General features: G+C 45.9%; 6 protein-coding genes across 6 annotated transcripts; 4 read left to right on the top strand and 2 right to left on the bottom strand.

Moving 5' to 3' along the window:
- Nucleotides 1–584: 584 nt before the first annotated feature.
- On the bottom strand, nucleotides 585–12,047 carry lck (LCK proto-oncogene, Src family tyrosine kinase). The gene is made up of 13 exons (XM_068751917.1): nucleotides 12,026–12,047; nucleotides 10,160–10,272; nucleotides 9,641–9,704; nucleotides 9,007–9,097; nucleotides 8,597–8,695; nucleotides 8,376–8,479; nucleotides 7,852–8,001; nucleotides 7,598–7,750; nucleotides 6,222–6,401; nucleotides 3,382–3,458; nucleotides 1,202–1,355; nucleotides 862–993; nucleotides 585–781 (listed from the first exon to the last, which is right to left on the bottom strand). The coding sequence occupies exons 2-13, from the start codon at nucleotides 10,265–10,267 to the stop codon at nucleotides 585–587; spliced, it is 1,509 nt and encodes a 502-aa protein (XP_068608018.1). The 5' UTR covers nucleotides 10,268–10,272; nucleotides 12,026–12,047.
- A 1,918-nt stretch (nucleotides 12,048–13,965) lies between these two features.
- fam167b (family with sequence similarity 167 member B) lies at nucleotides 13,966–15,717 on the bottom strand. Its single transcript, XM_068752105.1, has 2 exons — nucleotides 15,406–15,717; nucleotides 13,966–15,093 (listed from the first exon to the last, which is right to left on the bottom strand). The coding sequence occupies exons 1-2, from the start codon at nucleotides 15,697–15,699 to the stop codon at nucleotides 14,830–14,832; spliced, it is 558 nt and encodes a 185-aa protein (XP_068608206.1). The 5' UTR covers nucleotides 15,700–15,717; the 3' UTR covers nucleotides 13,966–14,829.
- A 1,640-nt stretch (nucleotides 15,718–17,357) lies between these two features.
- On the top strand, nucleotides 17,358–21,880 carry zgc:154055 (uncharacterized protein LOC556036 homolog). Its single transcript, XM_068752281.1, has 11 exons — nucleotides 17,358–17,542; nucleotides 17,808–17,864; nucleotides 18,216–18,324; nucleotides 18,477–18,602; nucleotides 19,164–19,337; nucleotides 19,414–19,631; nucleotides 19,711–19,872; nucleotides 20,236–20,377; nucleotides 20,738–20,958; nucleotides 21,064–21,215; nucleotides 21,322–21,880. Exons 1-11 carry the CDS (start codon nucleotides 17,358–17,360, stop codon nucleotides 21,420–21,422), a joined length of 1,647 nt encoding a protein of 548 aa, XP_068608382.1. The 3' UTR covers nucleotides 21,423–21,880.
- A 604-nt stretch (nucleotides 21,881–22,484) lies between these two features.
- tdh2 (L-threonine dehydrogenase 2) lies at nucleotides 22,485–24,797 on the top strand. The gene is made up of 9 exons (XM_068752298.1): nucleotides 22,485–22,545; nucleotides 22,576–22,677; nucleotides 23,272–23,314; nucleotides 23,416–23,486; nucleotides 23,596–23,745; nucleotides 23,840–24,012; nucleotides 24,099–24,189; nucleotides 24,284–24,553; nucleotides 24,652–24,797. The coding sequence occupies exons 1-9, from the start codon at nucleotides 22,485–22,487 to the stop codon at nucleotides 24,795–24,797; spliced, it is 1,107 nt and encodes a 368-aa protein (XP_068608399.1).
- Nucleotides 24,798–26,989: 2,192 nt separating this feature from the next.
- On the top strand, nucleotides 26,990–36,026 carry srrm1 (serine/arginine repetitive matrix 1). Its single transcript, XM_068751654.1, has 17 exons — nucleotides 26,990–27,096; nucleotides 28,128–28,217; nucleotides 28,399–28,521; nucleotides 30,688–30,858; nucleotides 31,101–31,195; nucleotides 31,276–31,494; nucleotides 31,650–31,835; nucleotides 31,957–32,076; nucleotides 32,208–32,416; nucleotides 32,878–32,952; nucleotides 33,036–33,122; nucleotides 33,302–33,437; nucleotides 33,558–33,644; nucleotides 33,745–34,224; nucleotides 34,329–34,509; nucleotides 34,915–35,094; nucleotides 35,253–36,026. The coding sequence occupies exons 1-17, from the start codon at nucleotides 27,076–27,078 to the stop codon at nucleotides 35,361–35,363; spliced, it is 2,571 nt and encodes an 856-aa protein (XP_068607755.1). The 5' UTR covers nucleotides 26,990–27,075; the 3' UTR covers nucleotides 35,364–36,026.
- Nucleotides 36,027–36,690: 664 nt separating this feature from the next.
- On the top strand, nucleotides 36,691–48,446 carry clic4 (chloride intracellular channel 4). Its single transcript, XM_068751586.1, has 6 exons — nucleotides 36,691–36,890; nucleotides 43,204–43,313; nucleotides 44,778–44,903; nucleotides 45,206–45,312; nucleotides 46,320–46,501; nucleotides 47,024–48,446. The coding sequence occupies exons 1-6, from the start codon at nucleotides 36,822–36,824 to the stop codon at nucleotides 47,186–47,188; spliced, it is 759 nt and encodes a 252-aa protein (XP_068607687.1). The 5' UTR covers nucleotides 36,691–36,821; the 3' UTR covers nucleotides 47,189–48,446.
- The last annotated feature ends 12,502 nt before the right edge of the window (nucleotides 48,447–60,948 follow it).

Genomic DNA, 60,948 nt, shown 5'->3' with positions numbered 1-60,948 from the left:
GTGACCTCCAGAGTCATGTTGAAAATCATATGTGCATGGAAAACAAACAATACAGTAAATTATGATGAATCTATTTGCCTTGTTTGGAAAACCTATAATTGCCCCGACAAGAGTAATCCAAAACAAAATATTTTCATAGATACCAAAAACATTAAGTTACCTACATATAAAAACACAACCACATAATGCGACTGATAAATAATGTGTGTATATCTGGGGAAGCTAGAATGCATATGGACAAGATGGCACCTTTAAAAGCTATGCTTTGCAAAATCCAAAATAGAATTTGTAATGTTAGGTGAAACTAGTACGTAAGGATTGTAAGATATAGTGTGGAGGTAAAAAAAATAAACACATGTGCAGAAATAGTCAACTATACAGTACCTCCCTTTCATATACATCCGAGTCCAAGTGCATATTTTTGGAGGATGTTTTTGGCATATAAGCCAAAAACGAAGATCAAGATCTACATGGTCCAGAATGCATTACAGCAAACGTTTTAAACTTGTTGTACATTTTGAAACAGCTGATGGTGGTTAGTTTAAGTACATTTAAATGTCTGTGTCTTTCTGCAACGTAAAGGACTATTCCTGGTACTGCCTTTCTGTGGCAGTGAAGAAATCCTCCAGAACACTTCTCAGGTACTCGAAGGTGGGCCTGTCGTCCGGGTTTTCCCTCCAGCATAAACACATGATTTTATAAAGGCCATCCGGACAGTTTTCAGGCTGAGGCATTCTGTAGTTCTGCTCCAGGTTCTGGATTACCTCTGGGTTGGACATGCCTGAACGACATTGCAGAGCATAGTAAGCAGTGTGTATGATGTTTCCATTTCAATTGATTTTGTGATAATCAGGTATTTACCAGGGTACGGTATACGTCCATATGTCACTATTTCTGTCAGGAGAATCCCAAATGACCACACATCCGATTTTATGGAAAAGGTGCCATAGTTAATAGCCTCTGGGGCCGTCCATTTGATGGGGAACTTTGCACCTGTGCACACAGGAGAAACAACAAAGCTTGAACACTTGGTGGAGACACTGCACACTTTTTTAAATTCAGACATTTGAAACATTTCCTCTCCAAATGTGCAAAAAAACGTTGAAGAAAAAAAGAATTAAATAATATTATATCAGATGCATTTCTAAGGCTGAAAAGACAACGTGACGTATGGAGAGGTAGCTCGACGAGGCCTGGGTACCCTCTCTTGCTGTGTATTCATTGTCCTCAATCAGTCTTGCTAGTCCAAAATCCGCGATCTTGCAGATGAGTTCATGAGACACCAAGATGTTGGCTGCTCTCAGGTCTCGATGAATGTAATTTCTCGCCTCAATGAAGGCCATACCATCAGCCACCTGCAGGAAAACACATCATCATCATCATCATCATCCTCTGTGAGATCGACGATTATGCATGACAGGGCGAGGGAGCCGTGTATGATTTACTGTTTACTGTGTTGCAAAGATGAACAGAGACATTGCTGAACCAGGGAGTTCACCATTTCCCTCGGTCAGTTCTTTTTCCCCTTCACCTTCTCTCCACCCAGGTGAACGGCTGCGCTTGTCTTACATCCCGAAACTTTAAGCGCTGCTGCCTTAACTTCGCCGGACGATTGCAGACACAGTATTTGGCGATTTATGAGATGTTGTCTCAGGGACAGACGACAGAGGAAAAAAATGATGAAATACGAAATGCTAATAATTTACAAAAAAGACGTCATCCACTCGAGTGTGTGAGACATTCAGGGGGGCTCAAATATCCAACTCTAAATGTTTCTGCATCGGCTGTAGACCGTTCAACCGACAAAAGAATCTCTCGCCTAGGTGTGTACGGCCCTCGGAGGCTTGCCAGACAGCTGAGATTTACGTATGTCTGCGTTTCATAAACTTGTACTCACATCATAACTTCCAATTCAGAGAACCGAACAGCCCTTTACTATCCATTCCTTTCATCTGATTTATGAGTCAATCTGAACCCACAAACCATTATTTTGTACTCATTAAATTAACTATCAATTTGAAGTTCATGTACTCTTATTGATGTGTGTGGAATAGTGGCATGCCCTTTGCAACATAAAGCATGAGGAGTTAAACAGATTATTTTTATGCTTGGAGTTTAGGCTCATTGACGAAACAGAGGAGGAGGTGTGCACTCTCCGGGGGCTTTTCTAGTTTGAAATGATTTCATTTTGAAGGTAGTATACAGTAAATGAAGCATTGTTACATAAAATATATTCACCGCAAAACTCTGCACAAGTCAGCGCCACGCTAAGATGGAAGACATCCGAGTATCTGGCCGCGCCAGATGTCAAATCTTGTCTCTTCTTGCTCTGTCTTCCTGTGGTTGCGTTTCCAATTCCCTCACCCACAATAGCTAAAGCTAATGTTTTCTATTCGGTCCCAATGGCACCAGTTATGTCATGGGAGGTTAATACACATTTCTGTCTTGGCCGTCCATTTACTGCAAATGTTGAACTTTGAATATATTCCCAAATGCACATAATTCACAGAAGGCTGCAGACACCACAGTAGCACAGTTTACGGTTCATTCTGAAGTCCACTAGGACTCCAGAATGTTGCATGTTATGTTGCAGTGGGAGGGGGGGGGGGGGACATGAGAGTGGCTGCTGTCGGGGAGGACGATGCAAAGGACAGGGTAACGTGGAGAAGGTTGATTTGCTGTGGTGACCCCTCAGGGGACAAGACGAAAGTACAGTAGTAGTAGTCTGGAGTCCATTTGAGAGATGTTTTCCACAGATGCACATACATTATATTTATATACAGTATATGTGCAGTACAGTAATATGCAAATTTGTGAGTTTTAGAAGTACAGGTTGGGGGTTTTTTTCAGCCAGAGCCAGACAAGCGATTTTCTCATTTCCATGTTTTGGTTAACTGTCCTCTGACTGTATTCTCATACATGCATAAATGAGTTAGAATGTTATTCTTACCTAAATCTTGACACTAAACAGATCAGCACACTTCCCGAAATACCAAAGTACTGCACTGATTCTGTTTCAAACCTGTTTCAAAATCTGGCTTTTATGATCAAACAAGTCATTTATGAGGTGCCATGAATATTCCTATGGGTGCCAAAGACAAGTAAATTCCAATTTGGAGAAAAAAAGAGGAAAATAATCCGTTTCAGGCCTGGTCACCGTCCCCAGGTGAGTACAATCCTTTTCACACATCTATCCAGATGTGCTGCCGTTGCAATAAGAGTATCGAATGTTAGCGTCATTACTGGAGTGGCCACTTTCCTGTCTAAGAGGATCGTGCAGGGAAAACAGGAAGTAAAAGCACAATACAAAGGGACTTTTGTAAATGGTGTGAAAGTAAAGGAGACAGACACATGGATAGTAAAAGAAAATAATTTTCTTGCCTGAGATGCCATATCTATAAGAGTGCTCATCTGCAAACTGCTTCCTTCCGTTGTTTTTAGGTAATCCACAAGGCTTCCTGTAGAAATTATAATAAAGTTGTATCACTGAAAAAAAAAAGTTTATCAGTGCAAATATTTTTCTGTCAAGAAAAAAACAACAACCAAAGTATCATGCATGTGTTTGTTTGTTGTAAAAAAACAACAATGTAATTTGCATATGCACAAAATGAAGCAACAGTTCAAAGTCAAATTAAATGCGAAGCAAAATGTCTAATCATCCAGAGGTCTCATGATACTTTCCACAGGTAAGTGTCAAAAAACACCGTGACCGTCCACAGACTAAAATAGACAGCCTTCGATCAAAATAGCAGCTCAAGCCAGGAAACATAACACTTTGAGGAAGTAAATACGACATCAGTCAGATCGACACGCAGTCTGTGACAGTCATCTTTGTGTCGCGTTTGATTAGCACAGAACAATAGCTCGGCACTTCTCGCCAGCCAGGCCAAACCAAAGGAAACACTTAAGAGGAACGGCTGTACCAGGAACGAGGAGGCCTTGTTCCTGCTCTTAAGTCCGGAAGACGGCTTTTGATGTCTGAGAGCCGACGGAATGTTCTTTGTCAAGGTCACAAAGGGAAACTGGGATGACCGGCCTGTTATTTTCCATCTTTGTGTTATCTTAGATAATAAAAAAGGGAACAAATTGAAAAGACGGGAACTCCGAGTTGTCCTTTCTCTTGACAACAGAGGCACCGATTGTGTCCTGTCCACCCACGGATCCCCCAGACAAAGAAGCAGCTTCACGTCAAGCTGCTGCTGATGGTTTACAGGCCACACATACAAGACCTTACAAAGGCACGCCATTCAACCCTGCAGTCAGGCAGCGGCCGTGTTTGTGACATCATCCCTTTTATGCCTTTTTTTTTTTTTTTACATTTATTGTTCTTCCAAGTGAAAAGAGACATTGGAGGTTACAAAGTGACACTCGAGCATCAACACATGCATTTGTATTTAAATAACGGATTCACGGGGATTTCAAATGCAACTTGTTATGTAAGGAAGATCCATTGGAAAGAGGCCAAACTAACCACCATTGTAACTGTTGTTGTTGTTGTTTACCGCCACAGCATGATAGTGTCAGGGTCTTTGGGATCGTGCGTGTCTGCATGTGAGCTTCTGCCTCGTGCAATTTCTGGAAAGCATCCAGGCCTCATCAGGGCTGAACGATAACTTGGCGAATCCCCACCCGCTCTCGTTTTTAACCCCCTCGCGTCTCAGGTCGTCCAGCATAGACTTCCCCTTTAGTGAGTAAACACCAGTGAGCTGTGAGGAGAGGTGCAGGGAGATAAGTGAAAGTTCACGTTTGCCTTGAATCATTTTAACACAGAGAGACAAGCGCGGCGAGAAGCTGAAAATAACAGGAGCCGCTCCAGTGCGGCAGGATCCTGGGCCACAGCAGCCAGGCCCAGGACTTAGTTCCCTTATTTAGGTTTGCTCACACAGCTGCAATCCAGTTAGAATCATCTCATTATTTACTATCTATCAAACATGAATTAGGAAGGCAGTGCTGGGTTCATGAGCACTGACGTGAAGCAAATGTCTGGAATTGCTACACTGTAAAACAAAAGCCTCTAAATGTCTGCTCAGTCTTCTGCTGTATTAATGTCAAAAAAGAAAAGGTAAAAGGAAATTGTGGGAACTAAATTTTTAATAACAAGGACATGTCGCATCTTGTTGGGCCTTTTGTCACAGACCTGAACCTGTGTTGTTGCTTTTATCATCTATCCACATCGCAGGTCCTTTTGGAACAGGTTTGATGGGGGTTGTTGTCTATCCACATATTTATCTGACAGATGTAAATGATAGGACTGCATCTGTTGGAATGAAATTTCCCTCTGGGAGTCATAAAAAATTCTGATTCAAGTCAAACTAATTCGATGGATTAATTCATTACAGATCATAACTAATGAATCGCTTGACAGCACTATATTTTATTAGAGGCTATTTGCAGTTTTAGTTATAATATTGCAATACCATTAAATGGAGGATGAATAACGTAGAGTCCTATACAGTTTGCAAACTCAAAGTTGATAGTAATTCATGACAGAACTGTTACCAGTCGGGGTGCTCCGATTTACTAAAGAAAAGACGTCACATGGTCTGGTGAAAAGGCAGAAATGAGCTGTGCCGTGTTAATTCTTGTTGTTAGTTTAGTTACTACACATATTTTTTGTACAATGTTTGACTTTTAGGACCTTTTGTCCTGTAACCTGTTGCACAAGGTTGCTTTTTTTAGTTCAATAAAATAAGATTGGAACATTGGAGGTTTTTGCTGTCAGTTATTTAAAAAATTATTTAAAAGAATTGGCAGGTGAGGTTTTTTAAATATCGGTGAATGAAAATCACAGAGTTACAAGTATTGTGTTGTATATTTACAAGGATACAGCTGTTTAATTACTGTAAGTTTACAGTGAGAGGTTTTACAGTGTATGAGTCATGAAGAAGGTGAAGGGAATAGAGCAACCCGGTCTTTTGTTCCGGCATGTGCTCTGGTGCACAGAGTCGAGTAGCAGATCATTATTTGTGATCCTGCATATAAAATGCTTTCTTTGTCTCTGCTCCAGGCGCTGGGCTGCTTTACCCTGACGGCACCATCTGCAGAGTTCAGGCTAAACCGAGCAGGAGGTGAGGAAATGACACGTTCAGACACAAAGCAGGTCCAGGTGCCCAAACTACTAAATGGGATTTCAGTTTACGTGTAATGTGAAATTCCCTTTTGATGATGGCCGTTGTTAGTAAAATACCCCAGCCGGGCCGGTGACACAAATGCCTACCCACCGTTTTCCATGTACTCTGTCACAATAAAGATTGGCTGTTGCGTAACGACAGCGAAGAGGCGGACAAGGCGCTGATGCTGCAGGTTCTTCATCATGTTGGCCTCAGCAAGGAAAGCTTCCACGGTCATCGTGCCCATCTTTAGGCTCTTGATTGCGACCCTCCTCTCGTTGTTGTAGATGCCTGAAAGTACACACAGACATTGAAACTCAGCTCTGTGAGGCTGTACTTTTTTTTTTTTTAAACGATGATGGTTTGAGCTAAGTGTTAGCATCAGCATCACTCACAAATCGGGTGATATCATGCTGACATTATACAGAATGTCACGTTGCCATTTTAAGCTTTAGCATATAAACATGTTAAATATAGGTACGCGCAAAGTACAGCTGGGGAGTAAAGGGAATAAATTGATCAGATATTGAGTCACAAAGCAAAGTATTGGTCTAGTTTGACTTAATAAGAGAAAGAAAGTAACTTTGCTAAATTGTTAAAATTAGATTGGAGGATAAATAAGTTACTAATGCTGAGAAAAATGTGTGCCGGTTAGATGTTGTCGTTTTAAATTTGAAAAATGTTACATCCTGCTGGCACCAAATGAGAACTTTGAAGACACAATATGTCATCGTCATCATCATCTTCATCATCATCATCACAGGCGCTATGAAGCACTGAAGTTATTTTATTTTTCACTGTTGACTCAAATGCCTCTAAATGTCTGAGCTCGACTTTAAGGACAAGTTGGCTCAGCGTTTGTTTGTTGAGACCTTTCCTTGTAAACAGCAAACATGAGTTACTGCAATATAATTAATAGAAGGTAAACTGGTCTCATAGCAACTGGAACAAACACATTGTTTATTCAGTGAGTTGTGATCAGCTCCTGTTTCCTGTAAACCAACCCCGGGGCCAACCAGTTTTCACCTTCAGTCATGGAACGCTCAAGCGTTTCTCACACAACGTGAGCTTAAGCTGGTGTCCAACAATAAAGAGCGGTTATTGAATGATTCTGGGCTAAAAGGAATAAACAGTTCTCCCAGCCGAGGTGGATTAATGAATGCAGTTTGAATAATGACAGGATAATACTCCATCGCATTCTCCAGTCAACCAGCTCATGCAAGGCTATGATTAAGGCTGTGTTGAGGAAGCCGTTCTGCATACTCTGCAGAAAAAGCCCTGGCCCATGGCTCTCTAGCAGACAGACAGTCGAACCCACAACTTGATCTGAGGTTTGTAAAAGTGATATATCTGCTCAGAAGGGTTCAAACCCCTCGTGCACGAAATGGAACATTTAATGGCAGGCGTTCGTTTGTTGTTGTTTTTTGAAACCCTTGGCCAACTCTTCTTCCTCCAGTCTCTTACTCGTCATCCTTTCTGTCACTCACCCATCCAAACGTCTCCAAACTGTCCAGCTCCAAGTCTACGCTCCAACTTCAGGGACTCGCGTGGAATTTCCCACTCGTCCTGCCACCAGGGCTTCTGCGGTGCCCTTGACTGACACGGCTTCATCATTTTTGTGCACAGGCCGTCCGATTCGCCTGGAGGGCAGAGAGACAGATTTTTTTTAAATAATTCGGATGAAGCCTCCCCCCCCCCCCCACACGGGGATCTGTAACCTCCGTCAACAGGCGGCGCTCACGTGAGTGATGCTGGACCAGCTCCTTCAGTGAGTTGAAGGATATCTTGGCGGTGATGTAGAAGCCGCCGTTGTCCATGTTGCGGATTCTGTAGTGCTTGACTCCCTCGCCGGTGTTTTGGTCCAAGTCCCTGATGGACAAAGAGTATGAACCTGGCACAAAGGAGAAGAATATGGAGACTGTGAATGAATAAGACAATTCATTTCATTGATGCAGAATCAAACGCCAATCAGCTTCGGAACAGACTTTATTCTGCACTAGATTTGGGCTCAACTGCTGTAGCGTTGTTGCTTGTCGTGTATTTCTGCAGGGATGATGGAAATGTCCATGCACAGAAAAAACAGAACCTCCTTTGTGGCGGTAATAAAGAAACTCCCAGATCCAAGGGCAGAGTGATGTCATGCTGTGCCTGTTCTCACTTGTACTTTTTGAATGGCATCACGCAGCTTCTTTGATGAAACGACCCTGTGACTAACATTATTGTGTATAGACTGCATATGAGTCATCGCTATGGCGATCACATCACCTGGGGTTGTCTCGCTCTCCCGAATTAGGAAAGAGCCCTGAGTATTTCCAGGAGCGAGGAGGAGCCGCGTGGCGTCATTCCTAGAGATGTTCTTAAAGAACCACCTGCAGAACAAAACACAAAACACGTTTCCACACTTCGAGACAACCACTTCCCTGCCCTCGTGGGACACGGCGTGTATTAAATGGTGATAAGAGCAGCATCTGTGTGACGTCACGTACGGTTCGGTCTCCACAGTCGTCATGGCAACAAAGTTGTGTGGGATGTAGCCCTGCTGGCCTGTGGTGAGAGACTCGGCCAGGAACCATTCTGGATCCTTCCTAAATGTCAGAAGATATATCCCATTAACAAATTAATTTATAGCCAAAGAAATACTCTCCAGATCTGTACTCACAGCATGTGCTTTTATTTCCTGTAATCATGTAGCTGAACGGTTTGCTTTGTTTTAATACTTCGCAGTAGAGAGAATGACAGGAAACACGGGGCAAAAGCGGGAGGCCAGATATTTATACACATGATACTGCTTTAAGCCGCTCAAACCAGGATAGCTTTACAGCGCTGTAAATGATCTGAATAATATTACCCATAATTCTTTTCAACAAGCTCTTTTACATGTCGATCAGCAGCTTACTTATTGAGGATCCTTAGTTTGTCCCCCTTCTCAAAGCCCAGGTCTCCATCGTGGTTGGGCTCATAGCTGTAAATCGCCTCCACAATGTTGTCTGCAAAAGGAAGATTCAGCAATTCAGTTAAAGAAAATATCAATTAAATACTTTGTCACGTCTGTATATATATGTATTTCTTTTGTTTTCCAAAATTACTGAGGTGAGCATAAAACAAAATCCCAAGCTCCAGCAGTATGAAATGGGACACCATGCATGTGAAACCCAAACAACAGTAAAAAAAAAAAAAACAACAACAAAAATGGATCATCGATCTCTGGATGCAATAATTAGCAAAAGCCTTGCCTAGCTAATGAGCTATCACGTGAACATGCATCTTTGGAAATCCTTTCTAAACCTAATTTCAGAAAATTTATGAATTGATTTAAAACTATTTTAATCTATTGCCAATATAATTTCAATAATATTCCATTATAATTCAGTCATACTTTCAATAATGCAGTAGTACTCGGGCCTGAAAACGCCTCATCACCTGACGGTCTGTCCATCCACTACCTCTGCTGAGTTGTATAAAAGGATTTCTTGTAAATTGATTAAACTTAGAATGAGTAATGGGCACCAAAGTACTTTGTATGTTGTCACCTGCTAAAGGAGACATAGGAGGCGAGTGCTGCGATGGATGGATGGGAATCAGCTGCTTCGTGTACTGGTGAAGGAAAAACAAGGTTAGATGTGCATTTCCTGATGTATAATTCAGGATTTTTCCAGTCAAACAACTCATTATTTTTGTCGCTTTTGTAAGTCTCTTTAATTTCCAGACAAATTCTTTGCCTATTGTGACACAGGTGGTTTCCTCTCCTTTATTTCTAATCGAATGGTGCAACTGACTCACGGGGAAGAAACAAACAACACTGTGGCTAAGCTGCCAATTAATCACAAGCACGAAAGGCGGCTTCCCTCGCCGTTGTTACGTAAGTTTTAAACCCTTTCTGAACTGAATCACCAGTGAAATCATCAGATTGTTCTGTATAAAGTTCAAATCCTCAAATCCAGTCACACAAATTCAGACCCATTCATGGACATGTACTACCAAAATGCACAAAACGCACACAAATACAGTAGTCTGCACATATAGATACTGTGATGCTAATAGACACTCACCGGATTGCATGCCTGTGGCGCTATGGGACAGTTACAGTGCTCACAGATCTCATCCAAGTTCTCGATCCAGTCGCTGTCTGAATAGTCCGAACTGCAGTTGCATCCCATCTTTCCTGAAATTTACATGTTCAGATCTTTCGGAGGGAGTTGAATGAGCATCAAGCCATTCAGGGAATAAACAGCCTCGCCTACTTATTTATCAGTGTCAAAGATTCTCTAATGAAAGTGCTACCGCTGAGGTCGGCATCTTAGAATATTGTCTCAACCTAATCCAGAAGTTCTTTTTTTTTTCTTTTACAAGGGATAGAAATCAAACAGACATCTGCCGAGGCTTGTTAGGCCCTTTCAAATAAATTAATCCCTAATCCAAATGTCATCAAGACCTGTGTTCCGTTAAAACGGCTGCCCTCGGGGTTCTGTTAAATCCAAGTAAAAAGAAATCCACCACTTTATCCAAATGTTTTTTTGACACACCTTTCCACAAAGTTTCCTGAAAGTGTTTCAAACAGTGTAAATGATCAGAATATGTGGAGGGGGATTGGGGGGGGGGGGGGTCTTGCAAACTTGGAAGCAAAGAAATTCATGAATGAGTTCTGGATCCGCTTCAGAAAGGAATGGAGTCTTTCTCGCTCCGTGCCCAACCCTTCCACCAAGTTTCAACAAAGTCTGTCAGGGACTTTATGAGTTTTAAATAACTAACTGATGCCGGTGAAAACATGATCTCATCGGTGGAGGTAAATATGTATTGACGTACTTCACTGACGGCGGATAGATAAGAAATGTGCCGTCATTCGTCCATGACGAAGGTTGATAGCGAATCAAGCTGGAAACGTAGAGCCTCGCTAAAGCTTCAGGTTAAACCGTCTTAACTTCACATAAGCACGCACACAGCGGGCAAATAAAACCGAAATATAAATCGCATCCTTGATCTGTAACAGACGACATGCTTGTTTTTGCCACTTTTAAATCACATGCTTGCCAATTTGAATTCAGACTCGGTTAGCAGTCGACCACCAAGGGCGCCGAGCACTAATCCAGTGTAATCCGACATCTGCACGTGTTCTGCATTACGTTGCGCAGTGGCCCCCCTCCCCCGACCTAAATAGCCTTCTAAGGCCCACTTGGTTCCAAATGGACCGCTCATGGAGCAGGGTCAGTGGGCCAATTGCGGCAGCCGCCCGTCCCGAAGGATCAGAGCCGTGAGAAAGATCTGACCCGGCAGGAACAACACGCCGCCGTACCGAGGCGTCGAGTAGCGATCCGCTGAGAGATCTCCGGGGATATGGAGGGTTTTCAGCTCTCCTACGTCTCCCCCAGCACTCTGAGAGTCACACAAACAAAGTCATCATTTTCCATCGAGGGGCTACCCTCTTCATTTTACCGTCTGCAACCGAAAGCCTTTACAAACAGAAACGGATGATTGTTATTGTTTGCAAAGTATTTTTGGACAGATGGTAAACCATGTCTGCGGGATATTTCATGTGAGTGAAGCTTTTAGACTAATAAACGAGACTAAAATAAATAAAGCAAGAAAGGACGTTTACATAGGCCTATTGGTTCTTTCACATACGATTATACATTCCAGTTTTTGCACGCCACACCCTGTCATATCACCGATACATAATCAGTCACACGTAGTCACTGTTTTATCAGAGTTTAATTATAATGGCATGAAATGTATTTCTGATCAATCCAACCAGTGTTTGAACGTGCATTCTTGTTGTTTGTAATTTTAAATAACTTGCAATGCAGATGCTACAAATATTGATTCTGGCTTGTTGACTCTTTCTTCCAGGTTTTGACATCTTAACACTTTACGATAATCTACTCTAAATGATCTCTCTGAAAAAAAAAAGTGAAACTTACCTCTCAAAATATGAAACGTCTCTTCGGGTGTTCAAGAGTCAAATTTGAGCGCATGCCACAAAATATTTTTTTAATCTAGAATGTACTTGATTTTAAGTTTTTCACCATTGACGCCTGGGTGTGAAGATCTCATTGTCTGCTTCTCTGACAGCTCATCGCCAAGAGTGCTGATGTACGTCTGCACGCAATCAGGTCGGGGCGAGTGTAGGAGCGCAACGAAGAAGAGTTTCCTGTCGTTGAAAGGTTGAGCGTTGCTCTGCAGGCTTCTAACAGGTGCTTTGCCCTGCAGCTGCGTCTGCAGGGAGAACGTTACGGGCTCCACGGCAACGGGGTCAGGACAGCGCCTCTCCCAAAGTGGGATTCAGATGTGAATTTTCCAGCACAGATGTGCTTGGAGGGTGTGATTCCATTGATGCGGTTTGTGTGTCAGGTTATGATGACCTTTAAAATAATCAGGAACACCACTGATACCGGATTGAGGCGGTGGGGGGAACGATCAGACAGCCCCAAACTGGTTTTTAGCATCAATATAAGTCATTTTAACTTGCAGCAACATTTCACCATTTTGTTTAATTCTATTCAAACCCCATTATACTATTTAAAAAATCTGTGACTGGCATGTGTTAGAAATCACTATGCTAACTGTTTAGCTTGGCCACGGTCACATTTCGCCTTGAGAAGAGACATGAACTGACAAGCCTGTCAGATCCTTAACACGCTTTAAGCTTACGCTATCTCTATTCTGTCTCTCAGACTACTCTGCTGTGAGCCACATGTTTTGTCTTGTGGTGAGTGGCTGCTGCTTACAGAGTTTGCACCGGCAGGAAGTCAGTCCACATAATACAGGAAGCGCATAGAAATACGTGCATAAAAGACTGGTGCGGTGTCACTTGTGATTAAACCACTTCTTTTATTTTTCCATACAGCACAGCTGAGAGAAGATGTGTGAAAATGTCTCATGTTAATTTTGCATTTGGAAATTGATCAAGACTATTTTATTAACTCGATTCCAGTCAGGCAAACAGGAGAAAAAAATCATCAGGGTTGTTTCTGCTGATCGAATCTTATCAGACACAAATACATCGAAATAATATTGTGGATCCCTTTGGCACATAATAAAAGAGCTTCACCTCCTTTTGGACGCTTAAAGGATATTCCTATAGTTATATATTCCTCGCAGCTGTCACTACTTCCAAACGTGGTTGGAAATCACATTCCGTTACGCAGCTATGAGATGCTATCAAAGTTTTCCGAGACCCCCCCCCCCCCCCCCCCCCCCCTCGCTGCTTCTGGATGCAGGTCCCGGCCTCCTTCTTTAATTCAGTCTTTATCTACTATAAATAACATAAGTTTAAAGGGTGTTTCTCCGTTTCTGGATTACATTAAACATTAAAATGTAACTTGTGGTGTTGCTGTGGGGGGGGGGGGGGGGGGGGGACTTCAAGAGTTGTTTTCTGCAGGGCGGAGCTGAGTGGAATCAGAAGCAAGCCCGAGTCTCCCTATTGTCAATGTTTTCACAATGACAAAGCCGCGAGGGACAATACCTCGGCGTGCCTCTGTGCATTTCCCATGGTATTGATTTCAACTAAATTGAAGTCATCCATACCCTTGAAAGTATACGCCACGTGTTTCAGCCGTCCCAGCTGTGCTCTCGTTTCTCATAGTGGCCCTTCTCTGCCGAAGCGTATTCGGTTATTCTTGTCCAACCAATTGTGTTCATCGATGTAAGGGCTCTGGGGCTCCATTCATATGTTTGTGTATTACGCCGGGGTCATGAGAGACTGCCGTGCAGGATAGCTCGGAGAACAAGGACGGATGACACCAGCGAAGCACGTGGGACTAGAAGGCATAAAAAAAGATGCGCAGAACTCCTCCCAAGTACCTGTCGTAGTCAAGTAATAAAGTTAAATGTTAGTAAAATAAGATTGACAAACCGTATAGATGAGGTGAAATGCTTTATTATTGTTGCGGATGTGCATGTGTACATTTAAGGCATTCTCTATACTCGTTTGTTGTGTCACATTCATACGCCGGTCTGCATCGAATTGGCAATGATGCTAATTGTAGGCTAGCTGTTCTGCTTTAAAACACATTGAAAATCAATATGAAGTACGATTCAACAAAAACACATTTGACTTATTCCTCGCTGCCACTAATAGTTTGAGGATAATAAACTGCTAAGCTCTTGTGCTTGGTCATGTTCAGCTGTGTATATATATATATATATATATATAGTTTCCATCCTGTGCTCTGCAGCATCTGGATGTGGTAATGGAATACAAAATGCATCAGGCAAAGCCTCCTGGGTCTTGTCACCGCCGCGGTCAGGCTGTGCGGGGGTGGGGGGGGGTACTGCTGCACGTACTCTGAAATGAAGACGTTGCCTGAACCGACCACCTTCTTATTTCAGGCAGTACACTCAGGAGGAGAACGCACTAGACTTTTTTTTTTTTAACTAATCCCTGTCCTGTTACCCTCGTACTTTCTTGTGACCCCTTTTCCGAGTCCTGGCCCTTCGGTTTGGAACCGCCGCAAAAGTAAACCAACCTGTTTGGAAAAGCTCAGAGCTTCCTCCTCCTCTAAAGTGATCTACGTCTCATTTCTGGCAATATTCCTGCATATTATCAGCAGAAACTCTCCCTCTAACTGCCTTTCACTTCAACACCACGTCAAGCATGCGAAGAAGAGCCGACAGCAGAGCTGCGTCTACGAGGAAGGCGTTGATTTCCGCAGTTTCTGCCCTGAAGGTGCGCTCACCGACGCGTTCGTCGGGAATGTCGTGGCACGGATGAGGCCGGAGGCTTTTAACACAGCGAGAAACGTCTGGAGTTTATGTTCATCTTGGTGAGGCCCAGGTGTTTGAGCGGCGTGGACAGAGCGAAGGCGGCCTTCATGGGGATGTCGCACAGCAGGTCCGACTCCTCGCCGCACTCCTCCAGCTCGAACGATGCGTCGTCCAGCATCTCCTTGTGGCGGTTGCACGTCTGCTCCACCTTCAGCCGGTGGATCTCCCCACGCAGACGGATGAGCTGGCGGGCCAGACGGTTGTCCTGGAGCTGCATCTCTCTCTGAGCAGGACGGAGAGAGAGAGAGAGAGGGCGATCATGGAAGAGTGGGAATGCTTGGATTGGGATGGCTCTCCTGATTTTTAGCGTCTAAATGTGTGATGAATGCACTTGCAGCCCGAGATGGCGTGCAAAAACAGACGTCACACTGTCCCTGCAAGCTGTCTGCCGTGCCTCATGTTTATCTGTCTTATGCCGGTGTCACCTGAAGAGGTGAGCCGAAAAAGCAGGAAGACGTGGATCTATTTCAGGGACTTAAAAGGAGCAGCACTCCTTTCACTTCAAAGCGGATTTCAACGATGTGGAGTCACTCACCAGCTCTTTCCTTAAGAACTCCAAGGCGTCATCGATGGTGTCAAAGCCACAGATGTTGCGCACAACTAGTTCTGAGTGCGCGTTTTTCTGCGTCTCAAGAAAGGACGCTTGTCTTTCGGGGTCCGCGTCCGGGAGACGCTCCTCCGTCCACGGGCGGCTCCGGACGCGCTCCTGCCACTCCAGATAGGACGGTCTGCGCGTCTGCAGCTTCAGCTTCTCCGTCAGCGCCTTCACGCTGTCCAGGTCCTCCGCGTCCCCCTCGGAGGACTCGTCTCCGTACTCTTTAAATTCCATCGGCGCAGAGAGGAGACACTGGATGTCTTCGCTCGCTTGGGTTTGGCCCATGCAGGTCCTCCTCACCTCCTTTATAAGGAGATACGGAGCAGTGACCGCCCAAAAGGCTGGATCGTTTACAGTCTACTCGGGTTTTTCTTTTTTCTTTCTTCTTCTCTTTTAAACTAAGTCCATACTTTAATCTGTAATACAAAAATAAAGTTCTTTGATCGAAATTTGTGTCACATGCTGCTTTTTAAATTGTCTACTTCTTTAAATTGTATTTCTCTTATTTCACATTTCAACTATAACTGAAGTGAAGTAAAAGTAAAGAAAAAAAACACGTTTATGTAAAAGTAATACGACTACAGTTTAGAAATATTCCAGTAATAGTACATTTGAGTCACAGTCGCACCAGAAGAACGGAAGCATTTTCACCACAATTACTCAAAGACATGTTTAATTAGGCCTGCAGCTGTCGGTGCAGCCAGTTTATCAAGTAAATGCAGGCGAGTAAATATTCCTCTCTGAAATTTAGAGGAATTTAATTCTAAAAAGCACAAAAATACTTTTCCTTTAAAACTCTGGACTGATTCTGCTCTTCTCCCATTTGGCTTGTTTTAAAACATATGAATGTGTTTTTTGGAAGCCTTCATTTTTATTGTAATAATTTTAAAATTCAGGTCCTTATATAAGCGAGTTAATGCTACTCAACGGAAAATTATTATAAGAAATATTATGTATAATTTACAGACAGAAACAAGCAGTCAACACACACACACACACACACCCTGAAACTCTAATGTTATAACCACAGGCTTGCCACTCAGGGGGAAAACACAGAGGAGCAGGGAAAGAAGGCTGTGGGTTTGAATCCCTGTGTAATAATAATATGTCATGACATTACATTTTGCCACCATTTAACAGTGAGTAAATTCAACCTCTGTCCAGCAATGCATTATATATATATATCTCCTACTGTCTCAAATGATATAGTTTTAAGGTTTATTCTCTAGTGATAGAGCTAGTTACAGTTATTAAAGACTCGCTAACACAATATGAATAAACAAGCTCCAAACTCTATGTATCTAATAAAACCTATAAATAATCAAATAATACTTTAAAAGAAGCAACTCTAAATATGATTCTGCTATTTTATTTTCGAATAAACTATTCAATCTAGAATATTTACTTGAGCGTTTATTCCGCTTCCTCTCCTCCGCCACCCCTGTTAGGAATAGATGCGACTATGCTGCCATCTAGTGACCATATTTTATACAACAAGCCGTTTGCCGCTATTTCATGCGGCCAATGACTGAAAGTTTTTTGCCATCAATTACACAACTGCCTTTACGCAGGAAATGTCCACTTCCTCCTTCTGCATAAGCGCAACCATCGCGTTTCCATTCCCAGAGTTGGCTCCGTCTGGGCCACCTGTGTGCGTGTGTGCGTGTGTGTGCGTGAGAAGCAGCAGCACCAGAGCCTGATATGACTATTTATGGACCTCTTATCGCCAAACATCAAATAAACTCTCATCTGCGCTGACAGGAAAGCGCCAGAAGAAAAAGCAAAAGAAAAAAAGTTTGCTTTCATTTTCTGTCTGAGGCGAGGGGGGGGGGGGGGGATCACTGATCAGAAGTATCAGAATTCAGAAGTCGTTTGCTTCCGTCCTGGGACTGATGGAGTTTTCCGAGCACATCAAGACCGCCAACGTGGAGGACGTGGTGCTCCGACAGCCGCTCCAGCCGCCGGCCAGAGGCACCCTGTGCGTCACCGGCCACCACCTGCTGTTCTCGGACAGGGAGGAGGGGAGCTCCAGGCAGCTTCTGCTGCTGATCAGAAACGTTGACGCTGTAGAGAAGAGGTGAGGAACGGGGGGGGGGGGGGGGGGGGGGTTGATATTACTGCCGCTTCACATGCAAAATAAAATGTATTTGACGGTGATGTGAAACAACATAAATCTTCTAAGAAGGAGGCACTTGATGAAGCGAAATTCATTTTAACAGCTTTAATGATCAGATGTTTGTGGATCACACATATAATCAAACTAATCGACACTGAAGCGCTACTGAATGTTTTAATTTCTAACAAAACGTCTAATTCGAAATACCTCAAATCTCTTTAACCAGTGTGGAAATCCTGTTGGTCTATTCAGGCCTCTTCTCTAACCCAGGTCGCCATGAAAGGTTGGAAATCATCTGTGTTGTCTTCTCTTTCTCTTTCTCTTTCTCTTTCTCTTTCTCTTTAACACTCACTCACTCCACACACACTGTTGTTTGCTACTAACAGCTCTCACTTTGCTTTGTGAAGCCTGTGCGTTGCTGAAACCGCTTGCTCTATTTTCGGCCTTCAACAACAAGTAAGTGTTGCCCCCCCCACACACACACACAAATACACACACACACCTGACCTTCATTTTGTGTGCAAGCTTTTCTGCATTGCTGTAACCAAAACATGGGATTGAGGTACAAGGGCATCGTATTGCTCTATGTGAAGGTTACAGTGCTGTATGTGTGTGTGTGTGTGTGTGTGTGTAGGACATCTGGGTCTTCAGGGACGATCACCATTAAGTGTAAAGATCTGCGTGTGCTGCATCTCGACATCCCAGGCATGGAGCGGTGTCTCAACATTGCACACTCTATTGAGGTATAAATTACAATCTGATCCTACCAATCAGGGCAGATTGATGAGAAAGGTTTTGTTTTCCTCCTCCAGATGGACTCTGGCATCATTTCTGTGAACATTTCTCACTGTTTCTCCTTGCCTGCACCTTAACATGTCTCCTGTCTGTCCTGTAGACGCTGTCCTGCCTGGATAGCGTGTCGGACATGTATCCTTTCTTTTACCGACCCCCTGACCTCATCCTGCCGAGCCAGTGGGGTCTGTCGTCCCCTGAACAGCACTACAGACAAAGCAAGGAGCTCGTAAGCCACATAGCACACTCATAAACCTGCTTCTGCTGCACAGGAATGTCATTTCACACACACACACGTACACACATTCACATGACAGGAAAATGTCAGGGAAACTGATTGTAAAGGTCAAGAATCAGGATATCCCTGCTGCTTCGCTTTCATTGGTTCCCCCGTAACGCCACAATGTGCAGCTTGCACTTAATTTGTTTTCATAGACAGCTTAGGAGAATCGATCACTCTAATTTGTCCGTAGGTGTGAGTGTGTGTGTGTGTGTGTGTGTGAGTGGCTGCCTGTCTATGTGTGGCCCTGTGACGTGCTGGCGACGTATCCGTCTTTTTTTTATTTATTCATTCCTAGCAGACGCATCGAGGTGACGCGTTAGACGCAAAGATTCATTTTCTCTTTAAAGAATAAACTATTTCGGCTTGTAGAAACATGCAAACCAGAAAGAAAGAAAACTTCCCCAGCTCTTGCAATATTCTGCATTTTATTTCCTCCCACACAGAAAGCAGTTCTGAACTTGATCGTCACACGCGCATCGATCCTGTCCTGCCTTCCTCTGTTTGCAGCATGGCGGCTGGAGACTGAGCTTTGTGAACAGAGGCTACTCGGTGTGTCCCTCTTACCCTCCAGCTGTCATCATCCCCAAGGACATTGACGATGACGTGCTGAAGAAGTCGGCCAAATTCCGACAGGGCGGACGCTTCCCTGTGCTCTGCTACTACCACAGGAAGAACGGCGCGGTAAGGTGCTTCCGTGTTTCTCCACTGCTCGGCACCTTGCAGCCCAACACGACCTAATCAAACTAACACCTGGCAGGTAATCATGCGCAGCAGTCAGCCGCTGACCGGCGCCAATAGGAAGCGCTGCACGGAGGACGAACAACTCCTCCAGGCCGTGATTGAGGGCGCCGACAAAGGTTACGTCCTCGACACTCGCTCCAGCCAGCAGGCGCAGCAGAACCGCATGGCAGGAGGAGGGTTTGAGTCCAAATCGTCTTATAGCCACTGGAAGAGGCTGCACAGACAGATGGAAAGGTGTGACAGACACCCGTTAATGCAATGCTGTCACAGTAGACCAAAGTCGCCTTGTTTTTTTATATGTGTGTGTGTACAGGGGTAAAGCACTGCAAGAGAGCCTCATCAAACTGGTGGAGGCCTGTGGTGATGCATCCCATAATATGGACCGCTGGCTCAGTAAACTGGAGAATTCCAAGTGGCTTTCTCACGTCCAAACTGCTCTGATGACCGCTGGCCTGCTGGCAGAGTGTGTGGAGAGGTACGCACGATTACGTCCTCTTAATATCCTGGTAATATTTATTTAACCTACACACAACAACAACAACAACAAAAATAGAATAGATTTAGGATGTGAAAGTTACAGCTGTGTCACCCAATCTAACCAGGAAAACATATTCTCAATTCCTCTTAATCTAAATTTATGGGGGGGGGGGGATCTGAATGAAATATCACAAAGAACTAATAATATTTTTTTTTATTGTTATGTTAAAATTGAAGTGAAGTCATGTCAACAGCTCCAGTGAAGGGACTTTAGCTGTTGCTTTTACATCCAAATAAAAGCACCGATGATATTCTGCCTTTAAATGAACAAGACTGCCGTGCTTCCGTCTGCCTCGTGCAGGGACGGCCATTCGGTTCTGGTCCACGGCTCTGAAGGGACGGACTGCACTTTGCTCCTCAGCACTCTGGCTCAGCTCATCATGGATCCACGCTGCCGCTCGCTGGAGGGCTTCCTGGCTTTGCTGGAGAGGGAGTGGGTTCAGGTCAGAGTTCATGTGAAAGCTTGAATAAATAGGAATAACAGGAAATGCCTTCATAACAAAAATGACATGTTGCAGATGTGGATTCTACAGAACTGGCTCCTTTTACCTTTTTATTTTATTTTTATTTTTTTGCCTCTGGTGACAAAAGTCTAAACTTCGGGGAAATGGCGTGCCGTTTTATTTTCGTAATTTTTTTCCAGCTATAGACTCCTCGCACACATGAGCGGTTTGAACGTCTATTTTGCACGGCAGTAAACATTTATTTTTCTTCTATACTTTTTTTATATTTCACAACCAGTGAAACAAACAGCATACAATATTAACATTGATATCTGAGGGTTATAACTTTCTCCTCTCCAGGCGGGACACCCATTCCAGCAGCGCTGTGGCCACTCAGCCCACTCCCACGCCCGCCTCCAGCTGGAGTCGCCCGTCTTCCTGCTGCTGCTGGACTGTGTGTGGCAGCTGTGGCATCAGTTCCCCCTGGCGCTGGGCTTCTCTGAGGCGCTGCTCCTCAGGCTGGCATCCGAGGCCTACGCGTCCGACTACGGCACCTTCCTGTGTAACAGCCATCGGGAGAGGTCAGTCGGACTTGCTCAGTGTGGCTGAGCATTAATCACTTGCGATAATCCGAACATTTCACGACTTAAAACGTACCCCCCCCCCCCCCTCCACCTCGCTCTCAGGTGGGCTCTGGCAGTGACAGAAAAGACTCACTGCTTGTTCCAGGCCCTGCTGAGGCCCAGGGAGAGAGATCGCTACTCCAACCCTTTACACGAGCCCACTGAGCTCGCCATCTGGCCCTCCGTCCACCCTCAGGCCCTGCAGCTTTGGAAAGGTGAGCCGTGATTGGTGCGTGCATTCAAAACCAGTGCTTCAGATATACGGCATCTAATTAACTATTTAAGTTCCGGTACTGACTCGAACTCCTGTTTGAACCTAAGGCTTTTTTCTGAGGTGGACCCAACAGGTCCGTCAACTTGAAGAGGCTCAGGAGGAAATAAGGACCATGGTCATGGAGTGGGGAAAGTTGACTCTCAGCTGATGCAGTGAAGAAGAGGAGCACGGCCCGAACATGCAGAATGTGTTACTTCCACTGAGGGAGAGCAGCTTGACCACGTTACAGAAAGTAATCGTACCCCAATAGACCTTGTTTGTTTGTTTTTACTTAAGATTAAAATAATTTATATTTATTCAGAAAGATTAGTCTTGCTTTGAAATCCCTCAGCGGTTGCTTTTGCCTCATTTAAATTTAAATTGGTCAAATATTCAACTGTGACTGGAACTCGGGTCATTTTTGGCATTCCTCTTAAACTTGACTTGTAATCCAGCCGCCACAGCTCCTCAAACAGTTGATACGTTTTTGTAATATGACCCAGTTTTAAAGGCTGGATTTATATATTTATGGCAGATACCAATGTGAAATTTCCTTTGATGTCATCTGTTTAGTACGCTTTCTTTTCTTTTGATTTTCTTTTGTTTCATTATTTGCATTTTGTGAGGTTGATGCTATAGTTTGTGAAAAAGCTATAAAAAATAAATATTTTTAAAATGTGCAAATTAAAAATGTTATATTTCCTAACATATTCATTTGTAAATAATAATAATAACAACACAGGGTAACCGACGCCCCTCCCAGCCCCGTTAAGCTCAGCTAAACACTGGTCAGCATGTTTGCTCGCCGGAGTCTGTCCTGTTCAGTCGAGAGCCACAAGCCCTGGTGATGACGCAAAGTGGACAAGAACCACATTACCCACTATGATTTTCTACACCTGCTTATTTATCCAGTGGGATGAACTGAAACAGAAATTCCCATTAGCTGCTCTTATTTGATCATTTGCATCAGAGGAACAGCTTTGGATTTCATCACTGTAGCTGCAATCAGCCCATTTCGGACCAGGAATCATCTGTCTGGGGTTTTCTGATTTTCATAACAGGTAAAAAAGTATTTTCTGTATCCTATTTCAGTTTGATTTATGCCTGATTAATGCTATTTTAACACCATGGTTGTACGCACCATTGATCATGACTAAGATCCACAAGTTCTGCCCTGTTAATATGAATCCCTTGAAGCTCACTGGAGCTCTTTGAAGGGCTAAGCTTGAACATGCAGCAAGGTGTCCGGGTCTGCGAACGCTCTGCTGCCGCGCTGGGACTGTTTTGCCGAGGTTGTCTCGGCGGGACGCAGACCTGGGCAGGTCGCAGCTTGAGCTGTTTGCCCAGGGAGATGAGCAGGTGGAGCAGCAGGGAGACCCACAGCCCCCTACCTCCTCAAGAGAACCCCCGCATCCTCATTACAGGTAGAACTCATTTCCTCCTGTCAGAAGCTCATACTATTTCCTCCTGACATAGAGAATGTTGGATGTTTCCACATGTAAGCTGCCACTGAGCTGTGAAGCTGCCAGAGCTTTCTACCTCTTTCAGTGAGGAGCAGGTACAAAAGGAGGGTGCTGATAGTGACTAAAGTCACCTCCAAACACATCCCAAGTTTAAGTCAAATGCAGGGCATTAGCATCCTTAGGATGGACTCGTATTGCTGCAGCATCCGAGTTGTTAAAATAATCACAGACACGTGCTATTTGTTTTATTTTTTTTGAGTTTTATCCGTCAGCATCAGCAGCAGCAGCAGCAGCAGCAGCCTGTTTGACCCTTCACAATAGGGTATTCAGACAGTGCCTTTGGCATTAAAGACCCAGTGAGAGCAGAATAATACCCTGCTGTCACTTATTGTCCCGGGACAGGGCTTTGGAACAAACAAAAAAAGGTGAAAACACGGCATAACAAAAACAATGATGTCATTTCCATGCCCACATTCCAAATGTTTATCTCAGCACGTTTCCTCTGGGCAGATGATATCTTCGTTTTTATTTTGTTTTTTGTGTCTGTGTGTGCAGGAGGTCTTGGGCAGTTGGGTGTTGGACTCGCACAGACATTAAGGTGAGATGCCGTACCGTCAGAAATTCCCAAAATTCCAACGGACGTTAAGTTAGTCACAACATTTGGAGCTTGAATGTCACCATATCGATATCTACATCTAGGCATCGGTACGGAACAGAGAATGTGATCCTGTCAGACATTAAGAAGCCTCCGCCAACTGTTTACAGCAGTGGTAAAGCTAAATTTACATTTACTTTCTATTATTTTTAATTCACAGTGCCCCCCCCCCCCCCCCTCACTGTTTAACCAGTTGATCTACCTTATTCTTTTTCTCCATTAAGGCCCATTTGTTTACGCCGATGTGCTGGACTACGCTCTTCTCCGAGAGCTGATTGTGAATAATCGCATCACCTGGCTGGTGCACTACAGCGCCCTGCTTAGTGCTGTCGGTGAGGCAAACGTGGCTTTGGCACGAAAGATCAACATCACAGGTTTGCCGAGCACGCCGATCCCTTAGATGTTCCACCTTTTCGTATTATTATTGTGCATCATAAACTCCCCTTTGAGGTTCTGCTGTCCACCCAGGCCTTCATAATGTGCTGGACTTGGCCCTAGAGAACTGCCTGCGCATCTTTGTCCCCAGCACCATTGGAGCGTTTGGGCCCTCTTCTCCACGTGACCCGGCACCTGACCTGTGTGTCCAAAGGCCTCGAACAATCTATGGCGTGTCCAAAGTGCACGGGGAACTGATGGGGGAGGTGGGCCGAGCACGCACACGCTCCTATAGTGTCTGCGTGGTTTTGTGATAACTCAACATTCATTGAGTCTTTTTTTTAAATTGTAGTATCTCCATCATAAATACGGTCTGGACTTTCGCTGCTTACGCTACCCAGGAGTTATATCAGTCAACACAACACCTGGAGGGGGAACAACGGGTATGGCATTACATGCCAGCCGCATTTCTATCACAGATTTAATGCAATCGACTCGGTGCTCAGGACTAATTCCTCTGGACCTCTTTCCGCGCAGACTATGCAGTTCAAATCTTCCACGACGCTCTCAGCACAGGTCACCACGAGTGCTACCTGCGTCCCAACACCCGCCTTCCCATGATGCACATCTCTGACTGCCACCGTGCCACAGTCGAGTTCATGCAGACCCCGGAGTGCCAGCTTTCACTGCGCACCTACAATATCGCCGCCATGAGCTTCACTCCGGAAGAGGTGGCCGGCGAGATTCGAAAGCATCTCCCTCACCTCAAAGTCACCTACAATCCAGACTCTATCCGCCAGACCATCGGTAGGAATGATTGCGTGCAGTCGTTTTTTGGGGGGATTGTTTCATCAATTAGATCTAAAGCGATGGAACTAATGTTGTTGGTTCTTGTTATTTTGCAGCAGACAGTTGGCCCGTGAGGTTCGACGACTCCAACGCCAGGAGAGATTGGGGCTGGGCACCGGCTTACGGGCTCGAAGAGCTCGTCTCCGACATGCTGGGCTCTATTCGAGACAAGAGGACAAATGAGGGTTTACCAGTCAGCTAACAAAAACCTGGCGGATCAGTGACAGATCACTTCCTGTCACTCAATCTTCGCAGGTTGTCAACGACTATCACCTGTTACTGGAACGTTACGACTGTGAGCCAGGCACAGTCAGATATTATACACCTGTAGTCAACAAAAAGCACATGTGCATCTTTTCAGGGAATCATCTATATTGTCAAAGCTTCTCCTCATCTTTGTTGTTTTTAATTGTTTTTATGGCATAAGAACCACTTTTCACATGGGTTATGTTCTCATACGGAACAGAAAAAAACCATTTACTATATCTGTGGACACAACAGTCTGTTACAATATCTGTTAAAATATCCAATACAACGTGGACCAGCTGCACATTGAAGTTCACCCACTGTTTGGTTTCAGGATCATATGAGATGGCAGGCTCAGCTAACCCAGTTAAAGTTGAATTATTCTGCTGTTTTACACATCAGTCTTTGAGAATATAATCTATCTAGTGGATCTCACACACTGAATGCAAGCCCACTATTGTTGCTGTGTCTTCTAATAGGAAGCCTGTATCTTACTTTTTTTTAGCCAGCAGTGTGATTTTGTTAATGAAAGGACCACGATAATCCTCACATGAATCCTGATTTACAGATTTCTTTTGAAAGCAATTTCTTAAAATGAAGTGTACTTTGAAACACACTTTGAAAAATAAAATCAAAGAGCACTGGTGATTGTAAATCCTTGAATTTAATGTTTGAGATGTAGAATAATTTATTATAGGTTTTCTGAGTGGATTATGATGATGTCTATGATCGAGTTCAAGTTTTTTATTTGTCACTATCATAATACACACATAAAATACATGCGAACAAAAGATGATTAAAAAAACAATACATAAAATAGGGCAAAAATATTTCATGACTTTGCAATAAAAAGTTAAAAATAATTGATATGCCCAGCTCATTCAAGATCACAACCAAGGAGGGAGACCAACAATGAATTAATTAATCATAAATGAATTTACACAACAGAATTTAAGTGACACAGAAAAAAACAAAAAACCCAAAAGCAAATTAAAACAAAACTAAGCTGGAGAATCTGGAGGAAGCAGCCATTGAGGAGGTAGAGCTTCATTTATAGAGGAGGCCACGGGTGAATGTCCGTGGCTTCCCCACAACTGGGATTGGGCTGGCTTCAGCTTCTGATTGGGGTTTCCTGTTAATTTACATGTTTTGCAGGTTTTAAAATCCCTTATCAGTGAAGGACAAAAAAAAGGTCTTTCCTTGACAAGCATTATTGTGTTTTCTGAAGGTACAGAGAAAATTAAATTTAATCCAAAATGGACACCCGAGTTACGCCGCAGCTTATTGTCTCTGATTGAGAAGTTAAATCCCGAAAGCTGGCAGAAGATATTTCAATTAGAAAAGATATAACCTACAGATAAGTGGCTATACATAAACAGCGCTGGTGACACATTGATAGACAAGCACGCACAAACACACACAAGTTAGTGTCACCTAAGTTTCGTGTTTTTGGTGGTGGGTGAAGGCTGTAGAAAACCGATATAGACATGGGGAGAACAAGGAAACCCCTCACAGAATGGACCCAAGTTGGATTCGAACATCTGGCCTGCTTGCTGTGAGGCAACAGCACTACCACTGCACCACTGGATGTTTTGGAGATAAGGTCAGAGAGGCCAGACTTTGATGGTTTGGACATGTCCAGAGGAGAGACAGGGACTATATCGGTAGAAGGATGCTGAGGATGGAACTGCCAGGGAACAGGGCTAGAGGTCGACCCAGGAGAAGATACATGGATGTAGTGAGGGAGGACAATGCAAAGGACAGGGTGAAGGTTGATTTGCTGTGGCAACCCCTCACGGCACAAGACAAAAGTACAGTAGTAGCTAGTAGAAGTAGTAGTAAGAACAAACGCCGTCAAAAACATAACCTCCTTGGCGGGTGTAATAACCCTTATGTGCTCCATTTTTCGCTTCTCTACTGTCATTACAGTAGTACTCCAGTGTGCTTTCAGGAACCGCCCTGCTATCTGACTGGTCAGATAGCAATCTTTTTTTCGATTGGTACAGTTTAAGATTGAGGATTGTGGTTGGCTAGAAATCAGCAGAAATGCCACGCAAAGCCAATCAGATGCGTAGTAGGGCGGGCCATGTCTTCTTCTCTGCGGGAAGAAGACATGTAGTGCTTGTTTCGTCCTCCAGAGGCGCGCATCTTATCCAGCGACGAGCCTCCGAAAATAACCGTGTGGAACCGCACGGCCTTCTGAGCAGCGCCTGTTAATATAATCTTCTCCGAAAATGGACGCGGGATTCTTCCGCGTAAGCATTTAAACCCATTATTTAATGTCATAGTATTAAGATGCATCGGCGTGCATTCGGTTTTTAGTGTCTTAATTCGCAATAGCGTCATGTGTTTGCGTCGCTGGAAGGCCATACCGTCGGACACGGCTTCGTCTGAAAACTCATGATTTGAGTTTCGACATCCTGCTGGCTATTTCCAATTTTTTTATCGCTTCTTTAAAATAAACATTCGTCCCCTTTATAATATATTGTAACATTTAATTTCATACAAGTAATTGCTTAATTGTAGCAGATATAATTTCGAGGAAACGTACGAGCCGACCTAGCTAGCTATTTGGCAAATGCTAATTTGTGAGGCTTAAGTAAAGATGGCGTCCTCGGGTTCATCTTTTCCCTGTGAGTCACGACGACTGCTATGCTAACATTAGCTAGCGTAGCTGTACCAGGGCTACATATCGAATAAAAACCCCGTTGTTTATTTTGGTATCATGCCCGTGACGTCGCTGTTATTTGTAGATGACTAATGTACCATTTCGATACCTAACATTATCCGTATTGGGTCGATTCGATGATTGAATTTGACCATGCTGAAAGCACGCGTTGCAACATGGACTCAAATTTTAACTTTTAATATAAAGTCGCGCTTCCGTGGGTAGCATATTTTTGGTAGAATACCCGATTGTAGACTTGTATATACATCCGAGTCAGTGTTGGGTAGTTTGATCGATTATCTATTGTGATTTTTTATTTTTTATTTTTTGGTATTTTTATTGAAACTGCGATACACACGCGTAGCTGTGTTTAGTTGTGACTTCCAGATTCTTTATTGTCATTATGCTAACATGACAAAATTGTGTGAAGGCACACAGAGGAACATAAAATGAAAAGCAAAATCTCTCTTATAACAAGAGCTCTCTCATAAAGATTGAATAAGAAGAAACTAGACGATACAAGTGAAATGTTTATCATTGTCTAGTATGGACGAGGTTGATCTCCCCGTGTCCGGAGAGATCAGGTAGCACGATCTGATTGTTGGTTTCATTTTTCAGGGCACGAGTGCGGAGCAAGACAACCGATTCAGCAACAAACAAAAGAAATTACTCAAGCAGCTGAAATTTGCAGAATGTCTGGACAAGAAGGTAGAAGATGATTAACATTTACAATATTGTGCCAAAAAAAAAAGTTTGAAAAAAAGGTGATGACTATGGAGTCTGTTTTGATATGTAATATTACAACAACTGCCTTCTATAGTGGTCTTTTGATTGCATGAAACGCATCCATATAGACACTGTACCTAAGTCATGTCTGTTTTGTCCATAGGTGGACATGAGCAAAGTGAATTTAGAAGTCATCAAACCTTGGATTACACAACGAGCGACAGAGATTCTTGGATTTGAGGATGACGTCGTCATAGAGTTCATATTTAACCAGCTAGAGGAGAAGGTAATGTCTTTGTTTGTTTTGTGTGTGGGTTTTTTTTCCAGAACTGTCAAACATGTAAGGGCATTGCTTAGCAAGAAGGGATATGATCAAATAATTGCACATCCTAGTCAAATTGAAATTTACCGGGTATAGTAACACTTTGTGTAAAGCTGACTTGTGATGAAATAACATTGTCTTGCATATGTGTCTAAGTGACTTTATTCAGCAGCCTTCTAATGATGATGTGATTTATGATTTAAAAGGCCTGAACCAATATGGATGTTATACCTTGCATCACAAGAATAGCACCAACACCTAATTAGCTCTCTCCTGAGCCCAAAGTCACTCAGCCCAACTCTCCCTTCATGATGCAGTGTGTGGTTTGAGGTGAGTTCTAAGCAGGGATCACCGATATCATGATAGTGAAAAGCACACCTGAACAATGCCATAATCATTTTCCTTCGGTATTTGCAGTGCATCATTTAACTTCCCAGAATCCTTGAATTATAATATCATTTGTGGTCTGGAAATGGGGAGGGTTTAGCTTTATTCCAAAACTTATTGTAAATTAATGTTTTAAGTTTAGTATAAGTCCTCCTTTACATTATTTTAAAGAGTAAATTCACAGTATTTTAACACCAACCTAAAAAATTGTTGTCTGTTACCACTTCTGCTTGAATGCTTCAAGTCTTTTGCAACTCTTTGGAGTCATCAGAACTGCTGTAGAGAATTCCAGTTGCAAGTATAACCACACCTACCATTGATTAAGTCTCATAAATACAGTATCTCTGCATAACTGCAGCAAATTGAGAACCCCATCTAAGTAAAACTATATTTTAAACTGTTACGGTGTCGCCCTCTAAGGCCTGTTAAACCAGACCGCACCCAGTATCTTGGTGAGGTGTGGAGTAGAGTTCCGATTTTAATTGCTACTCTTTAAAACCCGGACTTGAGATATCCGCAGTGGACGTGTTTTTAATTTTAAGTCCTTCTAGCGAGAAAAACTTGTAAACTGAGCTCCACTTAAGTCATGCATTTATTTTTGAAAGATACAAATTCTTCATACGACATTTCTTTAACAGATTTTTGTCTAGTCATTATTAGTAAAGTTTTACTAACTAAAGATGTAAAGAATAATTTCTATTTTCCAGGCTCACTTTAGGACATGGTAAAAATTAATTATTTTGTAATGATGCATGGAATCCTTCATTAGACACTTGCTTCTATTGGTGTTACCATAGTGTATTGGGTTGCCGGTTTTTTCCTGTGTACATAGTAAAGATAATAAAAACCACACATGTATATTTAACACCAGCACTGCACATATACTCTCCTTTTTTAAATTCTTTTTTTCTGATGCCAGATTTCAGGGGTTGGGGCGGGTGGGCTTTTTAAAGCTAAAATTAAAGGGGGCTGATGCAGTAAGTTAACAAGGGCTCATTTATTTGATATCACTGCATCTCAAAGTTATTTTGTCAGTTGTTGAAATAAAGCTCATTTCTTGTGTAACTGTGTACTCATTATTGCTTGTTCGTCTCTTGCAATTTAGATAAATGATATAACATTAAGCTCAAGGTGGTTGAGTCTCAAGCAGTAGGGAGGCGGAAGCAAGCCAAGGGAGCTCCGTGCCCACTGATCCCACGGGACTCACTGAAGACACCGGAACTGTACTTGCAGTGTTGGGTTTTCATGCACTCTGTATTGTGGCTATTTGTTTGCTGAAGTGTAGACAGCGGGGAGACTGGAGAATGAGGGGTGGGCAGCGACACACAAAGGTAAAAGTAGAGGGGGAAAGCTCTGAGGAACTACTGATAATGACAAAGTAGACTTTGTGCAATGGGAGGAGTTGTCTAATACATTGTATATCTGGGGAATAACTATCAGAATGGGGGAAAACAACTCTATTGCATGCATGTCTCTAACTCCCATCTGTTAGCTTGCATTCTCAGTTTGAGTGCGATTTAAGTGCTTTGTAATTTGATACGTTGAGTCATGTATTGAACCCTTGTATGTTGAGTAGGCTACACATTTTTTGATTATGGTTAACTACATAGTTGCAGGTATAGTCTAGTTAGGACTAGCATGTAGCGATCCCGTTTGTGGGGCCTACCTCCCCCTGCCGTTTGGTCTTCAGTTATTTTAATTGCCACGTATTCTCTTCTCTACCCATTCATGTGTCTGTTGCAGCACCCAGATAGTAAGATGATGCAGATCAACCTGACGGGCTTCCTGAATGGGAAGAATGCCCGAGAGTTCATGAAGGATCTGTGGCCCCTCTTGCTGAGTGCCCAGGAAAACATTGCTGGTATCCCGTCTGCTTTCCTGGAACAGAAGAAAGAGGAAATTAGACAGAGACAGGTGAGGTTCTTGCTGTGACGCACTTCTGCATGATGTCGATTTGTTAAAGGAAGGTCATAATTTGATGGCCTGCAAATTAATTAGTGATCATAAAGGGAAATGCTGTCTTAGCAGGAAGAAAGTACAACTTCTGAAGCCCACCTTTGTATTTTTCTTTTGCCACCGTGTCCTATAAAAACCAGAAATGGCGACCGTGATATCTATCAGTCATGTTTGTTTGCTCATTGTTCCATTTCTGGTAGATTGAACAGGAGAAGTTGGCTTCTCTGAGGAAAGTCGATGAAAATAAGAAGGAAAAGGACATCAGAGACCGGGCTCAGTCAAAGAGCCCAAGGAGGTAAGAAAAAAAATAACCTCAATTGTAAGCAGGATTACAGGTTTAAAAAAGAAAAAAACGTTTTTGTTTGCCTCTCCTAGACGAAAAACAAGATCACCATCACCACGACGAAGATCACCCGTGAAGCGGGAAAGGAAACGTAGTGCATCGCGTTCCCCCAGACGCAAACACAGTCCAGCTGGGGGCAGTTCACCCCCACCACCCCTGATGCAGTTGCCTACAAAACCTGTGGAGCAGCTTGTGGAACCAGAAGCACCAGCACGGCCCTTGCCAGAGCCTGTCATTCAAGAAGCTGCCTGGTTTGTTGAATACTCTGACCCTGTTGTGATTTGTAACAGTGGCACAAAGGTGATGGGTGTCCTTGGAAACGGATAGTATAGGGGTGTTGTTTATGTTTAGATGAAGAAAATGTCCCAGTAACATTTGAGTTTTAACTGCTGTTTCTGGTCTGTAGTGATGCAGTCGTGGAGGTTGTTCGAGCAGAACCTGTGACTGAAGTCAAGGAAGCTTCACCACAAAAGATTCAGAAGAAGGAGGAGAGGCCAAAGTCCCGGGAAAGGGAGAAGGACAGCAGGAGGGAGAGACCTCACCATCGCTCTCGTTCCCATTCCCGCTCTCGCAGACGACGCTCCCATTCCAGGCAATTAAAAAAAAAAATTAAATAAAGTGATCATTTTCAGACACAACTTAAGATAACATAAAATCTTACTCACGGAAAAGGGCTTTGAAGCATTCCATGCTCTTCCTGTTTACCCTCTCAGATCCTACTCCCCTCGTAGAAGACAGAGTCCCAGGAGGAGATTGTCTCCTCGGCGAAGGAGCCCCCCGAGACGGGGCCCCCCGAGCTCCAGACACAGACATAGACGCTCCCCCGTTCGCAGGTCAGCGACTCCGGCTCGGTGTTTAAGTCTTACTGTCCATCATATGTGCTTAAAGTGCTGACAGATCTGGGACCAGCTTTTTTTTCCCCCCCAATTGTCATAAAATAAAATTTCTATGTTTGAACCTGCAGGAGGCGCTCTCGCTCTGCATCATCATCTGGAAGCAGCTCCTCCGGCTCTCGCTCGCCAAAAAAAGCAATGAAAAGAATATCGAACACTCCGCCCCGAAAGCCAGTCCATCTTCCTGAGAACGCCGTCAGCCCTGCTGGGAAGGACAGGCGGTCACCATCGCCTCGGGCGAGAAGGGGAAGAGGCTCGCCATCACCAGCTGGATTATCTGGTATAATCGCTGCTATTCTCTAATTGCATTCTGTCATTCACAGATGGCAGTTTTCTGCTAATAACGTTTACATTGATTTTACTTCAAATTAATCAATTCCAAGAATAGTCTAATCCGGTAAAACCTTTATCTTAATTTCATTGTCGGCAAAGATTATCTCCGGTGAACTCAATTCCCGTGGCACTCCCCGTCCCGCGCCCCCCCCCCCCCATGCATACAGGGCGGACTCGAACATCTCGAACATTAACCAACATGCAGGAAGTCTCATGTCGTACAATAGAAGCGGACAAATCTTCCTGGTTATGTCCCAACTGCTTCGTGAACCGGCGTTTCCTTTTGTAAACAGATTAAGATTAACGAGACAAATGACTACATTTGTAGTTTTCTTCATTTCAAGACGTGGCTGCTTTTATCAGAGACATAACAAAAGGAATACGACTCAGCTAAAATCTCGATTACAGGTCTGAAGCGAAAGCCTGAAAGGGCTGCATCCCCACCTGATACCAAGCCCAGACCTTCTGAGGGATCCGAATCAGGTAATCCATAAATTGAGTATGAATTGGACTGTTATATGTTGATGTCCGTTGAAAACTAAAGCCACTGTATTTTATCATTCCAGATGACGATAAAAATGAGAAGGGGGCAACTGCAGATTCGGTGCAGCAGCGGCGCCAGTATCGGAGGCAGAATCGACAGTCTTCTTCAGGTTATAATCGTTTTCATTCCCCTTCTGCCCTCTGCCTTCCCGGCCTGCTCTCACAATGCCATTATCCTCCTGCCATCATCTTGTGCATTTTTGAAGCTAAGCCCAACTCTAGTGTTTCACTCACTGCATGCGGTTGAAAATACAAAATCAGTTTTGATATATTCTCTTTTTGATGTTAGATACAGGCTCATCTTCCTCAGAAGACGAGGGCCCCAAAAGGCCAACAGCAGGACCAGGTGCCAGGAATGGTGAAGTCAGGAGGAGGCGAAGCCGTACGCCGTCTCCACGGAGACGGCACAGGGATGTCTCTCCAAGGTCAGACACCACCCGCTGTGCTTCCTGCATTTTAGTCAGTCGTGTGTTTTCTGAGATGTGCACCCTGTTCACGTCAAACGTGATATCAGAAGGCATTTTGTTATGTTTGTGCATCTTCAGGAAAAGACGTTCCCCATCTCCTCTCCGCAGACGTCGCTCTCCATCCCCCCCACGCCGCCGCAGATCTCCTTCTCCCCCTAGACGAAGGTGCAAACAAAACATATTTGAGCGGCCCTTCCAATAATAAAGGTCTAAAACATTGTTTACATTTTGTTTCTTTTAAATAATTGACTTTGGTTCTCTCCAGGTCACCGTCTCCACCTCCTCGTCGTCGTTCTCCATCCCCAAGAAGATATTCTCCCCCCATCCAGCGTCGCTACAGCCCTTCGCCTTTGCCTCTACAGAAGAGGAGGATGTCCAGTTCTCCCGCTAAACGCTCTCCTCCATTGGCCAAAAGGCGCCCCTCCAGGTCTCCCAAACGTAGAAGTTCCCCTGGCCAAAGGAGACGCACCCCTCCGTCATCCTCATCTCCTCCGAGACACAGGAGGAGCCCCATGTTGCTCCCTGTCAGGCCAGGCAGGGATGGGAGGTCCTCGAGTGCGGCAGGCAGGCCCCTCTCTCCATCCCCTGCAAGCCGCGGTCGCAATGTTCGCCGCTCCCCCAGTCCCCAGGGACGCTTTAAAGCATCGAGTACGTCTCCATCCGACCAGCGGAGGCAACCGTCCCCCTCGCACAGCAGCAAGCCCATCCGCCGAGTGTCTCGCACCCCGGAGCCACGTACCCAGAGGTAATCGGGACCGCCGGAACGATGGCGTTTATGTTGCATGCTAGGATCTAGTGTTTCCTTGGGGACCGTCCATGTCCTTAGTGCAAGCTCTCTATTTTCCACAGGCCATCTCCGAATCCCCGGCCAATGAGGAGAGGACCCTCCAGATCGGTTTCCCCTCAAATGGCGCCACAGAAACGCCCGGCCCCTCCGTCTGCTTCCCCTTCACCATCCCGCTTGGCCAGCGCTTCTCCTCCACCAGCCAAAAAACCCAGCAGCGGTTCGGGCAGTCGATCCCCGAGCAAGGTTAGGTTCTATTTGTGTCCGGTATCGGCTGTATATGATCTGGATCTTAATTTGAACGCTCACCGGTGACTCCTGTGGTTCTATGCAACACATATCAGCATTCTGCAAACACGGGAAGTGTGTTGTTGAACACGGCTACTTTGTGGTCTCGTCTGAAGTTGTGTAAAGAATGTTTTTTTTTAATGGCAAAGGAGAACATACTAACTTCCATGCTACATGAAAAGTCAAAACATTTGGGGGAAATAAAGGTGTGCTAGGCCATCGTTGAAAGTGCTGCGTGACTGGGGGCTGCCTTGATATAAGTGTGGGGGGGAACCCTGTCGCCCTTCTGCATTGCTTTGAGGATGTTGCTATTATTTTCTAGTACTAAAATTTTGTCAAGGTAAAACATTTTCTTTTTTGCAGACTTCAGATGTTGATGGTGGCTCAAAGAAAAAGAAGAAGAAGAAGGAAAAGAAACATAAGAAAGACAAGAAACACAAGAAACACAAGAAGCATAAGAAGGAAAAGAGTGTACCGGTAGTTACTGTAACTGGAGATGGACAAGAGCAGCAGGGTGTGGAGGAGGATGGGGAGTCAAGGAAGGTAAAATAGGTGATTTTTAGTTTCCGAGACTTTCTACCTACCAGATCATCACTCCATGTATTCACAGTATTATTTGGATGCTAATGCTCAAGAAACATTCTGTATTGGTGTTCCGTTTTTTGCTAACTGTCGGTTTTTCCGTGCTTATTTTGTTACAGGAATCTGAAAGCGAAGCAGACGATGGCTTGGACGACCTGGAGAAGAACCTCCGAGAGAAGGCTCTGCGCTCCATGAGGAAAGCCCAGCTGTCTCCGTCACAGACGTCCTGAAAAATATCTTTTCTCTCTCAAACTTCCACTCTCGATGTTTGTCATCAACCTGGTTCAGCTTTAGAATGTACAAATTGTGGAATCCTTTTTGTTTTCATTTAACTAGTTTGGCGCATTCTGGAGAATGCGTTTCATGAAGAAAAGTCCGTTAGCATATCTAAATCGTAACCTTGTGTTGTCCATAATTTTAAGTGTTAAACAGGGGAGCAAGTTCAGAGGTTCTTTTGGCCGGTTTCGAATATTTTCCACAGCCTACAATAGATTCTGTTGCAATTATTGCATGCGCAGTCATTGTTTCAAATGTGCATGAACCACTGATATAATGGAGTGTAGAGTTAAAAAAAATAATAATCCAAATTCATGTAATGTTTCAATTGTCCATCAGTGGTAACGGGCTGCAACAGGAGGCCGTGCACCATATTATAACTGAATAGAGGTGTTTGACATTGCTTAACTTGCTGTTTTCTTACACTGATATTTTTTTTTGTCGATTAAATCTAGTGTGATGCAGTTTAATGCTTTTGTTTTTTTGCAAATTGATTGATTTCCAACATGTGGACACACTTGCCCCAGGCTACTCTGTTGGACTGCTATGATTTGTATTTAGTACCTCTGATTCTTGTCGTACTGTCAACCTTTCAGAATTAAAGCCTTTTTATAGGATGTGTACTTTCACTCTTCATTTTTCCCCACATCTGATTGTCTGGACTCGGTTAGTGTGCAGATGTTCATCCGATGCGGTCGGTCGTTGTTGCATTGAAATCAAAAGACAAAGTGGTGAAATATTTAATGTCAATATAAAGTTATAAACTTGTGATCAATGGAAACGCGGTTTGGTGCTTAAAGTACTGTAAGATCGATAATAGCTACTCAGGAAAGATGACCAAACGTCCTACTCCATTGTTTAAAACACCTACTATGGCGTTGCCATGGCCCTCCTACTCCGCCTCTGATTGGCCTATTCTGAAATTCTTGCCTGAGCTTAACCAACCATCACTTTTACTGTCAACACGTAACCATATACTGGCCAATCACAGGCAGAGTAGGGCGGGCCACTAAGATTCGATTTGAAGTGAACTACTTCTGAACCCCGCCCACATTTTGTTCTTCAGATGACGTCACGCTTTTAATTACTCCGCCGCTCGTTCCCCCAGCAGACCATTACACCCAGAGCTCCGCGTCCAGACTCCGGTTAGCTTTGCTAAGTTTGGGTTAGCGCAGGACCTTTGAAGCGGGTGTTCCTCCGGACGCCGCCGCCTCCGCCTCCGCCGTGTAGAGCAGACTTTTGTGCTTCAGGCATCGGGTCCCTGCTTGGAGAAATAAAAAAAAAGCGCCCGACTCGGATTCAGCGCGGAAAGAAAACGAAGTGGAGGCGAGGAGGGGGACGGAGGAGCTGACTCGGGCGTGCCACTGAAGGGAGGATTTGCTAACTGAAGCTCTGAAGTAGCAGCATTCATAATGTCGCTGTCGGTACCGCAGAACGGAGTAAAGCCGGACGACGAGCCCGTTATCGAGCTGTTCGTCAAGGTAAGACCGCACCGTTACACCGAACAGTGGAAATGCATCCTTTATTTAAATATATATATATATATGTTTTAGGTTTGAACATTATTGCTCCGTTTCATCTTTGATGTTTTCGCTTTCCTACAATTTTTGAAGGAGACTAGAATATTTCGTTTCTTTTTTTTTTTTTTGCTACGAGACCTCCACGCGTCCTCGGCGCCGTGGCCATGTGCAGCCCACGGCAGCCCCCCCCCCCTCACCCCCCCTCAATCCTATCCAGCCATTCATGGATAACGGAATATCCTCCTGCCGGTGCGTCACCGCTCAGTCTGCAACTGGATATCTGTGAAAGAGCTGGACAAGATGATGGAGTGGAGGGCTGCGTGTTCCGGGCTTCTGCCATTCTTTTTTTTGGTTATTCATTTTAATGCGTTGCGCAAGGCGGGAAAATTACCATCTTTCATAAATTTCAAGTGACGTCAGAGGATGTCCGGTCAAGAGGAGCGCTGCTAACGGTGGCTGCGATTACGTGGACAAAATGTAATTAATCCGATCAGAGTTGGGATTAAAATTATGATCGAATTCGTGGACCCTAAACATATTGATCCGATTTGGATTTGCGTGTTCATGCAGCACGCTTTCGATCTGAATAAATTATTTTGACACCGGAAATAGTAGTAGAAGAAGCCGCAGCGACTTCCGTTGTAAACAGACTCGCCCCGCCCCTTCCTGCTTGAAACGTCAGCGTTATTTCGCGCGTTTTCACCAACATGCTTGTATCAGATATAATGACCAGTTCGGTCTGGATCGGGTCAGACTATTCTGATTCGGGTGTGTACATGAAGCATTTTTATTCCGATCAGTCTTTTAATCCGATTAAATGCGTCCATGTAAACGCAGCTGGCGTGGATGCCATTGGCTCGGGGCTTTTTAAAAGGCGAGCTCCAGTTGCAAACACCTGTCGTAACTGTGTTGTGCTTGTTGACACCGAGCTTTTGTGGCGAGTCACGGATGAGTCAGAGCAGCGGACCCCTCGGTGAAGATGGCAGAATGGAATGGATGGAAACTAAAGTGGGCGGCCTTTCTTTTCGCTGCCTCGCCCACAGTCCTGGAAAGCTTCTCCGTGTGGCCAACGCCCGCCCATCAGGCCTGCCCTTATTGGACGGTGAAACGAGGCTTCCGGTGATCGAGTCTCTGATTGGTTCCACGTTCTATAGCGGCATCTGCCGTGCTCACATCCATCACCGGCACTGTGGCGTTGAACAGAGTGGTGGGAGAGAATGACCGGCATGCAGGTTGCCATGGACACGCTTTTAGGGTTGGCCTCTGATAACAGCTGTGTGTGTGTGTGCGTGCGTGCGCTCTTCACACTGTCATCACTTACGGGGAATATTTTCCATTGTGCTCATCTTTGAAGCTCGCCATGGCCAGCGTGCTGACTTTAAAGGGGGAGAAACGACCTGCGACTTCATCGCGGCGCTGCAGATTAGATATTTTATGTCGTTATAATCGGCGGGTTGCATTTTGTGCTGTAAAGAACGCAGCATTCAGACGTCTCTGAGGTTGTTGTCGGGCATTTCTTGAAATATTGGTGAAAATTAAACATTTTCATCAGTGGAATAGCCATTACTTGCTTTAAAAATAAAAAAAAAACGTGAAAACCAAGACTTGTAAATTAAATTGGTTTTCATCAGACTGGGATGCAGCTAGCGATGACCTTGACTGTATGGTAATGAACAGGATGTAGACGAGCCAAGAGAAACAGACGGGGCTTTATTCCTACTTGTGTGCGTGTGCCAAGCTGACGGAAGCCTTCTGCTTCTCCCAGACAGCCGCGTTCTCGCCAGCAGCGACGGCGGAGAGAAATCTGGATGGCCAAGAGCCTCTCTGTGTTTTGTGTTTACCTCGGGTACGGCTCCATGGGAACCGTGGACTTAAGCTGGGTAGCAACCAAAGCGCCAGGCTGTGCAACGCTGGACCACTCTGTAGCAAAGATTGCTAACGGCATGTACGTTCTCTTCCCAGGATGCAAGGCTTTATCTCTTTAGGCAGAGAGCACAGCAACCGTGTCCCTTGTACTGTTCACGCTGAAACGCGTAGAAGTGTGTGTTTGTTTTTATGCATGTCCTTGGATGCAAGATTTCTACTAAGTATTAATTATCAGTCTAAACTGCTTATTGTTTAATTGTTGCTTTTCAAATTTAAAATCTCCTCCCCCCTGGGTGGCATTCTGGACAAATGGTTTGTGTTTTTTTTATAGGAAAATCAATAGTTAATGTTCCTTGAGGATCTGTCACTGCTGCAGTCGGCATCATGAGTCGGGGAGTACGGATTAATGGCTTCTTGATGTTCTACGGTGCTACGACGTTACTCAATAAATCCAGAGGAACTCTTAGTCTTAGCAGGAAGTGCTTTTCTTATTTGTGCTGCCTGAGCAGGAAGCCAGAAACTAATGAGGCGTGTCCCCTTTGAGCTCAAGGAGAGGAAAGTGAGACCCCCCTGGAGCAACACGGCTCAGAAACCTCCCAGAGCCGATCTAAAACTCTCGTTGTGGTGTAAAGTTGCAGGGCTGTGCCTCTAACATCATGCTTGCATGTTACGGGCCTGGACGTGAGTGGGCCCTGCACCCAGCTGAAGTTCTGGTTCCGGATCACGGAGGACGGGACGACGTCTTTCCTGACTTATGTGGTTTCTGTCACACAATGCCTGACGCAGTCGCTCGATAAACCTCCGGTAGACTTTGGGCTCCAACTTTCCAGCGTTCTGGTGGTTCTGAGACGGTTCTCCTGTGCTCCAGTACAGTCACCCTCTGTCTGACTGGTCTGGAGGTTTCCACAGGTTGATGTCGGACTGAGTCAGAGCCCACACCCAGGATGCGATTTTGGGTTTCTGTGTCGCAGCAGCGCCTGATTCCTTTCTGTTAAATCAAAGTTTAAGAGCAGAGATTAAGACGTTGCAGACCCGATTTTCACATCAGTATTCTAATCTATTATTTATGGATTTTGTGTTACTATCTTTGAAATGTCCATCTCTAGTTTTTGTCATTGCACTGAAGCTAGTTATCATTTGGCATTAAATAAATAATAGGACCGAATTCCACAGGCCCTTGATACTTGTCCAGCTGACGGGGAGGGGCGTCCCTGCTATGGCGTTACCATGGCAGCACGCTCTCAAAGTTGCATTCCTGCTGTGTGATGGAGCGCTTGTTACCTCGTCGGTTCCTTATCCGGTCAGAGTGTGCCTCGGATCCGCCGAGCAAGCCCACACAATCTAAAATCTGATGTTGGGGAAGTGTTGAGGCTAAAACTCGGGATGTGCCCGGAGTCTGGGAGGACCCGCCCAGTCTGAGCCGGATCCATTAGAGAGGAAGCCGTCACGATGCTGACCGGAGGAGTGGAGGTCGAGGCGAATGACTGCTCGTAAAATGTTCCAGGACAAAGTCCTTCTGAAGAGGACATCTTATTGCGCTTATTAAAAGTTGCCATATGGCGCACGTTGCGTTCACGCTGCCTCTGCCATGGCGATCATTGGTAAAGAGCACGCTGTAAAGACGCTGCCTGGCCTCGCGCTATCTGAGGGCTTCATTGTTCCTCTTCAGGGCCCCCGAGATAACATCCGACCGCGGCGTGACTCAAACCCTCCACTGGGCAGCTGTGTGTGTGTGTGTGTGTGTGTGGGGCATTAAACAAACAGGCATCTGTTGACTCATGGTCCATCCATAGAGCCTCAATAAAGCTCGACTCGGCTGTTCCTGCTGCTGCTGTTCTTATTCTAGCCGTTACACTTCAGGGGAGAATCTGTCTCCAGCCTCTTGTTGAAGGTGGTGCAACATCTGCAACATCTGCATCACGTTTTGACACTGAGCACCACAAAGCGCTCCTTGTATTTGGAAGCGCGGCGCCGGTTTACGTCTCAGACGGGCCTGTCCTTATAAGGGCCTGTTCAGATTGTGTTTTTCTAGGGGTGTTCTCTCTCCCTCCTTGTTACTGGTGACGCGCTTAAAGCGCTATAAACAGAAGGCGCTTTGTGTCGCTGCCGCCCTTTTCCCTTAATGCCACGTTATGAAGTGTGGAAACTGGAAAATGAGGGGAAGGAACACCGGGTTCGAGTAGAATGACGTTTCATGTGTGGCGGAAACGCTACAACTAAACAAAGCGGCGTCTCCAGCGGGAGTAACGGGACGTTTCTGGAATAGTTTCCCCCAAACACCCCCCCTCCTTTCCTCCCCCGTGACTCTTCAAAGGGGCCCAGTATAAGGGCAGAGGGATGAACAAGGATGAAGGAAGAGACGAGCAACACGCCAAATAGCACGGCAACGGCGACGCCGTCTGTCTTGCCTTCCTCCTGTCCATCTAGTATCTGCTTCATGTCTCTTAGCGCTACAGACGAGATCTTAATCTGCCCCCCCCCGATCCCTCTAACCTCTCCTGCTGCTCCGCTCGCGGCAGCAGATCTTTGTTGTCGGCGCCTAACGGAGAGCTGCAGAGGGTGGAGCTCTGCCGCGCCGTCGGGAGAGGACGGAGACAGAAAGGTCTGCCGTGGCCGTCTCTTTAGCCACTCGAGACGGAGCTTTAGAGCAGATCAACGTGTTGGAAGGACCGTAAGCAGCTTTTTAATTAAAAAGGGGGGGGGGGGGGGGCTGCTTCATGTGGTTTGCATTCCCCCCCAATCAGAGGGAGACCTGGCTTCACCTGTGAAGCGGTAATCCCCTCCACAGTGGGTGCTCTGCTGTGTCTGGTCATCGTCATGGAAACGGTTGCTGTGCTTTCGGCTCCACCTTTAATCCGGAATTGACTGGTTCTCTGTAGGAGCAGCGCTGTGAGCAAACGTCCCACCATGTCTTTAGCGAATCCGCTAGCGCCAGAGACGAGCCGGGATTTAGTTTGACAATGGAGTCGCGTAAAATGAAAAGGGGGATTATTTGCTTGGTCTAATCTGAGTTTAGCAGCGATGCGTTTGAGGCAGGGAGACGGTGGGTCCATCCAGCCCCAGAACAAAGGGCGTCGTTGAAGAAGACGCAGACACCCCCCCCCCCCCCCACACACACACACACACACACACGTGATATGAAACAACAGCTGCTGAGACTAAAAAAAAAAAAAGATCTGCATCTCATTTTCTCTCAGCTCCCTTTGAAAATCTGTTCACAGTATTTTCTTAGTTAACACCACTGATCTGTGTTCGCCTCGCACACGCCGGTTTGCACCTCGCTCCCCGCCAGGCAGACGTTAAGGTGAGAACTGCAGGGAAGGGGGAAGAGGAGATTCTGCAGCCGTTCGGCAGGCTGAGCTGCGGCGGCGTGTCGAGGGAAGAGCGTTCCAGTGCCGATGCGTGAATCACCTTCATGCACGTCCTTGAGGAGATGAGCGTTGCTTTGCTCGTCTTACCCGGAGACCGGTATCCATGCAGGTCGCATTTAGTCCTTATTTAGGGAGTAAAAACACCTTTGCTGTGAAAATGACCAAATATGAGCGTCTTTCTTTGAGATTCTGCACAAAGATCAGTTGATTCTGCTTTCTAATGCAGAGTCCAAATAATATCTGTAATTAAACTGTTAGAGATTGAACTGGCGGTGGTGGGGGGCGGACGGACGGGAGGGTGGAGACATCTCTGGGAGTTTCCAGCACCCCCCCCCCCCCCCTCCATGACTCCGTGTGTGTGTGTGTGTGTTTAAATGCAGCTCAGCTCCCCGGCAATTTTTTCCACAAAACATTCTGCACACAACATTTTAGTAGTATTTTTTGTTACTGTTTGTGTTTCCTTGTGAAACCATGTCTGTTGAGTTCAGGCTCATCCTGTGAGGATCGTTTTGGTGTAAATGTCTCGTCTACTGACGTTTTTAATGTGTGCTATTTTTAACTTTGCTCCAGATGTAACGGGGATCCTGCGTGTGTCGTGTTTATTACGGCGGAGGACGCGCGTTGCTTCCATTCCTCTGTCCTTCGCTGCCGGCCTCGTCTTTGTGCGGTAGAAATAAGGCCTCGCCTGGTCTTAATGGCGCTAGAAGCTTCCTCTTACAGTCGTCCTTCAGATTAATGGGGGGGGGGGGGGGGGGGCGCTGATGCCACCTACTGGAATGTGTAATAAAGAGTCTCTGTCTTGCGTCTCTGGGTGCAGTAAAGTGTCGGAACACGCCGTTGTGCAGCGGCGCCGTGATCTCGGTCACGCTGACGGGGACGATTCTCAGTTTGGTCGTAGCAGTAATGCACGGACAGATGTTTTTAAGATCTGCCTGGTCTCTCTCTCTCTCTCTCTCTCTCTCTTTGGTGGCCCCCATGCACATTCAGTCCTGATGGTTGATCTGCTCCAACTCTAACTTTCTGTCTGTTTACTCAAGGCGGGGAGCGACGGAGAGAGCATCGGGAACTGCCCCTTCTCCCAGAGGCTCTTCATGATCCTGTGGCTCAAAGGCGTCGTCTTCAACGTCACCACGGTGGACCTCAAGAGGTGACCCCCCCCCGCTCTGTGTCCTTGAACTCTTTTCACTGCTGGTTAAGCCATCATAAAACACATTCCTCGCCTTTGACGGCCTCCAGCTTTTCTCAGGGTGTTTCCACGAAGGGTTCAGCGACTCCGGTCCCGTCTTCAACGCGACCTATTTGGCTTTCCCATGAAGCTTTCCCAGGCGAGAGGAAACATAAACATTCCGTCTCTGGAGAGGGTATTTTGGGTTATTCGGTCCTCTAACTCTCCACCCAGTATTTAGTGGGCAAACATTATTTTTCACCTCCGCGGTTTGGAAACGGTTATTCCCGAGCTTTAATTTATTTTTCGTGTCTGCGGCGACGGATTTTGCTTTGTCTCGTGGATTCCGGGACCATAAAGCTCTCTCCCAAACCCTCCGTTTCCTCTCCGAGTGATTCATCTAACTGCTGCCCAGATGTGTTTAGTTTTTTTTCCACCTGCTAAGTTAAGACAGGCGAGCGCCACATCGTTTCCAGACGTGGTCAGACGATTAGTTCTTCCTTCATCACACGTGTTTGAGAGATTCTCCGTTCCCGTCTCCTCCTCCTGGCGGATGGAGTTCAGAGCCGAGACGTTCCTGATAATTTATTCCCTTATTTAAACGGCAAAAGGGAGAGTTTCGCATTTAAACGCTTGGGTCTGCGTCCTGAGCCAGAGTAATATATTGCAAAAGAAGGCGCGTGTTTGCCCTCTTTATTGTTTTATTTCAGCGTTTAATGGGAGGCGCCTGCGGCTGTCACATGTCACGCCATGAGTTCGCGTCCTCCCTCGGGTCAAGGCTGTCGTTGGTATCGGGATCGGACGGTTTCCCAATACGAGCGTAGAAATTTAACACGATGACAAATATCATCAAGTTTTTAAAAAGTTAAACTGACGAACGGTTTGCTGAATCGTGTGCAGCTCACACAGCGGCTAAACGGAACGGGGTCGTTAGCGTTAGCATTAGCTGGCGTGTGCCCGGTGCTGCTTCAGAAGGGATTTTCATTATCTGCTTCCAGTGGTTGCGATCGCGCCGCTCATGCAACACGTGCTTATTTTTGATTTCGTGTCAGTGTGCTCTGCTAAGTCATCGGGAACAAAATGTCCCGGTCTGAAGGCCGGGGGCGGGCGGGGGGGGCAGGGGGGGGGGATGGAGGCCGGAGAACGAACACACACACACAGAGGCAGCACAATTAGCTGCTGGAGGAAGAGGATCTAACAGCGAAGCTAACCCACCACAGCTGCAGCACCAAAATGTTTCAGTCATTGATTAACCTGTTGATTGATCTGACCGTTAACTGAGTGATCAAACGCACATTCAGCAAAAGTAATCTTCAAAAGAGTTCAGTAAAACCTTGAGGCAGATTCTTAGTTTAGTTTTTAGTCTGTCTTAATTTACTCCGGTCATTCGGTCCCGGTGATGTTTGCTGCTTTCATCAGGACTTGCGTTGCTCCCCTCTCTTCCAGAAAACCTGCAGACCTCCAGAACCTGGCCCCGGGCACGCACCCGCCCTTCATCACCTACAACGGCGACGTCAAAACCGACGTCAACAAGATCGAGGAGTTCCTCGAGGACGTCCTCTGCCCTCCCAAGTGGGTACTTTCTCACCCCTGGTGGCAGCTACACGTCCTAACGGAGGATGACGCTAAAATATTCACTCGTTATGTTATTGTCAGCAAGCGGAATGGACTGTTTACTTAAACGGCGGGTCCTCCCTCGACGACGGGGGGACGTTCCGAAGTCCCCGTTGTAAAATAAAATGTTAATGTTTGCATACGCAGAGGCCGTTTGTGCTGTACACACATACAGTACCCGCTCATAACCGACCCGGCGCCCCATACATGCAGTACTTTTTGATGTATTTGTCCTGCCTTGTGTGTTTTCCTGTTTTTAGATTCGTCAAGCTCGGTGCGAGACACCCAGAGTCAAACACAGCCGGCATGGACATCTTCGCCAAGTTCTCCGCATACATCAAGAACTCGAAACCAGATGCAAACGAGGGTAAGATAATTGTGTGTGTGTGGGGGGGTGGGGGGGGGGGGGGAGCGTTCTGTGTAGGGAGTTGCCTGATTGGTCGGTGGACTTGAGGCAGCCCAGCTCTGATTGGTGGATTTCAGCCTTGGTTGGGAACGCAGAGCTTTTGTTCTGCTGCTGCCTTGTGTCCGTCCGCCCCCCCCCCCCCCCCCCATGCTGAATAATACGATACTTGTGCAAGTGTGTTGTCTCAAAAGGTCCCATTGCATCCTGGGTGAAAAGGTTCACGCCGTTGTTTCCATCACTGGAACTCTGCGTTTTGACAGTAGCAGGATTGTGTCATGTTTTATCTGGCTGTTCTCCGCCTTGTGAAAATATTGAACCGCATTCGAGGTCGATATGAAACGAGAGGATTGTGTCAACATCCGGCGGATCGGTGATAAGCGTCGATCGACCAGGAAACGCTGACTCGAGCATTCATGTCATATTCTTTTGAACAATGGAATTGGTAACGTATGATCTGGAGATGGATTGATCGTGGGTGAGGACAGTCCGACGCCTCTGCAGCCGGCTGGCACTTTAATGCAGGGCGGCTTTATTTAAGCTTTATTTAAGATGCCGTTTGTTACAGCAGCAGACCCGTCATGATTCAGCGCCGCTGAGATCTGCCTTCTCAAACTGCATGAGTTAATTCCATTTTTATGTTTCTATTGTATGCAGGGCGCCGTCTCTTTATGTAATACTGCCCCCATGTGGCTGATTAGTGTATTGATCAAGCAGCTGTTTCACCCCATTAAAGACTCCTAAATGTATTTAATTAAACTCAAATGTTATTAGAGCCCCCACCAAAGTATCGTCGGGCTTGGTTGTGCAAACCTTTGCTTGGCAGGTCGTGGTTCGGGTTCTATTATCCACATGTTTGGCTCTACATTTGGCTTAGTTTTACATTTAGAGGGGACAATCGGCGTTTTTCCAGTGTCCTTGGATGCAGTCTGTTGTCTTGTTTTTGCCAAGGATCTCGTTTCTCTCTGCAGCCCTGGAGCGCGGCCTGCTGAAGACTCTCCAGAAGCTGGACGAGTATCTCCGCTCGCCACTTCCCGACGAGATCGACCACAACAGCATGGAGGACGTCACGGTCTCCGATCGCAACTTCTTGGACGGCGACGAAATGACTCTGGCCGACTGCAACCTGCTGCCCAAACTGCATATAGTCAAGGTCAGCAGAAGCTTGTCCCTTGAGCCGTGCTCTATCATGTTGAGAGTACTCGGTACTTCTTAAGGTTTTTTACTCGTGTAGTATCAGGTTGTATCTGATGAATCGGGTACATTATTTAACCCTTTCTTCCCTGACAGTCATTTGGAGCTGCTGCCCTCTGCAGCCAGTCTGTCTGCAGGAGAAACAGTCACAGCTTTAGTTCTTAAAGGCAACTAACCAAATGTTATTGTTAAGCTCATATAAGCACATAAGAAATATTTGATCAACATTCTATAATTTCGGCAAACTGTTTTTCCAAGTTTTTTTTATATTGACTGTTTGTGGAGAGGAGGGGGGGGGGGGGAATCTCATGTTACGCACGCCTGCGGTTGCACAACACATCCGATTCCTTCGGTCCAAACTGATAACAAAAACGTATCAGGTAATATTCCAGACCATGAAGTTATTCACTTAAATATGAATGAATGCAAGGAGGGCAGCACGGCTTGACATTTTGAACACGGTTTCTGCCTCCTCCTCCAGGTGGTGGCCAGGAAGTACAGAGGCTTCGACATTCCCAAGCAGATGGCGGCCGTCTGGAAGTACCTGAATAACGCCTACACGCGCGAGGAGTTCACCAACACCTGCCCCAGCGACACGGAGATCGAGATCGCTTACGGAGACGTCGCTAAGCGGCTGGTCAAATAAAGCGTCCCGACATCCCCCCCCTCTACAAACCCCTTACCCCCCCTCCGCACCGGGACTGATGTGCTCATTCAGAAGAAGAAAAAAACAAACTCTGGACTTCTGTTCCTTCTCTCCCCACCTAGAGAGAATCCCACTGCATGAACCCCCCTCCCCAGCATTTTACCCTTTTTTAGGAAGTTGATTCCTTTCATCGTCGTTTGCTCGTTGTCGCGTCTGAATGTAATCAGATGAGTGCTTTATCAACGTCAGGAGCTTCACACTCCCTGATAAGTGACCTTCAAGCTGACCTTTTCTCTGTTTGCTCAGGGAAGGTTGGAATCTTCTGTTCGTGTTCCGTCTATTCTCAAATTAGCTTTCGTGTAGGAACGCTATGAACTGAGCATCGAGACGCTTTCTTTGCCTTTTGTCTTGAAAGACGTTTTTTAACGGCGCCAAAGTATTTGACCGGTTTAAGAAGTAGGAGCAAATCCAAACCCGTTGTGGGTCGATGCCTTATTTCCATTTTGAGATGGGTTTAAAATAAATTGGAAGGATAATTGTAGCTGCAGGTAAAGCTACCTGTTATCATGCTCTGATTTCTTTATTGCTCCAAACGGGCAGAGATCCTTGTAGCGGCGCTCAGAACTGTCAAACTTGAGATCGAAGGAACAAGCTCGACCTCGTGTGGCTCACAGACGCTAAAAGACGTGTAGCCTGGCCTCTCTTTAATCACCACATTGCCATATGAAGTGTTGATTTAAACACTGCAGACGCTATAAAGCCTTGACGCGTCGTGCTGATTTTAGTGGTAGTTTGTGTCGCATGTCTGAGAACCAAATAAACACACTCAGCGTTCCCTCTGGAGCGTGTTGGAAGGAAGGTGCGATGTAGTGAGGAAGAGGAGGAGGAGGAGAGAATGGCTCCATCTCTAAGGCGGTGATGCATGTTGTGGGGAGCCACAAGTGCTTCGGTGCAGATTTATTTCTCAGAATGTTTTGTTGTGAAACAAACATTTAAAAAAAAAAAAAAGAATTGTAAATATCTTGATTGCTCAAGAGTTTGTAAATTTTACACATCTCGTCTGGATTTAGAGGATTTCTTTTCTTTTGTCCCCTGCATGGATTCAGTTTGTGGACGCCACGCCCGTTTGCCTTGTTTTCTCTGCAGATGTTTCGCAGGAAGCTTTTATCAGAGCTCAGAAAGTGAGTGATGTAGAGAAAAAAAAAGAAGCTTTTTTTATTTTAACAGACTGAATTGAAATAAAGCTCTTATTGGAACACTTCTTCGTGCTGTTGCATCAGCCTCCAGTGTTGATGCGTGTCTACCTCGTCCAGCTCCCTCCCTGTCGTTTATCCACACTGTAGATTTTCTGAATCGGTGTCATTATAAAAATTAATGCCTGCTCTATTATTGCGAGTCATGACTCTGTGGCTGAGAGCAAACACGCGTAATACAGAATGGCACGGAGACCATGCTCCTTTATTCTCCATTTGCGCTTTTTAAAATGTGATTAAAGTCCTCCTGCACCCGTTTAGCCTTTTTCCTCAAGGGCGAGTAATTAACAGAACGGATCTAGCCATAAATTAAATTCTAGTCATTATCTGCTCCCATGCGACTGAAGTGTTGTCCAGTCCTTGACTCATCAGGCACTTAGTTTCACCCCTTTTTACCCTGAAACTTTCGCTGCAGCGCTCCGTCCGTTGTGTGAGACCCAACCTCGCTGAGGTTGTCTTGTCTGCACATTCATGCTTTGGAGACGGTTGACCTTTTCTTTTATCAGTGAAAAACCATTTTCCATTCCTGTAACGTATGACCCACCTTTAAGAACATCTCACACTTTACTCTTTACTCTTCCTTTCCTGAGGCGAGACCTATTTGTTTACGGCGCTCCATCTCCGAGGAATGTCTCATGTGGGTGTCCATCCATTGTGGACTCCACCTCTCCCTGGAGACACTCTTGCCTGTGCGGAAGAAGTTTCCCATCCCATAATAACCAGCGTTCTGACGCACAAACGATCCGTTCTACCGGGCCGATGGCAGGCAAAGTTTCCTAAGAGGGTGGCTGCAGTATTTGGGTCCGCTCCAGATCATTAAATTGTCCTGTTTCAGCAACACACACACACACAGAGATGCATGTGTGTGTGTGTGTGTGGTAAGAGAAGAACACAACAAGGTTGGCTCTCATTCAGACCACACATTCATTACAAGCAGGGTGAGCGTATTAGTGTAATTGGGTAATGAAGGTGAGGCCAGGAGCCGTCTTTTCCTCAGACATGTTGACTGAAGTGTGTGTGGGGCGTGCGTGGGAAAGAGCAGGCACGCCATGAGAGGGAGCCAACCGGTCGGCTAAGCCACGGTCGCACGTCAGGACGAGCAAAAGGCAAACGTCTGACATGGAGCTTTTTCTGTAAAGGGAGCGAGACTTTTCTGCTCGCCGTTGACTCCCTCTCTGCAGTGGCCAGTTCGGTTTGTAGGTTTTTGCACAACATCCATTTATTTATGCAGCTGGTTCCAATATTTATTCTGGTAAAGTATCCCACTCAAGGGTAACGCTGTGATATCCCAACTGGGTTTTTAGGCCCAAAAGGTGTCCGACATTTGATGTGGCTGCGGACTGGTTGCTTTGTGTTCTGGTTCACCTCTGGGTCCCACGCAGGGGGCAGAACTATACGGAGAAGATTACTGGCTGAAATAATGGTGGGATTTCCTCAATCAATTTTTAATTCAATTCAATTTTATTTCTTTGGCACCAGATCACAACAGAAAGTTATCTCAAGGCACTTTACAGGAGTAGCAGGGAAAGACAGGACCCAACTTGAACCACAAGAGCAAGCACTTTGGCAACGGAGGCAAGGAAAAACTTCCCTTTAACAGGCAGAAACCTTGGACAGAACCTAAGGCTCAGATTCAGAATGTTTCGTGTGTGTTTGATTTGTCTTGAATTGAAGGAGAGGGTCCTGCTACTTCTCTCAGTTTGTTCCAGGTATAAACGCCTATTAGCCCTGAAGTGATTCGAGAAGGAGCCAGACGAGGTGGTGCGGATAATAATTCCAAATGCGTAAATCGTTCATTTTTAAATATATGTTTTTTTGTCTTAAAGGCGGGAGGGGAAACCTCTTCAAGGCTAAAACAACACAAAGCGTATTTCATTTTAAGCATTCATCAAAATAGTTTACTGTCTTTATTTATAACAACAACATAAATGCTGAGGCAATAACTGAAAGAATATATTCATGTTTTTCCTTCTCTCTGATCCTCATCCCGTGTGTGGCCTCAAAACTTGTGATGGATCTTGTGACAACTTTGCGGCCTCCATATAGCCTCAGGTTAGGAACAAAACTGCACTGTGCAAATGTGATGCGTCATACCATCATATAATGTGGTCTTTATTTGTTTCCCTGTTAATTAAATGGCCTCCGTGATGTCACGCAGCTTAAATGGAAAATGAAATGTTTCAGACGCTGGAATGAACCGTAATTCGGGGGTTACTAGGTTTGACTGAATTCTTAAGAGCACCAAACTGTACTCATCCTAAATATGAGTTTGTCTCTATGCCAAGAGCAGAAAAAGAAAAAGCACCAAGGACACTCTTCATCATCACCTGTGCCCATCAGTAGCAAAAACAGAAAACACAGCAGCTGCTAGTGTAGCGCAAAACCGCAGGTGTGATGGCAGGTGACACAATGTCAGGAAAATCCCCACAGAGCTTTCCACGCCCTTCTTGGCTCCTCACAATCTTCAGAAATGCTGCTCCTTATTTAGAAAATATGTTGTCATCAGCTTGCCACCTTTCAATTCGGCTTTACTTGTGGTCTGAGCAGTTCGTGTGTGGCGTGATGATCCTCAAACAAGATGCGTGTGTTTTTTTGTTTGTCATGTCTGTATTAATGTAATAATGCAAGAAGAGCCGGTCCTTCGGCGATCTGGGGGGGGGAGGAATCTCCTTTTCAGTGCTCTTTATGTGAGCGCTGTAAGGATCTGATGTCTCCATATGAATCCATTGTGGCTTCAGCCACTCCATCAACCTCCAGACCGCCGGGGAAACAGGCCAGATCTGCAGTCAACCAGTCAGAGAGGGTTTTTTTTTTTTTTTTTTTTCTGTGAGCTTGCATTGTTTATTTTAACCCTCATTAAAATGTGGTGGGGTGGCGTTCCCTCTCCAGGGCTCAGTGGCTCCTGTGGTGAGGTGATAGGGGCACTGTGGTGGACCCCCTTGGGCGGCCCACAAAAAAAGCCCCCCTCCCCCCCATTTGCCACTCACTCCATCTGGGTCCTGCAGTCACACCCTGTGGCATGGCTGCGGTTAACTGCGGCTGCAGGCTGGTAAAGAGGCGCAGTGACTCCAGAAATCAAGTGGTAAACGCGGCCGTTCGCCATAACCACCGCTAGAGGGCGCTCAGCCACAGTCTGGTGAAAGAGTGGGGTGGGTGGGTGGGTGTGGGGGGGGACTGTTTTCCCAGGGGTTTCTTCTTATCTCCTTTTCAAAGTCAGCACTTTTTCAACAGGAGGCCTGAGGGAGGGTTGGGGGGGGGGGGGCTAAAAGAGAAAAAAGTCCAATGGTGGGCTTTTGTCAGCTGTCTGTGGAAGACATCCAGTGACGTCAGGTGTCTGAAGCCTCCACGTTGCCTTTGTCCAGGCTGTTTAGTCTCTTTACGAGACTACAATGGTGGCCTGTTTTATTCTGTCTGCCATGTAAAAAAAAAGAAAAGAAAAAACACTATTTAGACAACATAAAAGGCTTTGCTTGTGTCGGCAGCGGCAGCCACACCTTGGCTGCATCCACGGGAAGATTTACCTCGCAGTTTATGTTACATTAGTAATGTTTCAAAGCCGGCGGGCCGTATCTTGCTGTCTGCTCATGTGGTGAATTATTGCTGCCTCTGAGCAACGTGTGCGTGTGTGTCCTCAAAACAAAAGCGTTCTCCCGTTCGGCGTTATTAAAGGAATCAGGAAAGGTCTGCTGATAATTCTAGGTGTGAAGGCCTTTTTGCACCAAAGCGAACGAGCAGGTTCCCTGTCAGAGCCCTACACTGCACGCGCAGAGGAAATGAGAGGAGCGTGGCGTCCGCCATCCCTTTCCGGCCCAATGGCCTTTGTGTCCCGCCGGCCCCCCTGCGGAGGAGAGGCACCGTTTAAAGATGTTCTCTTTGGTTTCTGTCCCATCTCACATCACGGTTACTCGCCGGCAGCCGCAGAGGAAGCCGCGACGTTCAGGCCTTAACGCACGAAGGAGGATAGGTGGAGGTTGAGGACGAGAGGCGGCGTATTGATCGCCCCTTAGCTGCTCCCTCGCAGCCTGTGAGCAGGGTTTGTTGCCTTGGCTAAGCCCTGCAGCCTAATGGCTTTTAGTCCTCCATTAGGTTGTTTCAGGCGGCGTGGTTTAAGTGAGTAACAAAAGACAAGTCGCCGTTACTTCTGCAGCCCGTCAGCAACGCACAAGTCGAGATGGGAAAAGCTGAAAGGCTGGTTTACGACGACGGCATTGAGCGGTTTTATTTAGTGGGGGGGGGCCCCTGATTCCACACCTAGAATTCAGAGGAATTTGTTTCAGTCACCCCATAAACTCACAATGTCCTTGGCTTTCTGAACACTTGTAGGGCCTGCTTGACGAGGAGAGACCTGTGGCTCCATCTTTGGAGCGAGGGTCCCGGTAGGAACGGCGTTAGGAGAGCATCGTTCAGCAACGGAACCGAAGCCCTGAGCGTCCACGATTCTATTTCTGTTGTCGTTGGGCTGTTTTCTTCTAAAGCCATCTTGTTTTTATAAAGCTTTAAAAAAAAAAAAAATTTTTATTAGGCGCAAGGCCTTTCTTTTGTGGAGAAGGGCGCCGTGTCCCAAACAGTTTCAAATCACTGTAATTGTTGTGCATGTCTGGTTTTGATGGTGCACACACACACACACACACACACACACACATACACTGGGCTTTGTTCTACAGCGAGGCTGCACTTATCTCATAAATGCATATAAGAGTTGACACACATACGAGCTGCATTGAAGCCTTTCCTCTGTGTGCGTCTTTGCTGCTGCTCTGACCCAGTTTGCCACGAACCCCTTCTGGATATCGTATGGTGTGTGTGCCCCCCCCACCCCCTGTTTGTAATGCCACCATGTCGCTGCAAGGCCTCAAAGTCCCACTTCTTAATGGATCCGTTACCACATTTTCCACCGGGCTGACGGTCACTTGCCGGGAAGCGAGTGTGTATGTGCGTGCATGCAGTTGCCATTTCTGGAAGCATCCCTGTGGTCTCTCTGCACCAGCGCTCAAGCTACGGAAGCCTCCCGGGCCCATTTCTCTTGTGGCTGGACCCAGAACCTTGCTTTGATTGGATGTGTGTTTGATTTTTTTCCCAGCCATAAAAAGAAGACAACTCTTCCACTGTCTCGCCATCCGTCGCTAACCGGCTTGCCTCTGGCCCGAGTCTCACCATCACAAGTCCGCCCTGGGTTGCCTTTGGTTACAGTAGAAATCAACACCTCCACGCCAATGTGTAGGTTGCGTTTTCCCAATGTGCACTTGGCCTCCTCACTAACCCAGAGGCGTGTGTGAGTATAGCGTTGAACCGTGTCTCACCGCAAACCTCCAGAGGTGTTTGATTAGCGTGAAGTGTCGAGGGTTCAATCTCAGCAGCTTGTAAATTAGACAAAACCCAACGTTGAGCGCCCCATTAAAAGACGAGGCATCATCACGCCTGGTTAGCGCCGCTACGTCTTTCCTTATGCCAGGGACTTTACAGGTTTTTTTTTTTTTTTTTGCCATCAGAGACATATTTCAGAACCGTTCCATGACCGGAACCGATCCAGATCGGCTCCTTATTGGCTGCCTGCTCTCCGGTCTGCCAACCAAGCGAGGAGCAATAGAAGGCCAGAACAATGAGCTGGCTGCAGATCAGTGGGGGCTCCCTCGGCCTCTCCCAGACGCTACGTCTTATTTCCCTTTTGATTACTCACGCCTGCCCGATGAGCGGCACACTCGCACTCCTCTCCGTCTGCCTGCCTGCCTACAAAAAAAATCACAAAGACCTTCTTTTTGTAGGAGACTGGTTTTGATTTAAAGGCTGGAATGCCTTTGAGATAATGTTGCAGTGTTTTCTTGGCAGGGGCGTGATGGATGTGCGTTTGAGACGAAAGGCGAAAGGTTCGAGGGGGGGGGGGGTTTATGAGTGTGTTCATGATTCAGGTACGTTCAGGTATCGTTAACGCTATGTCTGAACATTGTGTGGTCGAGTGATTTATTTCAGTTTCCTCAGATGGCCTTCCAGGATCTCCCCATAAACAGCCTTTAAACGAGAAAATATTAGCGCTGGCACAAAAGTTCAAACCTTATTGCCACCCGAGCATGCAGATCGCACTGATGTGGGTTGGGTCCCCTTTGCCTGGCCCTCACTATAGCTCCCACCACTGCTGGTTACCCCCCCCCCCCCTCAAAGCCAAGCCAAATCAAACCAATTACAGTTTGTATTTCAAGAAAATTGGCGCAGGGCCGGAAAAGTAGGGGCATTTCCCAAAACCACAAGACGAACGCTTCCATGGCCGCTCTCTTAAACACGGGCCGACACGTCTCAGAAGACAAATCGCTTTGATTTAGCCTATACAAGTGTCCATCCAGGTGGATGTGTTCTCTACAGAGCACACACACTTCTTCTTCCTCTTCGTCTTCGTGTCCTCGACGTGTTCCTGCGTCGCTGCCGGTGAGTGAGATCGATGGCTCTTTGCTCTGCGGTGGTGTTTTGATGGATGGTTTTTAAGGGCTGCCTGCGTTTACGCTCAGGTCTGGATGTCCCGCTGAGAGCGGCCTGCCGGGAGGACACACTCCACAGCATGGCTGAATATGCCAAGACGTGTCCAGAGCCCATACCCCCCCCCCCCCCCCCCTTGGCTCGCTTCACCGCTGCAGCCCCTGCTGAGGTACGACGTGGTGCCTCGCAGAAAAAGCACACACCTGTAGCGTTTCGACTTCAAACCAGGTGGACGATTCTGCACATGCACACAATGAGCGTGTCTCTATGGCCCAAAGGCTTGGATCAGCGCTATAATTGCGATCCCTTGATCTGTGGCAGTCACCTTATTTTACCTCTCTCTTTCTCTGTCTCTCTCTCTGATCCTTCTAGCTGTCATCTTTTAGAACCCCCCCCCCCCGTCATTACCAGCCTCTGAATGTAAATGCTTCTTTTTCCTCTATAACCCATCTTCTCTGCTTCACGGGCAAAAACAAAGGGAGGACAAATCAAGGTGTCTCCCGTCCGTAGATCGACGCACCATTATTTTTCATTGATGCACACACACGCACACACACACACACACACACACCTACACACACTCAATGCTAGGCCTTTGTCCATGCAGGTGCATGCACATAAAACACACACACACAATCTGTTTACTTCACAGGCACACACCATAAAGAGCGTAAGTTGATCTCCCATTAAGGATGAAAACAAACCAGTGAGTGGGAGCTGTCCCCTGAGGAGGTCCACAGCTATAGTGGAACCATGGAACCATGGGAACTGGTTAGTGGAGGCCTGCGGGGAAGCCACGGCCAGACACTGGGGTGTGTAATACCACCACACACACACACACACACACACACACACGCACGCACGGAGCAGACAAGGCAGAAGCACCAGAGCAATGGCTTTTAGTTTGCTCACCTGTCTACTGTTGACGATCGCTGACACGTCATTGGGCGTCAGCATCAGCCTGATCAATCCCAACTCTGATTGGCCCAAACCGAAACCAATGCAGTTAAAGTCAAAGAAGCCCATAGAAAGCAGTGGGAACAGGAGAGGAGGGACGACGCGAGCTTTGAATGATTAATGTTCCCACATGACCCAAAACAGACTCGAGCAATCATCCTCATTTCACTCGCTGCATGCGTGCATGGGTGGAAAAAAAAAGCAAGGCAGAGAGGAAGACAGACAGCGTGTATGTGAACCTCCAATTCATCGTGTTCCCCTGCTTGAGCAGGAAGTGAACAGAGACCTGGTCCAGAGGGATCCCTGTTTCCCCATCTTGCCCTCCCCCCCCCTTACTCTGGACCCCACCGAGATCAGGGAGAGCCTGCCATGGTCTACGTACGCTCTGTGTCTACGTACGTGCACATGTGCATGCTAATTTCCTGTTTTATAGAGGAAGCGGCGTTCGTGTGTTTCAGATCGTTCAGATTTCTTCTGTGAGAAAACAGGAGAGAAGAAAAAACGAGTGCGTCGATTCTCATGAATCTGTATGGGAAGCAGGGAGCATTGTTTATGGGAAGTTTCCTTGTTTCTGGGAAGTTTCCCTGCTCGCTCAGTAAGTTTCACTCCACATGCAACGTGAAAAGGCAACGTGTAATATTTATTTATTTTGTCATTTCAAAATGGCAAAACACAACAAAGATTATTCTCTGATATAAAATGCTCTCTTTCTGTTCAGGAGCAAATCAAATTCAGGCCAGAACGGTTAGACACAGACGTTGTGTGGTTGTTACGCAACAACAAGAATTTAAATCCAAACCATTAGGGCTTTTAAATGAACGTTGGCTATTGTGGTCTTAGCCAGAATAGCCTCTAACCATTGTCTGGGCTACGGGTCCGTCCACCAGCAGCCTTTTGCTTTCTTATATAAATGGATAAAGGCCCCCTTCTGGCTTTGACTCGTCTGCTTTATAAAGGACGAGCCGGTTCAGCAGAAGATTGTTACGCTTATCAGCGCTGTCAGGAAACATCTTATCTGTAAGTATTTATTTTATTATTTTTAAACTTTGATTAAATATTTTTTGCAGCGTGGTTTTATTTTTCTTTAATGATAATTTCTGGAAATGTGGAATGGTTAATATGATAAATATTTTCCATCCTTGTCAGTGGTTTTTATGTTTTAACAAGAAAACACCGATCAAGTGTAAACCTAATATTTCAGACTGCAACTAACGGTTGCTTTTATTTGACACATTTATGCTTGGTATCCTCCATCACAAGCAAAGTGAGGTGGGAATACCGGAATACCGGAATGTTTCCATCCGGTCTATCCGACCTTCAGTTTAAAACCACTCAAAAACTGCTTCATATATTTCCAAGTGATGCCTTTGATATATTTTCCACTTCATTTTAAGTTGAATTCAGACTCGCTGTGTGAAAGAAATTCTGATTTATGTTGTAAAAATTAGAAATAAAATCATTGGTTATGAATGTTTCTTAATTTGTCCAACAAACCAGCCCAATTTTTTTTTTTTTTAATCATATCACAACAAATCCAATCCAGTCACACCAGCTCCATTACTGCAGCCGTTTTTGCAGTCTTTCATTTCATCTGAATTTTTCTGTTTTTTTTCTGATGCTCTGTTTTGACCTGAAAGTGAATTTCTTTCTGCGGGAGTCCGGTGGAAGTCCTCTGGGCCTCAGCGGGAACACAGTCCTCGCCCCGTGGACGGGCGCTCCTCTGTGGGAACTGGTCTAAGTGGTCTCTGTAGGGCCCAACGTGGATGAGAAACCACCTTCACTGGGATCCCTCAGACCTGGAACAGCCCTCTTCCTCTCTTGGTCTGCCTCCCCTGCCACGCCCTGCCAGCGAGGAGGCACCGGTTCCAGTGTGAGAATGGTTGCATCACAGCTCTCGTGGTTTCTTAGCCCCTGGCCCCTGTGTTTGTCAGTCAAACTGTGGGAATCCTGATTTTGGACGGCAGCCTCCGTTCCCACCAACAGTTTGGTTAGAAAATAGATTGTTCGTCATGGACTAGGCACCCAAACCGAACCGGTTCTAGCCCGCTCCTTCTCATGGGGGGGTGGGGGTGGGGGGGGGGGCAGTGGCTACAGAGGAGGCCCTAATGGGTTTCGTATGCAGGTACCGCAGAAGCGACGCGGGATACTGTGCTCATGAGAAATGAGAAGGTTCAATGATTCTGTCCTCGATCCAGAACACTCCCTCTTTCTCTCTCTCCTCTCTCCTGCTTCTGGATTGCACTCATTTGACCCGCCTCGCATTTAAACTCACAAACAGTCCATCGAATCCGTCTTTGTGATCATTGAAGGTGAAGCTGTGCTGCTAAAAGCTCTCCTCATTGTTTCAACACACGACATCAGACAGTGGACTGTTCATTAAAACAAATGGTTGGCTGCAGGGATTCTCATTGTTCCAGTTTCCCTTTGTGCCTCGGGCTCTCTTTGTTATACGCCCACTTAAAACGTTATATTCTACATCGTCCTGTGAACCAATCCTTCCTGACTTTGACTCCAACTGTATCCAGATGAGACGCCTCGTCCGGGAAAGTGTTTCCTTTCTTTCGCCAGAGAGTTACGATTTTCGGAAGAAGGAGCGGCGCAGCCAAAGCAGGGAGGAAGATGAAAAGGCAGCTTGTCTCATGTACATCCCAGACGAAGACAGATCCAGAGCCAGATGAGCGCTCCTCTGCTTGCACACATGTGGAGGACAGAGTCTCACAGACTATGTGAAGACAGCTGGAAAATTCCCTTGAGCCCAGTCTAATTGAAAGCGTCTCATCTTTTCTTTGTGCTTCCTGAGCGCTGGGGGATCAGCAGAGAGAGGGAGAGAGAGCGAGAGAGATGAGACCAGGAGGAAATAGTCAGGGATGTTTAGCATGGTGAAGATCTGTCATACGCTCACGGTGGCGTGGAGCTCAGGCTGCCTGGGTGGAGGTCAGTGTGAGATCTGTCAGCAGAGGATTGTGTCTCTGTGTGTTTGGAGACGCTTTGAGCGCCATGTTAATTGAATACAGTGTGTACCAAGGCTGTGTGTGTGTGTGTGCCTCCTGGAGCTTTGTTGTGCTGCCAACACTGCCCCCCCCCCCCCCCATAGAAGGCCCGATGCAGGCCCAGCAGCAGCCACACAGAAGGAGCAAAAGAACAGAGTGAGAAGAAGAAAGGATGAAAGAGGCGAGGAGTAAGCGGAGAGGAAAACAATCATTTGAAGAAGAGCAAGCATTTAGAAGCGAAAGCCCTTTCATGGTTACGAGTACAGGTGGCGCTAGTTTGTGAGGAATCGTCCGTATCGTGTTGCAGGTTAACCACGAGAAATCGGACCACCCCCATGAAGTAGCATCTCAGCCGCTCAATATTGCGGCTCTGCTTCAACTGGGCCGAACGGATGCCATCAGCACCGCATAAATTAACAACCACAGAGCGGGCCGGCATTCCAGACTTCTCCACAGTATTGTTTTTTTTTTTTTTTTTAAACTAGTGAGAACGTGCTGACGTGTTCGAACACGGAGGCCGGATTCCTGGCCTCAAAATCTGTTTCCTTGTTGAAAGCCCCGACCAACGAGAAGCGCTGGGCGGCCGCCATCGAGGGCTGCTGCACTAATGGAAGAGAGGAGGATAATTATTAAAGGAGGATGCTGGGAGCAAGCTGCCAACGGGCTGGTGATTCTGAGATGGAGTTCTTTGCTACGCTAGGATTGGCATGAAGATGGTGAACATTGCGATCAGATTGGGTTTCATGCTTTATGGGCAGGGGTCCCCAAACTACGGCCCGCGGGCCGGATCCGCACCCCTGCCATCGTCACACTTTTCCTACAAACTGGCTCCGGCCCTCCATCAGAGAAGGGAAAAGTGATGTGGCCCTCACAGGAAAAAGTTTGGGGACCCCTGCTTATGGGTGTCAAAACAGCTCCATAGCGCCCCCTAGGAAATTTAAAAAAAGCGGCCTCCACCTTGTATTTCACGTAGAAGAAGAACTTGGTGCGATGACCTAGATCCAAAAAGGAAGTCAGCCATTTTTAATTTAGGGTCTTTTTCAGTTTAAAGATGAGTTTAATAAACTCCTCTTAGAGATTATTGGTTCAAACCAACTTGAAATTTCTTCATTATAATTTCAACTCTCTCAAACATTTAAACTACTATATAGTGTAAAAGCAGTGGTACTAGTACATCCCAGAGCACAGTATTACTACTTTGTTCTAGAAAACCATAGCTACTAGTACTACAGACAAGAATGTAGAATAGAACTACAGTCTAGAACACAGCAGTACAAGTACAGTCCAGACATTGTAGTACTACTACAGTCTAGAACACAGTAGTACTGTACTACCACAATCTAAAAACATGTAGCACCACCAAAGTCTAGAATATGGTAGAACCACTTCTGTCTGCAACACAGTAGTGCTAGTAAAGTCCAGAACATTGTAGTACCACTACAATCTAGTACAGGGGTGGGCAAACATTTTGACTCGCGGGCCACAATAGGTTCTAAAATTTGACGGAGGGGCCGGACCGAGAACAGATGGATGGAGTGTTTGTGTGAGCTAATACTGTGAGGGTCATGTGGCTGCACTGGCTGATTGGCCTACGACTCACACCTGTTTGCTGCCTCTCATCCCAGACACACCTGAGGCTGATTACGACCGGCCTTCATAAGCCCTGCTCCGCCCGCTGTTCCCAGTCGGACTATTTTTCATGGATTGCGTCCCTGCGTACAGAATGTCTTTCTGCTGCTCCTCATCCCTGGGATCTGCCTTTGTTAGAGTTTTGTATTTTGAGCTTGCTTATTTGGTTTGTTCTTTTGGCTGTGTCTTTTTGTTTAACAAGATACTTTCGTTGGGCTCCAGCCACCCCGTAACCCGTGCGCAGCTCCGGGATAGTGACTCGGCTGATGAACATTCCAGTAAAGCTTATAGTCACGTTTGTACTGTCTCCGTCCTCTGTTTCTTGGGGTCCTCTCGCACCAGTCCGCAACAAATATAAATGACACATGAAAGCTATTGCATTAAAGGATTTGGCCTTTTACAGGTAGCATTACAGGGAAAGGGTCAAATGAATGAGGTTTAATTATAATACAATTTTATTTAATGA

The sequence above is a fragment of the Brachionichthys hirsutus genome, chromosome 18, assembly GCF_040956055.1.
Source record: "Brachionichthys hirsutus isolate HB-005 chromosome 18, CSIRO-AGI_Bhir_v1, whole genome shotgun sequence".
Classification (NCBI taxonomy): domain Eukaryota; kingdom Metazoa; phylum Chordata; class Actinopteri; order Lophiiformes; family Brachionichthyidae; genus Brachionichthys; species Brachionichthys hirsutus.
Note: the sequence above shows the minus strand (reverse complement) of the source record. Positions and strands in the feature narration are given on the sequence as shown.

What these genes read in the sequence shown, in the direction of transcription:
- lck (XM_068751917.1), bottom strand. Translation starts at nt 10,267, where the DNA reads ATGGGATGCAACTGCAGTTCGGACTATTCAGACAGCGACTGGATCGAG. An exon ending in GCTGGTCCAGCATCACTCAC is followed by an intron (nt 7,751 to 7,851) that starts GTGAGCGCCGCC and finishes TCTGCCCTCCAG; the next exon opens with GCGAATCGGACGGCCTGTGC. An exon ending in TGGACGTATACCGTACCCTG is followed by an intron (nt 782 to 861) that starts GTAAATACCTGA and finishes AATGTCGTTCAG; the next exon opens with GCATGTCCAACCCAGAGGTA.
- fam167b (XM_068752105.1), bottom strand. Translation starts at nt 15,699, where the DNA reads ATGGAATTTAAAGAGTACGGAGACGAGTCCTCCGAGGGGGACGCGGAG. An exon ending in AGTTCTTAAGGAAAGAGCTG is followed by an intron (nt 15,094 to 15,405) that starts GTGAGTGACTCC and finishes CGTCCTGCTCAG; the next exon opens with AGAGAGATGCAGCTCCAGGA.
- zgc:154055 (XM_068752281.1), top strand. Translation starts at nt 17,358, where the DNA reads ATGGAGTTTTCCGAGCACATCAAGACCGCCAACGTGGAGGACGTGGTG. An exon ending in ACCACAGGAAGAACGGCGCG is followed by an intron (nt 19,338 to 19,413) that starts GTAAGGTGCTTC and finishes AACACCTGGCAG; the next exon opens with GTAATCATGCGCAGCAGTCA. An exon ending in GGCCCTGCAGCTTTGGAAAG is followed by an intron (nt 21,216 to 21,321) that starts GTGAGCCGTGAT and finishes TTTGAACCTAAG; the next exon opens with GCTTTTTTCTGAGGTGGACC.
- tdh2 (XM_068752298.1), top strand. Translation starts at nt 22,485, where the DNA reads ATGCAGCAAGGTGTCCGGGTCTGCGAACGCTCTGCTGCCGCGCTGGGA. An exon ending in GGACTCGCACAGACATTAAG is followed by an intron (nt 23,315 to 23,415) that starts GTGAGATGCCGT and finishes ATCTACATCTAG; the next exon opens with GCATCGGTACGGAACAGAGA. An exon ending in ACGGGGAACTGATGGGGGAG is followed by an intron (nt 24,013 to 24,098) that starts GTGGGCCGAGCA and finishes TTTAAATTGTAG; the next exon opens with TATCTCCATCATAAATACGG.
- srrm1 (XM_068751654.1), top strand. Translation starts at nt 27,076, where the DNA reads ATGGACGCGGGATTCTTCCGC. An exon ending in AGGAAATTAGACAGAGACAG is followed by an intron (nt 30,859 to 31,100) that starts GTGAGGTTCTTG and finishes CATTTCTGGTAG; the next exon opens with ATTGAACAGGAGAAGTTGGC. An exon ending in CAGTCAAAGAGCCCAAGGAG is followed by an intron (nt 31,196 to 31,275) that starts GTAAGAAAAAAA and finishes TGCCTCTCCTAG; the next exon opens with ACGAAAAACAAGATCACCAT.
- clic4 (XM_068751586.1), top strand. Translation starts at nt 36,822, where the DNA reads ATGTCGCTGTCGGTACCGCAGAACGGAGTAAAGCCGGACGACGAGCCC. An exon ending in TTATCGAGCTGTTCGTCAAG is followed by an intron (nt 36,891 to 43,203) that starts GTAAGACCGCAC and finishes TGTTTACTCAAG; the next exon opens with GCGGGGAGCGACGGAGAGAG. An exon ending in ACCACGGTGGACCTCAAGAG is followed by an intron (nt 43,314 to 44,777) that starts GTGACCCCCCCC and finishes CCTCTCTTCCAG; the next exon opens with AAAACCTGCAGACCTCCAGA.